The sequence below is a fragment of the Fundulus heteroclitus genome, chromosome 11 (assembly GCF_011125445.2).
Source record: "Fundulus heteroclitus isolate FHET01 chromosome 11, MU-UCD_Fhet_4.1, whole genome shotgun sequence".
Lineage (NCBI taxonomy): Eukaryota > Metazoa > Chordata > Actinopteri > Cyprinodontiformes > Fundulidae > Fundulus > Fundulus heteroclitus.
The window spans coordinates 10,013,622-10,079,662 of NC_046371.1; the positions used below are offsets into that span (position 1 = coordinate 10,013,622).

At 39.5% G+C, this 66,041-nt stretch overlaps 4 protein-coding genes and 1 long non-coding RNA gene across 6 annotated transcripts in view; 3 read left to right on the top strand and 2 right to left on the bottom strand.

The window, feature by feature from the left end:
• The window catches only part of LOC110366515, a 4,043-nt gene extending 303 nt beyond the window's left edge, over positions 1-3,740 (bottom strand). Inside the window, exons 1-2 of the long non-coding RNA XR_002426746.2 lie at positions 3,574-3,740; positions 1-149 (exon numbers count right to left, since the gene is read on the bottom strand). The exon at positions 1-149 is cut by the window's left edge and continues 303 nt beyond it. This is a non-coding gene — a long non-coding RNA (uncharacterized LOC110366515). The remainder of the gene's footprint in view (positions 150-3,573) is intronic.
• Positions 3,741-9,528: 5,788 nt separating this feature from the next.
• psmg1 (proteasome (prosome, macropain) assembly chaperone 1) lies at positions 9,529-25,312 on the top strand. Its single transcript, XM_012881474.3, has 7 exons — positions 9,529-9,731; positions 11,827-11,930; positions 12,887-13,032; positions 16,162-16,224; positions 16,915-17,113; positions 23,973-24,103; positions 25,158-25,312. Exons 1-7 carry the CDS (start codon positions 9,610-9,612, stop codon positions 25,233-25,235), a joined length of 843 nt encoding a protein of 280 aa, XP_012736928.2. The 5' UTR covers positions 9,529-9,609; the 3' UTR covers positions 25,236-25,312.
• A 2,522-nt stretch (positions 25,313-27,834) lies between these two features.
• ccdc15 (coiled-coil domain containing 15) lies at positions 27,835-39,232 on the top strand. 2 transcript variants are annotated; one of them, XM_012881463.3, is made up of 10 exons: positions 27,835-28,114; positions 30,071-30,220; positions 32,393-32,503; positions 33,120-33,236; positions 33,364-33,462; positions 36,310-36,429; positions 36,509-36,612; positions 36,708-36,902; positions 37,983-38,131; positions 38,222-39,232. In XM_012881463.3, exons 1-10 carry the CDS (start codon positions 27,938-27,940, stop codon positions 38,269-38,271), a joined length of 1,272 nt encoding a protein of 423 aa, XP_012736917.2. In that variant the 5' UTR covers positions 27,835-27,937; the 3' UTR covers positions 38,272-39,232. The 2 variants fall into 2 exon arrangements, with proteins under 2 accessions (XP_012736917.2, XP_021163718.2); XM_021308043.2 differs by having other exon boundaries at positions 33,367-33,462.
• Positions 39,233-42,291: 3,059 nt separating this feature from the next.
• On the top strand, positions 42,292-60,070 carry slc37a2 (solute carrier family 37 member 2). Its single transcript, XM_036142831.1, has 18 exons — positions 42,292-42,861; positions 45,802-45,883; positions 47,424-47,514; positions 48,624-48,702; positions 48,789-48,924; positions 50,827-50,903; positions 52,495-52,661; positions 52,756-52,793; positions 52,889-53,053; positions 54,372-54,462; positions 55,517-55,579; positions 55,753-55,838; positions 56,443-56,491; positions 57,126-57,199; positions 57,294-57,372; positions 58,165-58,262; positions 58,428-58,492; positions 59,660-60,070. Exons 1-18 carry the CDS (start codon positions 42,803-42,805, stop codon positions 59,673-59,675), a joined length of 1,515 nt encoding a protein of 504 aa, XP_035998724.1. The 5' UTR covers positions 42,292-42,802; the 3' UTR covers positions 59,676-60,070.
• A 2,234-nt stretch (positions 60,071-62,304) lies between these two features.
• pou2f3 (POU class 2 homeobox 3) overlaps positions 62,305-66,041 on the bottom strand; it is a 28,297-nt gene continuing 24,560 nt past the window's right edge. The window contains exons 10-13 of the mRNA XM_012881456.3: positions 65,021-65,185; positions 64,272-64,314; positions 64,012-64,126; positions 62,305-63,673 (exon numbers count right to left, since the gene is read on the bottom strand). Of these exons, the coding sequence (XP_012736910.2) occupies positions 63,631-63,673; positions 64,012-64,126; positions 64,272-64,314; positions 65,021-65,185 (366 nt within the window). The 3' untranslated portion in view covers positions 62,305-63,630. The remainder of the gene's footprint in view (positions 63,674-64,011; positions 64,127-64,271; positions 64,315-65,020; positions 65,186-66,041) is intronic.

Here is a 66,041-nt window from a genome sequence, read left to right on the forward strand (position 1 = left end):
AAGAGAAGTGAGAAAACAGGTAAAGACTTGGTTACCAGGAGGAGTGGCAGAGAGAAGGAGAGAAATCCAGGATGGGGATCTCCACACAGACACGAGGAATCAGGAAGGAGATCACAGGAGTCCAGAACACAGATGGAGGAATCCGGTTTCTGTCAGAGAAGGCAAGGGAGTTTGGAGTTAGGACTTTGGGAAGCAAGTAAGACAGGGATTGACTATCACTTATGGGAGCAAAACGATCTGTCATCTGTCTCGAGGAGCCTACTTCTCTTCAAACTTCTCCTGATGAGCCTTAATGTGCCGCACCTGGAAAACGGACTAATCATCTGCTTTCCTGTGCAGCTGCACAAGTATTGAAAGCATTTCTTTACAGTTTGTGAAGAACCTTTGAAGTACTAAAGATCTTCAAATGCACCAAGAAAGATCATGTATGGTTTTAAGATTGTTATAACTCAAGAAAAAGCTCCATTTCACTGATTTGTCAGGGAAGCACTGCTGAAAATTAGGTTTTCCATGAGAGGTTGAGGTAGAAGTTACAAAATTCATGCCCCCATCAATAATTTGCCATGCATTTTGCAAAATAGATTTCTGACGCAGTTCTCAAAGTTAAACATGTACATAATTTACACCTGAACCTTCTGCGACAAAGGTATAAATCTGTCTCTGTTTGTTTTTTCCTTTTAACTATATCAAATCTTTAAAGAACACCTCAGAGTAAATCACTTCTCCCTGTCTGACTGCCCCAACTCCTTGCATCGCTCAGGGATCCTAATTTCAGGTTTTCATTTATTATCATATCTTTTTAAAGCTACTTTGAGACCTGGGTTAATTATCTTATCTGCAGGTATCTTTCAACCCACTTGGTTTCACAAGCTAAAAATGAAACCCTTCAGCGATTTATATATTAAAGAAAAATATATATAAGGGAACATGCAAATATAAAGCATCAAAATCACTAAAAGAAACAGAGCTTCAGAATATAATGAATCAGTCATTGTAATATCAGTGTTTCCAGCATCCCAAAGGTATTCTTCCATGCATTATTTGGAAGGGGATCATATTTCTAGTGCCATTTAATGAAAATGTCATAAAACTTCTCATTCGTTATTCTGGCATTTTGCAAAAATAAGAGGGTAATCCTTACTGACGTTTTGTCTGATTCAACCCATTAAATACGTAGATGTATCTATTTATTTATTTATTTAAGTAATGACAGATATTTTTTCCAGGGTTTATCGTTTGCACTCACTGAAAAAAAAAAACAGATGTTAAACGTCCACAAGGAACAATCCAGTTTGGATGTTGTTCAGCAGACATGCAGACTAGTGGTGGATCCAGAAATAATTTCATTTGGAAGAAAGCTAGAACTGCACCGGAGGGGATAAGAGGTGAGACCATCGGTGAAGTGATGGTGTTGTCAGTAACTTAGCTGCACAAGGCAACCACCCAGCATCATTTAACCCAAAAAACTTGACTCTGATGCTTCGAGGAATTCCCGGTCTGGTGTTCTTTAGTACATATGCTTCTACCTGTAGCTAACCACCTGACTCATGATGTACACACTTTTCAACTGACCAAGTTGATCTAAGTTTTCCTAAAAAAAACTAGCAAATTTAAGGATATTCCAGCAAGTTTCACAAGGGCCAAGAATAAGGCTGAACTTGTTTAGCCTTATTGGTAAAACATTAATTACAGAGCACGCATGAATTAATTTCTGCGTATTCCTGAGTGGTCATTGATAAACCATTACAAACTTATACTTTCCCCATTATTTACTTCTCTCCAACAGCTTTTCATTAAAATGTCTATAGGCCTTACATGATTAATTATGATGACAGATGGCGTTGTTTTGTGAAGATTTATAGTCACATTAGCTGGTTTTTCCTGCCTTGCCCTTGTGCGACATGTTGAAAAAGTTCCACTTATCTGGAAAAATCCTTGAACTTGTTCTTCCCCTCTAGATACTCTTATACTGGCTGGTACAATCCAATAATTTAACATCATTTGAAATAGGTACACCCCTGGAAATCCTTTTACACCCAGACACACTTCTCTGGTAATGATCAGGCGAAGGGCTCAGGGGTGGCAGGAGCGAGGCAGAAAAGGACGACCAGAAGAATTGCTGCACAATAAAGAACGAACAGAGCTGGTCTGAACATAAACTGGGCCAGTGGGGAACAATATTTAAGGTGAGTATACCCGTTAGGTTGAGCGGGGAGAGTAGAAGACCAAGGAAGAGAACCCAGGACACTAAATCAGAAGTCACAGAATATGACAACAAAACAAAGTTAAAGCCTTAAGCAGTAAATATAAGCCATGTGGCAGTCTTTCCTACTTTCCTCCTGACGTCAGCTGTAGCTATAAGACCTACAGAACTGCTTGTAAAAGTATTCAGGGCCATTTGATTTGTTCACATTTTGGCTTGGTGCACTCACAGATATCAATGTTTCCCTGGGAGGTTATGAGCTAGACCAACACTAGTTAGTGATTAATTAGTTAGTGTAAAAAGAATGATGCTCTCATGCATTGTGTTGTTGAAAGACCGAAATTGTAACAATTCCTGTCTGCTCCTGCCTGATAAGCTGCCGTGTTTAGTAGTGTTGCACCGATACCGATACTAGTATGGGACGGGGCTCTGATCCACCACTAAAATGGTGGTATCGGTATCGGCGAGTACCAACAAATAGGCACCGATACCATTTTGATGTTTCTATGTCACTTGAACGCAGCCTTCTCTCTCCCGACTAGTATTATACATGTTATATAAGTTCATGAAAGTTGCACTATTTTGGCATTTGAGAGCCAAAACTCAGGTTTTAAAAGAGATTATTCAATTATTAATGTAATTTTACCGTCTTACTGTTGCACAACTATTATACATGTTATAATTTCATGAATGTTGCACTATTTTGGCTTTTGAGAGTCAAAAGTTTATTCAACTATTATCACCCATTCCAGGTAGGCAATAAAAAGTTCTACTACTCTAAGTAGTATGCAGTTCTTCATATACACACACACATCAATTTCAAACAGATGGTATCGGTATGGTATCGGTATCGGCCAATACTGCACAGCCAACTATCGGGTATCGGTATCGGGGCCAAAAAATGGCATTGGCGCAACACTAGTGTTTAGTCCCATTACGTCACTCTCTGCTCCCTGTGTTGCACCGCCAATCAGGATCTGAGCGGCTACACCTGCGGCAGCTCTAATTACTGGGAGTAGCTGCACCTGGGAGGAGCACCACATATTCCTGGCTCTCCCAGTGGGTAACCGCCAGATTCTTGAAAGCCATTGTGTGAGTAGACTAACCAGCGTTCCTTGTATGTATTGACCTCCTGATCTCGCCCTGTCTCGTGCCTGTTTTTTCCTGCCTGCCAAGGCCCTGTCTGGATTCTCCTGCCTATCGTTAACAACCCAAGCCTGGACCTTGGATCTCTCTCCTGTATCTGCCTCACTTAGAAACATCTGCCCGGTGTGTGCCTCTCATTACGATTCTCTTGTCTAGCCCTTCTGGAAACCTCTGCCCTGTGGACTGTCTCCCTGTGCATGACCTCCGAACTGTCTACGACTTACCTGCTAGCCTTTGTCCTGTCTAGCAACGTCGTGATTCGGATCAGTCAGTGATCTGAATCATTCAGACGGAGTCGCTGGCATCAGTCATCAGAGCCAATGCAACCACCTGGCATCTGAGAAGGTTGGTGGCTTTTATTCAGAGCATAGCCCCCATCACTGAGTTGTTCTCAGCCACTAACCCTGGTCTTCTTCCCACAGTGTTTCCATTAGGAGCTCCGGTCAGCTCCTGCTCCAGCAACACCAGTTCATTATCAATAAACTCCTTTAAACGTTCATTTCCTGTGTCGGCTGAATTATGGGGTCACCAGATTCTGTTCAGGCATTCCGGAAAAGCAGGCAGGACAATAGGAAAATTCTCGTAGAAAATATTTTTAGCTACAAAGTCAAAACACGTAGATAATATTGTGAAAACAGGAGGCCCGGCAGCGAAGTAGAGACAGGAAGAACCTGGTGAAGAAGTACTGAAACTGATGAGGGACATGAGAACAGAATGTCCACAGTGGAGTAACAGAATGACAATCTGAACCCATACACAAACAGCAGAATACAAGGGAGGAAAAAAAGAACAAGAATCTCATTACAAAGGCAGGAACTGGTAAATAACACCATGAAGGGCAATAATCAAGAACCAAAAATGATTTAAATACGAAACCAAAAACATGGATCATGACAGATGCTGTTTTTTTAAACATTTGTTTTACTATAAAACCTGAAACTATGGTATGTGATTGTGTTTAACCTCACAAGACAAGTCAATGCTTTGTAACACCAATTTTCTGTGCAATCCCTGCTGTAAGTATTTTGGGTTGTTTTTCCTGCTGGAAGGTAAATCTCACTTCGAGTCTTTATCGGTCTCCCACAGGTTTATTTTCCAAGGATTTCTCTGTATGTATCTCCATTCATATACAACTCAGAACAACTTTCCTGTCCCTGGTGAGGAAAAGCATCCCCACAGCATAATGCTGCCACCGCTATGTTTCACTGAGGGGTAAAACACAGCGGTGATAGTTCTCCTCCACACACAGCTGTTTGCATTTAGGCCAAAACGTTCATTTTAATCAGCCTCATCTGACCAGAGCAACCCGCTTGGCCTACAGATAACTACAAACTACAAACAGGACTTCCTGTGGTTGTTTTTTTCCCCTACAACGTCCTTCTTCCTGCTCCTCTTCCATAAAGGCCAGATATTTGGCATGCAGAACCCGTCCTGTTTAAGTTTAAGTGGACAGCCATGTCTTGGTGGATACATACTCTTTCCTCTTTCAGATAATTAATTTAACAGTCCTCTATTAGACATTTAAAGTTTGGAATTTTGTTTTATAACCAACCTCTGCTCTGCACCTCTCCACAACCTTCTCACTGACCTGTTCCTTGGTTTGAATGATGCTGATTGTTCACCAGTGCTCTCTAACAAACCCCTGAGGTCCTCACAGAACATCTGGATATATACTGAGATAAGGCTGGACGATAACTCAATAACAATATATATATCGATCGATAGACGTATATCGATGATAGAAAAAAAAGGGTAAATAAAAAGTTGGATAGAAGAACGGTTTTCCTTCCTTTTGCATCCTAGCCATGTAGGTTAATATTACAGTCATTAAATCCTCCCAGCCAATCACAAACAGACCCAGGAACCAAGCTCCGCCCACTTCAAAGAGCTCAGAGTGTGCATGTTTTTTCTTTTTTAAAAACTTGCAGTTTTGGTAAAAACTTTGGTTGAATAAAGGGTTGAGTTTGAATTCAGTGTTTGTGTTTTCAGGGTTGCACTTATCAATATCGATCAATATGATTTCTATTTTATCAATATGCCCCTTTTAAATATCGTCCAGCCCTATGCTGAGATGTAATTACGGGTGAACTCCATTTACTGATTAGGTCATATGTGGATTTACTTGAAATACCAGAGTACAAGAGACTGAAAGCACTTGTTTAAAAAAACCTAGTGTTGTTTTCTTTTCTCTTTGCACTTACTGCTTTTTTTGGTTTATCTCATTAAATCCCAATAAAAAAACACTTAATCTGCTGTCATAACATGGCAAAATATAGTATTCAAACTCCCCAGGCTCCTTTTATTCAAGGCCAATATCGTTTTACCGTTAATTTTGTAATTCCTCCACCATCTCCAGCACCGATGGCTTGTTTTTCTTTTTGTTTCTATGACCCGTCTGCTTTCTATCCTCGTGTCTGGGTTTGTCTCCCTCATAGCCGGGGATCGTGACAGAAATAGGAACAAGGGAGCATCGGCTTTCTCAGCCCCGGTTGCTGCTGGGACAAGGTGAGGACGAACAAGGCCGTTTGTGTCCTGTTTTAATGGCCAGTAAAGCGGTGGCAACCATGTTTGCCCCGTTTCGACATCCCTCCCTTCTTTTTCTCGAGCCCCCCGGAGGCTTCTGTGTCTGTTAAGCTGCAGAGCATCCCTCCCTCTCGTCCCATCTCCAACCATCAATTATATTAACAGCAGCCAGAAGCTTCCCTCTAGCATGTTGCTCCATTTTGTGACAGGAACACCTTCCTGCTGCTACTTTATGGCCTCCTGATGCATTATTCCAGTAATAGGCCTAACTTGCCATTCTCCTCCGAGCTCTGCCCTGCTCCCCATATCCGTCTTTCCAAGACTGGGCATTTTCTGGTAACAATGAAGAATTTTTACGACTGTGCTGATATCATCACATTTCTGTTTTTCTCCTCATCTCCCAGGGCACCGCTTACAGGAAAATGAATTATACAACACAATAGAAGAGATGGATTTTCTGCACTCAACTGCTGGCCAATTTACCCCAGCATGACTTGGCTGATGTCTCCAGCCAGCCGTGCTGAAGACGATCTGCCAGCATCCTTTTTGCTTTTCTTCCCCCCCCCCCCCCCTTCCTTCCTTCTGATGTTGAATATACATCGCCGGAAAGAACCAGGCGCAGTCATGTTGCCTGTCAGTTTTACACCCGGTTGGTATAAAAAGGGGCTGAAAATAGCACAGCGGTCAGTCTGCTCCAGCTGCTCGTCGTGTTCAGGTCGGTGCGGTTTGTATAACGACACATGTGGAGGAGCTACAGCTTTAAATCATTTAGGGATTTTAAATGAACAGCTCAGGCATAAATCCGGTGGATCGCTTCGCCGATTGTCAGGAGTGACGGTGCCGCACTCCTCTGCATGCAAGAAACGTTAAGCTACCGTGCTTTGAGGGAGCATTTCTGGCCCTTGAACTGTTTCTGCTTTTGTACGACACAAAACCAAAAAAATAAATAAATCGCTTTGTTTTGGGGGACTTAAATGAACAAACTAACGAGATAATGTATGATTGAGAAGCAGAATTATGAGGATTCATAACTTTCACGTTTTTTTCCCCCCACATAAAAAACCTGTGATATGTGAAGTTAATTCAGATTCTCTCAGATGTTCTGTGAAGTTCTCAGTGGCTGGATTAGAGAACATTAGAATTTAAACTGTTTTAAAAAAAACAAGGAACACAGCAGACAGGTCAGGGAGGAAGCTGTGGATAAAAATTACAAGCTTTGAACATACCACAGAGCTCTGGTCAGTCCATCACCTGAACGTACCGTGACCCTACAGCTGAAGAGGCAGGATGGGTGAGGAAAGCGTTGATCGGAGAAGCAACCAATAGGGTTGCAGTAACTTTGACCTCAAAATCCAACAAGCTGCCATCTTGGGCAGGTCACTCTTGAAAAAGAGGTTTTAATCTCAATGAGTTTTTTTTAACCTGGTTAAATAAAGGAATCCAACAAGGCTGATATTCAGTGCTGTGAAAAACTATGTTTTTTTTTTTTTTTACACTTATAAGTTTAAGATCATTAAACAACCTTTAACATCCAACAAAGATTAAATGAGTATGTTAAATAATACTTATTAAATAATACTTATTAAATAATGATTTCACTGATCCAGGGAATAAAACTTCCCAAACCAACCTGACCCTATGTGGGAATTTACCTTTCCTTCCTTTTTAAATTGTGAAGTGACTGTGATTAAAAATTTTTGGGAGTTTAATTTCACAATTTCTATCAAGATGGGATTACCGCCTCACCAGTAGAATTGAGACAGCATCTCTTTAGAACCTGCATAACAACATGAAGTGGGCTAAATTATCTCAGAAAGCAAATAGTGTCCTAAACTGAAGAACTTGAAGAACAGACGAGAAACCAAGTCATTGACATGTGTCACCTTGGAAAGGGTTGAAAAGCCATTTTTAAGGCTTTGGGAGTCCAGCGAACCACAGTGAGATACATTATCCACAGATGGAGACAACATGGAACAGGACTGAATCTTTCCTGGAGAGGCCAGTAAAAAAAATCAGTCAAAGAACAAAACAGTGACTAATCCAGGAGGTCACAGAAGAACCCAGAGCAACATCTAACTCCTCAAGATCGCTCTTCAAGATTCAACAAGAAAGAGACCGGCCAAAAACAGTGTCCATGGAAGACTTTCTAGGTGAAAACTGCTGCTTTCACCTAGAAAACAGCAGTTTTTTCCCCCAGCAGTTTTTATTGGTCCAAGTGACCAATCAGTTATGGTTTCTTTGCCATTGCAAATAATTATGAGAAGTTTATTTAACATCATGCTTTTAGTACAGGGGCCATAACAGGGGCCAGGGCCATTTCTACAGGGGCATGGGCCCCTGTTGGCCCCTGTCTAGAACCGCCCCTGTAGCCATCCTTCTTCTCTTAGATCATCATCTTGATGATCTCTAAGACTTCTGGAAAAATGTTCTGTCGAGTGGGCGAGACAAAAGTGCCGTTCTGGAAACTGTGTCCCCAGTTGAATCTGATGTAAAAACAACAGATTCTTTCAGAAGGAGGACATTAAACTTGCTGCCAAACACGGCCCTGTTAGTGGAATGGTCGGTGGCTACTTCTGGAGCCGGACCACTTCCTGTAATTTCTAGAATCACGCGTTTTACTTTCTAACAGAAAATCCAGAGGAAGAATTTTCGGACACCAGTTTGTGACGTTAAACTCAGGTGCGCTTGGATTGTGCAGCAAGAGAATGATCTAAAAAACTCCAACTCTGAAAAGCTCGAAAAACAAAAATAAAAAAGAAATTCAATGGAGATGACACAGCACTATTTTAATCAGGCCATCCAAGCTCTAAAATCCACCAAGGCAGCTAAAGTGAAACAATTCTGCAAAGAGCGGTCCAGAATTTCTACAAAGCAATGAAAAAGGCTCATTGGTATTATCTAAAATACTTGATTTCACATAGAGTCAGGTTGGTTTGGTAAGGTATTTTTTATCTCAATAAATTACCTCAACTATATTTTGTCAGCTTAATTTTTAATTATAACAATAATAAAAAAAAATAATTTCAAGTGAGTATGCAGGCAAGTGAGATGCTCTGTCCGTTCAATGTGTTTGTTCTGTTTTACTGTTGTTTAAGATCTTGGTTTTATATCTTATATCTCTTTTAATAACCTTACCTTTGATGCCTCACTTTGGGAAAACTTGGAAAAAAAAGAATATAAATAAATTGGACTTGGAATATGTGCTGTTTGTGTTTTTGTACACTTGTCCAGCTTTATATGATGGGTAAAATTTGCTTTTCTTGCTAGAGTCAAATCTTATACTGATAAATAAAAAATATATAGATGTTTTGTTTCTGAATGTAACTATAGGTTTTTTTATTTTTAATTTTTAACTTTTCACGTCTCATCAGAAATTTGCCCAAAACGTTACTGCAAAATCGGAAAGAACTGTAGTTAAGGCAACTTTTGTCAAGTAAATTAAGGGAAAACTAATTACATTATGCTTTAACTATATTTGCAGGCTTACATGCATCATTTCAAAGATCGCTTCAGCAAATTAATTCAGCAAATATAGCCTGCTGTAAAACCTCTGTTACTAAAAAGTGTAGCTGCTGTGTTTTCTTACCAGGAGACAGAAGAACACGCGCTTTAATTTTGCAGTCTCCCTCGAGGCTTTTATTTTGAAGGGAGCGTTGCTTGCTTCTTCCGGCGGAAGTTTCCAACTCTTCCTTCTCCACCGGTCCTAAACTTTCGCTTTGCTCTCAGACACCTGGATCATGGCCACGTTTTTCGGAGAGGTTCTGTCGGTGTATTCTCGGGCTGTGGAGGAGGAGGACGAGGAGGAGCTCGATGACAACGAAGAAGACGAACAAATTCGCAGAGAACTGGAGGAGAAGAGGTGAGTTTGGCTAACAGTGTAGCATGAGAAAGGCAGAAATTAGCTCAAACAACAGAAACAACAACAACATTGCGACATTAGGTTTAGTGCAAAGACAAAGTGCGGAGCTTATTAAAGGTAAAAATGGACGTGGACTCCTGTCTGGACCTTTTGTTGTTGTTGTTGTTGTTGACGCTTTAGCCGTTTGTGAGCATCTGTTAGCTAACATGACACATTAGATTCCAGCAGCTCTTCACTTTGCCCCCTATTGGTCACACAATGTACTGCATCGCCAAAAGTATTCGCTCCCCTGCCTTGACTCACACGAACTTGACTAAAAATAACATTTCCATATTTTTCAGGCTGAATGCCGATATACGATATTCATCGCGATATAAGTAAATATAAAAGGCTGTCTCTGAATCAAAGCTCTATCCCAAATGTCACTGAATGGGCACCTTTTTCAACATGTAGATAAACATGAGAAACAGCTGAAAAATAACCCTTTAGACTACTTAAAAGTATGATTATAATACAACATAGGCCATCTCAATATAAACGAAATTGGCTCATATCTCTTTTGAAAAAAATAAACTCAATATTTTTAAAATCGCGATGTATTGCCCAGCCCTAGTGGCATCCCATTCTTAATCCACGGGGTTAAGTCTGACGTTGGTCCACCCTTGCTATGATGTTAGAGGTAAACTGGTAAAAATAAACTTTTTTTCCCCTTAAGTTCATTACACAAATTATATCAATAATGAGTTTTCTAGATGAGACAAAGTTTGGTCTATATATATATATATATATATATATATATATATATTGTGTATGTGTGTCTGTGTGTGTGTGTGTGGGGGGACTTTTTCCTTCCACTTAACTTTCCTTCCATCCTTGGATGCATCATTTCATGAACTGCCAGCAATGGCCTCTGTTGTCTTCGGCTCTTTGTGAACAGATATACAGTCGACAGCCTTCCTATTGGGCTTTAACATGGCCATAGCATGCAGTATTTTAAAAAAAACCTTGTGTAATATTTTAACTCCCTAAGACGCTGCATCTCAATTTTCAGCTTTAAGCTATAATTATCAAAAGGAAATTAAAAGAAAGTACTTGAGATGCAGTGTAGCATTCTCTCAGAATATGAGTTTTACTTTCTTCCAATTAAAATGGTGACATAAATTGACTTTCCAATCCTATTGTAATTTATATAGGAGCACTCATTTATGCTGAATGTATTTCTTAGGACCAAATATAAAGAAGAGCGACATCAGTAGACTAGTTACTGAACTCAGCTGATGTCTAATTTCTTTTCTTCACCATGTTCATCACTCCTAAAAGCCCTCACATTTTTTCAGTGTTTACCTTCACTCATGTTCTTTTTTCTAAGTGTAGTTAAAAGTCAGATAAAAGGTGCTCCTTCATTTTTATGCTAGATCAAGGAAACTGCAGCTCATTTTTTTTACTCTTTTTCTAATACTTGTTATATTTAAACATTTGAACTAAAGTTAACACAAATATTTCACTGCAAAACTATATTGCCACTAAAGTCGTTGGACTGTTTCTGAAGCAGAAGTGTTTTTTTTTTTAGGGGTTTTTATGCCACAACAGTACCAGAAACTGTTATTATGAAGTTGTTTTGTACAATTGGGATGATTTCTATCCTGCATAAACACACTCAGAACCACAGTCCGTGATAAAAACAAAGCGGCTGAAAATGAAAAGAGTCCCTGCATGGTTGTATTTGTTTGGCGTTTTCTGAGAGGCGTCATTTGAGGGGGTCATTTTGCTGCCGGGGTGTCTTTAGTGGGTGACGCGTTTCTATTATGTTTCCCATCATTGCGGCGTGGCGTGAGTGGGCTGAGCAGAGGCCCTTTGAACGACTCAGATTAATTCAACAGCTCCCCAAAACAATAACAGGCTGGTCAGACTAGCCGTGCCAGGAAACGGGGCATTACATTTTCAGCTTTTTACGGGCGTAAATGGCAGCGCCCCCTTTTTCAATCTGGCCGTGTTCTGCCCGCTTTAAGCTCTGTCGTGTCTTTACGTTTTAACCCCGCGTTGAGCGGCAGAGCTCATCTCAAAGTCTGCCTTTCATCCCTCTCCTCTTCCCCAGAGCCGTTCATCTCCACTGGAGCCCCGACGTCACCGAGTCGTTGAGATCCGGCAACAAGCTGCAGTGCTCCAGCTTCATCCTGGCCGTGGGTCACAACGCCGCCAGTAAGTGAGAGCCAGCTGTCAAAAAGCACCCCGAGACACGTCCGTCAGACTTTTAACGCACCGTGATGTCTTTATCAATCAGTGTCCGCAGCGATTCCTTTCACTCCATCTCAAAAAACAAGCCAAAAGCATATTTCACCAGGCTAGGGTCCTGCAGTGTGAAGGTTGTGGGTTCAACGCCAGTGTAAAGTAGGGCTGAACGATTTTGGAAAATAATCGAATTGCGTTTTTTTTTTTTTTCTTCTTAATATTGAGATTTAATGCAAATTTTTTTTCCAGTTTAATTTATCATGCATTTTTAAAAATATATACAAAACAACAAATCAATTTGTTTCCTCGCCATGTAGATTAGGTGCTAAAAGACCCACAGCATCTAAACTCGGAGCAGAAATTATTGCGTTCTGCCTACAATATATTTCAATCAAAACTGCAATTTTGACTTTTCTCCGCACTAACCACAAGCAACAAAAATGGCCTCTAAATAAAGATGTTTGTAAACAAGGACTATTTTAAATATGAACTTTTAATGTTTCTATTGATCAGAATATTATTCAAGAGAACAGCTTTTCATTTAATTGGACATCAATCCTTGTTGAACATAAAGTGCAAAATCCAACCAACAAGCAAGTCAATGTATTAAACTGATTGACCTGTACTTAATGCTTTGTATGATTATATAAACTCTAAAACAAGTAATAAAATTAGATTATCTCACTGCTGCAACTGTCTTCCCTTCCATGTGGAGGCAAACCCACTTTAAACATTTTACCAACACCTAATGGACGTGTATAATTCCTTAATTGTTACATAGCCAAAAATTGCAGACTCTGCGATTTGGAAATTGCGTTTTCTTAAATCACGATTATATTGAAAATGCGATTAATTGTTCAACAGCAGTGTAAAGTGCTGCGTTGGGCTGGCTACTGATCGCTGAGAGGGTCTGTGTGTGTTCGCAGGCTTCCTGTCGGCGTACGTGCTCGCCTCTGCGAACTGGGATGCGGCCGGACGCGCGCTGGCGTGGAACGAGAGGAGCCGGTCTGGGACGGGGCGGAGCGGCGAGGAGTCGGCATGTGTTTTCTACAGACACAAGGACGAGCCGTCAGTGAGTGACACGGCGAGAAAAGCGGCGCCTCCGAGTGCGTCTGCTGTCGATTAACACCTCAGAAACGCACGCCACCGTGGTGACAAGCTGCTTATTGTTTCCCTCAGTTTTTTTTTTTTTTTCCTAGATTAAAGCGGTCTATTAAAAAAATGCTCATTAACTGAACCACTTGTAGGATTTCAACACTAACGAGAGTTTGATTACTTCTCAGCTCTGGATAATTATGGAACAATATGTCTATCCAGTCAATTCTCCATTCCTTCACGTGTTTATCCGTCCGTCCGTTAGTCTGTCCAGCCCTCCATCCATCAAGCCTCTTCTACATCCCCTCCATAATCTGTCCATCCATCCATCAATTAACCTGTCCATTAATTTATCTGTCCCCCCATTCATCTGTTTCTGTCTGTCCGTCTATCCAAACATCCATCCATCCATCCATCCATCCATCTGCCCATTCATTTGTTTCTGTCTGTCCAACCATCTATCCATCAAGCCACCTGTATGCCCATCCATCCTGTCCGTCTATTCATCCATCTGTCTGTCCTTCCTCCCTTCCGTCCATCTGTCTGTCCATTTCTTTAGCCCAGGCATGTCCAAAGTGTGGCCCGGGGGCCATTTGTGGCCCCTGGACTGATTTTGTGTGGCCCCTCCAACTGCATTTGGTCTACTGGAAAAATTTGGCTGATGGAGATGGAAACATTTTATTTCTATTAGGCTACAATTAATGCAGACAGGTTAAGATCTTACAACTGAAAACATTTGGTACAACACAATATATTCATGTTTTAATAACCACACTTTTTACATTCTATTTAATTTCATAGTAAATACGACCACATCTGTCTGAGGACTTTAACTCGGATGAAAAATGTTTGTGCATTTAAAGCTTTTTTTTCATCAAATCATTTATTACAATTAGCTAAATACAAGTGTTTTAAAATAAATACCAGCCCAAATCCTGTTCTCATATTGCAAGATCAAAAATAATTCAGTCTTCTTTTATTTTCAGTCGAGTCTAACATAATTAGCAATCTGGGTGACCATCTTTTAATAAAGCAAATGTGCAAAACCCGTTTTTAACTTTGAATCTACAGTGATTTAACATCCTTTTTCTTCAGAAACTCTGAATAATTTCTTTAATTGAAATCATATTTTGTAAAGCAGGTGAAAGAATCACAACATAATTTTTGGGTTATTTTTTATCGTTTTTTGGCCCTCGAGTACTTTTGACTTCAGAATTTCGGCCCACGTGGCAAAAAGTTTGGACACCCCTGCTTTAGCCAAATAGCCATCTGTCAGTCCATCTACAAGCTTTTGTTTGTATATTTTACTCTTTTTTTTTTTCTGCTGATTTCATATTTAAAATCATATCTCTCTAGAAAAATTTGATATGCTTGTCTTAATAGGTTAGAAACGGGAATAAATAAAGGACAAAAAAATCTATATTTTTATCAGATCTGAGCCTGGAAAGCTGAAGTTAAGGAAATATTTTCCCCAGCTGTGATACTGTCCATCAGTTTTTTTCTGTCTGCCATCTGAAGTCTGTTGCTTTAACTGTGATTTTTAAACAAAGCAGTCGGGCTTAGAGGTGCGCGTGGTTTACGTTCTGTTGGTACGTCTTTACTAACCTGTGATTCAATCAAGATAAAGGCGGTGAAAGGCAGAATGTGAAATCACTGCGCCGCAGAGGAACGTTCGGATTTATCTCAGCCGTCCTGCTGCTTCAGTTGGCAGCAGATACTGGAGAAAAGGAAAAAAAAGATACTGGAGAACCACGTGAAAAGCCGTTTGCTAGACACTAATAAACTGTATAGATGTCTGATTTATTTGTCATCCCGTTGTGACCAGCGTGAAAAGGGTTTGTAAAAACGGTTTGTGTAGAATTATTGTTCTTGTGAGGCAGAGCTGCAATGAAAAGACAATCAAGTTGATTATTTTGATTATTATCTTAATATAGCAAAAAAAAAAAAAGCTTAAAATGAATTTCTTCAGCAAATTGTTAATTAAATCCCACGGATCTGATTGCTGGTTGTTTAAGTTAAGTCGGCAAATGGTGATGCAGCGATCAGTAACCATCATCTTTTCCTTCATTGGGTCAAGCCACCAATGAACATGTCAGATTTTTTTTAAATTTAATGCATTGAAATTAAAATCTGCGGACATACATTTTTTTGAGTTTAGAAATAATCAGGTTTTAATGTATTTTAATTATTTGTCTTGGAGTAGATGAGAAGTTACCTGTTAAAAAATTAATTTTACTTTTTTTTTTTTTTTAACTAAAACATTTTTAATTTCTTTAGCATTCTGTATCAGGAATTAGCATAACTATCATTACAGAAACAGCGGTCTCCATGTGCGCCTTACTTTACCTGTGAGGTTTTTAAAGGTTTCATGACTGACAATAAAAAAGCTTAAAGGGATACAGCAAAGCAGCCGCTCAGCCTTCCTGTTATCTGATCAAATCCTCGCTCTCTTTCAGCTTAAACGAACAACAAGCTGTCAAATCAAATATGATTTTTTTTTTTTTTTTATTAGCTTCAGAAGTCTTCTTCACTCAGTAGCAGCTTCCACACTCCAGACAGTTGTTTTGTAAGCGTGACCCAGTTGCTCTTATGTCATGAAGAGAAGGAAGAGATCAGACGGTTTTGTTTTTCATTCAGGGCCGATCAACCTGAAAATAATTAGATTTTGATCACCGGCAGACATCGCTTTGTGTCTTAAATTCAGTGATCACCTTTAGTTTCTTCCCATTGTTGAATTACGACAAAGTTTTCCACATATTAGTTTGTTTATGTTATGACCCTTATAATCCCAGACCTGGCCGACTGAAGCTCTGGCTCCAGCCAGAAAACGCCAGATCGCTGCATCTCTGCTGTCAGTGGAACGAATCTTTAGGCGTTTCATTAGCTTTTGCTTCTTCAGATGTTTAGCTTTAGCGTCAGATTGGCCGACTCGTTGAACCGTTAAACCTGAAAAATCCGGTTTTAAGTTCATCACACACAATTTCCACTACGAGTGCCACCATCTCCTCCCACCCTAGAAGCGCCGTCCTCCTTTAAAAATCTTATCTTGTTCTATTTTCTCCCCGTGTGATTGAAAAGTGACGAGAAAAATGCTTTTTCTCTTTAGGTTTTGATATGCAACGTGACGTGCCACATCGCAGAGGACCAGCTGTTTGAGTGGACGGAAAAGGTACCTCTCTCTGCAGTTTAATCCCCCCCGACAAGACTGTGACAGTTTGCCCTTACAGCCTCCGCGAAGGAGCAGTTTTACTTTCTTTCCCTCAGAAGCCATAATCACTTGGCAACATGAGGACTTAAATAGACTCTGTTTCCGCCGAGCTCGTTGTTAAGGAAGAATCTCAAAGCTTGACTGTAGAAATCTGACGGTTCACCAACGTTTTGGAGGCATTTTCTCCTTCTAACATTTAGAGATGGCCTGGCGGGGGGGGTTTACGGGTTTAGCGTTTTTTGTCGTTCAAACCAGACTGTAGAGCAGAGAGCCACTCGGTAATTGCAACTGGATTGTTATTGGGAGGCTGTTTTTTTTAGAAGCAGAAAACACAGCCTGCCTTTTCCAGCGTTCTGCCTGCAGCAGCAGCACCAGCGGCAGAGAATCATGACAGATTTCACTCCTGTCAGCAGATTGGAGGAAGATGAGGCTATAATAGGCACAGTGTTTTCGAAACTTGACAGCTGCAAATTGGAAAAGTATTGGCTGGTCTCAGAAATGTCAGCGCCAGCTGCCAGACACAGGTGTGTGGCTAGAAACAGAAATAAACCCTAAAACCCGGCCCCTGTCTTTATTTCTTTGCACACGTTAGATGAATTACTGTGAGATCCGAACCCCTAACGGCGTGTTGTTGGTCTTTGTTCGTCGCAGGTGTTCGACTGCCTGCAGTCCAGAGAGCTCGCCGTGACGGTGCTGTCAGATCGCTCTGTGGCTGATTACAAGACGCCCGACTATCTGTGCAGCAGCTCTGCTCCCTTCCTGCGCTCTCTTCACTCCAGTGCGTTCGCCGATCGGCCTGTCTGCCCGTCACTGGAGCAGCCCAACATCATTACAGGCCTTCCAGCTGCAGGTGCGTTTGGACCTTTTTTTTCCTGGTCAGATGAGTCCGACTCATTGCTTTGTCTCACAAAACCCACTCAGGACTCTAAACGGGACCCATTCAGTTAACCTTTGCCTCACCTCTCACGTTGCTGTGGATATTTAGCAGAGGAATCCATCTGAGTCGCGCCTTTTATTCGGCGCATAAAACAGTGTGGTTCTCACATAACCTGAGCCCACTTTGTCCCCCATAAGAAGACATTTTCTTTAGGCTCATAAAGAGACATTTTGCTTAAAGCTTTGTCTCTGTTTCCTTAAACAATTAGAGATATGGATACAAAAGGATTTTTTTGGTCTTAAAACGTGACATGTGAAGCAGAGCAGGGCGTATAGGTTGAGCAGACGCTGCACATGTTCTTTGTTATCAACGCAGCCATCCAGAAAAGACTTTGTGAACATAGATTTTTGAGTCTTACCACAGATTTAGGTCTGGACTTTGACTTGGCCATATTTCCAATAAAATAAAAAGTTTGTGCGATTTTTATGGACAAATTTAAAGTGATATCAATGTTGGAAAAGTCATTTGCCAATGCAGTATCCTGATCCGTCACTATATCTAAGTTGATGAAGTCATTGGCTCTCGGGTGCGATTAACAGGTATAAACAGACGTGGCGCCATCTAGCGGCAGTATCACAGAACTGTCATAACGCCGGTTTGCTTAATTTATAAATCGATTGTAAACAATGCCGGACTGAGCCTGACCCTCTGCAAGGCCTCACAATAAAGCGTCAGCTCGGTGTGATCAAAGACCAACCGTTATTAATTAAATACACCAATCTACAAAAATTTTAAGAGCCTCGTATCAGAACATTTACTCAATTCTGTGGCCACATCTGAGCCTCGTCAGGTTTAGCGTCTGCTCCAGTGAACAGCAACGTTCATACTGTATTCCCAGAGACATTTCAGTCTTTTCCCTCTTGAATCATATTTTTTTGGGTGTTTTTTTTTTCTATTGTCTCATAGGGAGATGCTAATAGCATTTAGCTTCTTCCTTGTTTTAAACCCGGCTGCACATATGCAGTACGTACCTCCGTTAATATCGTGAATAAAGAAAAAAGGCTTTATTTACTAACAAATTGAGCAATAACAAGGCATAAAAGACCAAAACAACAACTAATACACCAGCATTACGTGATAATCTTTCATAAAAAATGTTGTATGCAACCAGAGTGAGTTACTATAAATTTAAAATAGTCAAACAACGTGGCTATGCAAGTGCTGTAAACCTAAAGACTACAGTTCATCCATATCAAGTGGCCAAAATCATCATTGTAATCCTGTCTCACTTAACTAACCTGTTTTATTTAGGATGCTGCACTGTCCCTTTTCTCCTAATATGGACATATATTTTGTCCTAAATGGAATATCTGCATGTCAGCCTCAATGTGCTGCTCCAACACAGATAATTAGATTAAGAAAGCTACAACATATCGCCAAATATGTCATGGTTCATAAAGATGTCCAACTTGACAAATAAAGCTGCTCCTCAATAGAGCTGAACGATTTTGGAAAATAATCGAATTGCAAATTTTTTTTATCTTAATATTACGATTTAATGCGATTTTTTTTTTTTAGTTTAATTTATCATGTCTTTTTAAAAATATTCAAACAACAGATCAATCTGATTCATCACTGTGCAGATTAGGTGCTAAAAGAGCCGCTGCGTCTCAACTCGGTGCAGAAATGATTGCGTTCTGCCTACGATATATTTCAATTAAAATTGCGATTTGATCTTGACTTTTCTCCTCATTAACCACAAGCAACAAAAATGGCCTCTAGATAAAGATACTTGTAAACAAGGACTATTTAAAACAAGAACTTTTAATGTTTTTATTAATCAGAATATTATTCAAGAGAACAGCTTTTAATTGATTTGGACATCAATCCTTGTTGAACATAAAGTGCAAAGTGCAACCAACATGCACGTCTATGTATAAAACTGGTTGACTAATGCTATGGTGAGATTCCTGAAAGTTTCTGGTAAAACAGTATGATTATATAAACTCTAAAACAAGTAATAAATTAAATTATCTCACTGCTGCAGCACTCTTCCCTTCCATGTGGAGGCAAACCTACTTTAAACATATTAGACACCTAAAGGACGCGTCTGATTCACAAATTGTTACATAGCCAAAAATTGTAGACCCCCTGCGATTTGGAAATTACGTTTTTTTAAAATTGCGATTAATTGTGCAGCTCTACTCCTACATAATTTCATGTCTTGCTCCTGCTGATGAGTTTTACACCTGGAGCGGTTTGCTAAAGTTTTAGGTAAATGTCGGGCGTGTCAAAGCTCTGTGTTTTGATATGACTTGTTGATAATTTGACTCAAATATTTTACTGCTATTCCAGCTAATTGTGTGCAGATACAATCCTGCTTTATAAACTCGGCACATAAGGTCTCACATCCGACTTAACAAGAATAAGTCGAATAAACAATACTTTGGTGTGAAAGATGCCTTTATTACAGTGATTTTTTTTTTTTTAAATGTCTCTAGAGTAAACCTTATACATGGCTGTAATTCATTATTTAATTGATCCCAAATATCAATAAATGTTCCTATGAGACCGTTTCAACATTCTCAGTCTTCTTGAAAACATGCCCATGGTCCTGAGTATTAACTCTAATAATTACACATATTCAATGCCTTAATCTGTAATTGCTGTGAAAACATCCTCGTCATTAATTCAAATAACGACCAGCAAATAAATCTTTAAACCTCATTTCATCACCAGTGAAAATGAAGCTCACAGTTCGTCACTCCAGGTGCTTTGCAGGTATCCTCCTCCCTCTGGTTGTTACTTATTGAGTCCGAACATGAAGAGGCAGAGAACAGGAGTTTAAATCTGTCTGATACACGGACTGAGCTGCTGCCCGGTATCTGTGCATCAACCAGGGATTAACAGTCATCTGTGTGCCCATCTGTTCACCGCTTCAGTCGATTCCCGGTCTTAATTTTGTTGTAAATCTGCTCTTTTTCTCTGGATTTCCTAACCCTGACAGATGCTTATGTTCTGCGTGTCTTACATCCTGTGCAGCCGTTAAAGCGGGATGTGAGGGCCTCCTGGCCTCAATCTCATCTCACCTTGTGCTGCTTTCTGCCGTTTACTGTGTGTTTGCGTCAAGGACAAGGATGTCCTGATTCTTTTTAGGATTTATGTGGAACGGAAAAAGGCTGGCCTTTTTTTTTTTCTGTATTTTTTTTTTTCTGGGGCGCACTTCAAATAAGTGTTTTTCTTGAAAGAAAGCTGATTCCTTTACTGTAGAAAACTGCAATAGAGGCTTAGGGACATGTGGTTATCTGCGGGAGAATTTGTCTGCAGTTCTTATCGCAAAACCGATCCACAGGATTGAAGACGTTGTTATCTTGCTTCTTCTCCTTTTAGCTGCAGAGAGTAAGCGTACATCTTTTCTGCTGCCTCCACTCACGGAAGTACTTATGATGCGTTAGTGGCCGGCCGTTCAGTCCTCAGAGATAGGGTTTTACCGCCAAGCAGCCAGATTTATTAAAACTGGCCGTTATATGAATGTTGGAGCTGTGGACTTCTTAAAGGTCATCTCCTCTTTTGTTTTGTTCACATTCAAGATAAGATGATAGTTTCCACGCCTGCGCCGCGGTCCGACACACCCAAAAACCGCAAAGTCATCCGACTATTTCTGCAGATGGCAGGACTCTGTTCCTGGAGTCTGAGGTGTGCACCTGTGTCTGCTGGAGTTTCTTACAACAAAAGGCTGAAATGTTGTTAAATGCAGTGTTAAAAGAACATTTTCCTCGCAACATAAAGAAGCTTGTGGATCTCAAGTCCTCCACATTACTTACCAATGAACATTTTTATTTAAAGTAATGTTCATTTGACCAACATTTTGGGGCGATTCAAACAGACAATCTGTGACGAGAGCTAAAAATTAGGGCGATGGCAGGGAGGTCTTCCAACCTGAAACCAAGCTTAGATCCTCAAATTACCAGTGGGAGCATGCAAAAGGGTGATCATCAACTATAAGAAGGGTATGGAAGTTTAACTTTAGATTTTTTTTGTGTTAAAATTAGAGCTGTGCAATAGATCTAATGGCTGTTGTCATGGTATTATAAGTTGGTCTGTGGTCCAGGCATCCACCTGTGTCTTCTGGAGTTTCTTACAAAGCAAAAAAAGGCTGAAATGTGTTAAATGCAGTGTTAAAAGAACATTTTAACCCAAGTTGCTTTTCACTTTTCCAATATTCATGATTTGTTTTACACCGAGCCTGCTTTTGGTGTTTTTATTGCTTTTGCTCTCATCTGACCAGAGCACACAGTTCTAATTAAAGTCCCAGTGATGCTCAACAAACATCACAGTTTTGCATTAGTGAATGCGGGGTAGGAACGGCTTTCCTGTAGGCAGGCCTCCTGAACAACCAGCTGGTATGTAGATGAGGTCTAATGGTTGTTATGGAGACTTCGTGACCCCAGTGACTCCTGTTTGCTTCAGTGAGCACAGCACCAGCGGTTTTAACGTTTTAATTATTGTTCAGCCCACATAATGGTCGGGCTTTGACAGCTTTTATCTTGTTACCATGTCCTTACTTTTGAAAATCCACACATATCTGGTTTTCCTAAACGGCATGTTCTTCTGTTTTTCCCATTTTGAAGAATTGACTTCTGTATTCTGTCATATTCATACCCTAGGACAGCGGAAAGTCAACGGTCACCAAAGGTTCCTTGGTAATCTGATCAATAAAAATCAATAAAAATAAAAAAGTATTCAATTTATTTGATAGGAATTTTTATTTAGTAAAAACAATTTTTTTATTATTTTTTTTTTACTAGATTCATTTTGTCAAACGGAAACGTGCCCAGATTAGAGCGTGGTTTTATTTTTCTACATTTTAAAGGCTTTTTAAACATAGACATATGAATTCTAACTTATTATTTATTGCATTTAATTTCTTTAATTTGTCTTAATTTCAGAAATCGAGAAAGAAGTTTGTCCATATTTAATATGTTTAACCAACAGAAAAAGTAACAACCCTGAAGGAAAGCCATAACTGTTAGGTGTAGTTTACACCAGAAGGAGTAGTTACACTGCCAAGCTGTAGTAGCAGGTGGCAGTATCACCCCCCAGTAGTTTTTATTTAAAGTAATATTCATTTGACCAACATTTTGGAGCGATTCAAACAATCTGTGACGAGAGCTAAAGATTAGGGCGATGGCAGGGAGGTCTTCCAACTTGTAACCAAATTTAAATCCTCAATTTACCAGTGGGAGCATGCAAAAGGCGGATCATCAACTATAAGACTATAAGCAACTATAAGCACTTTGCAGTGTCATTGTACTGAATTGTGCTATACAAATAAATTTGCCTTGCCTAAGAAGGGTATGGTCATTGTAGGGCTAATGAAGGCTTTTCCTTCGATTATTGAGAAGTTTAACTTAGATAAAAAATTTTGACATCTTTTTTTTGTGTGTGTTAAAATTAGAGCTGCACAATACATCTAATGGCTATTGTCAAGGTATTGTGAGTTAGGGCTGGGCGCTATGGCTTAAAGGAGCAATAAGGATTTTTTTTTTTTACCGCTCGGTGGAGCTTGAGCATAACCTGACGCCGCCAGATAGATTTGCTTCGCATATCCATCTGGAAACCTTCCGTTGAAGTAATTTTGGGAAGTGGCGAAAATACTGGTTAGCTGATTGGCCTATGTTGGTGATAGACGGGCCAAATAAACCAATCAGATCAACGAAGCATATGACGTACTCGTCAACATGCTTCGTCGTCGCTCTGTTACGAGCGACGACGAAAACACAACCACAAGCCAAGCTACTCTTGCTGCTGCAGGTAAAGGCTCGTTAGCTCAGCAAAGAAATATTCTGTAATTCCGATAAAACTTGCTCGATAGCCACGCTAACGCTAGTTTCATCGGCTGAAGCCGCCATGTTCTTTAGACTGAACTGACGCGCTTCCCGTTGCGTCACACCTCAACCCGCCTCAAAGCCAACGCTGATTGGACGTTCGTTTGATGAACGGCTCCAAATTTTCTTTAACGGAGAGTAGCCAGACTGATCTGCGAGTGAAACCTTGAAAGCTCGCGAGATCAGGATGGTCTCACGAGGCTAGCTTGAGCACTGTCTGTAGACCAAAACAAGATGTGCGGAAAAGAAACAAAAAAACCAAGATGTGCATCAAACCTCTCTCTAGCTCCACTCCAGCACTCAAAGAATAAAAACACAGCAGAGCAGCATCACCTTTCAGAGGAGCATGTCTAGTGAAGAGGTAACTAAGGTATCTAATTATCTCCATTTTGTGCCTGTACCCCTAGTACTTAGGGCCTGTCTCATTTTTAATCAGAAACGACAGATAGATATATGAATAATTGTACCTGCTCATGTTGTTCTTTCCCAGTACGCGGGTTCTGAACACACGCAGCATTTACAGGCAATATCAAGCGTATCTGATTCCACAGTACAGGCATCGCATGAGAACGGCGCTGTCGACAGGTCGGATTCTCCTTTCTGCCTGCTGAGGTGTCCTTGAGCAAGACAATGAGCCCCACAAAGCTCGTGGTGTGCGTATGTGGAGGGAAAAAAAAACAGTCACTCTGGACAAATGGTTCTGCCAACCGAATAAAATGTGGTGCCATTAGGCTTCTCTCCACTCACTGAGCGTGCCCAGCCCTGCATCCTGATGTGGGCATTATGTCGCCAGTACACTTAAAGACATTTAATCCAAACAAAGAGACGTTTCATCAGGGTAAGGAACCAGGCGCTCGTCGCTGATGGCTTTACTCTTCATCCGTGTCATCTTTTAGCCATCAGTTCACCTTGTTTTGTTCTTCTCTGTGGTTTTTTTTCATCAGTCCTGAACCACTGCCAGGTCCACCGCATCGCCGCAGTCGTGTACCAGTGCTACAGCGACGTGGCCGGTCCCGACTCCGTCACAGTGGAGAGCTACAAGCCGGTGCTAAACAAGCTTGGCAGGTCCATACAGGTGAGCCGCTGTTCCTTTTATATCGAAGGCCTTTTTTTTTTTTTTTTTTTTATGAAAAGGGTCACCGATGGAGGATGTACACAAATGTCCAACATCCCAGCGATCTGGCCGAGCTCCAGGCGAGGCTGTAGCTGCAAACTTCTGACAGCTGATGGGATTAGTATTTATAATTAGAGGAGCCTCTCATGCCAAAAGCATTTTCCTTTTTTCTTCTGCTTTCTTTACCAAATCCAGCGTCTCCATTTTCTAAGTTTAAATCCTTTCAGTTTTTTTTTTTTTCAATGAGTAATTGTGTTTTACGGTTTCCCTGGAAGGGAAGGCCGAGTCAGAGCATTAAATTTGACTAACAGAGCTGCTGCCAAATGTCCTTCCATTATCTACAGCCGCTTGTCCTCAAAGGGGTTGCTGGTGCACATGTCCAGCGGTCATTGGCCAAAAATAAACACACACGCCTAAGCATTTAGCCTGGCCTGTGGGAAGATGCCGGAGTACCCAGAGAGAGAGCGTGCATGGAACGGGGAGAACTTTTAGACCAGGGTTTAACCCCAGAACTAAAGCTGCACAGTATATTATGAATATGTCATCATCACAATGTCAGTGGGTGCAGTATTTTTGCACGTTAATGTAATATTTAGCTGAATGTCAGCAGACGGTCCTGAACACGGATGACGTTTCCCAAAATTCTCAAGGTCACAGAGTGATGGAGGCGCAGATGAGTCGACGAGGAAAGAAGGAAACCGGCAATTTCCATCAGTATAATCACCTTTTCTAAGATTTTTTAACATGGTGCAGTCCTAACCAGAACCTTCATGCTGCAAGGAAACACGATCTGCACCACCGTGCGGACAAATCCACCAAAAAAAAAATTAAAAGATAATTTTTTCTTTCCTTTCAAACTATCCCAGGAGAATTTCCACTTTAGTGATTTTGTGTTTTTAATGTTTCCCAACAAAGTGCACACCTTCCTCGTTCAGACTTTTATCAGATATTTCTATTTAACGGGTAGTATGGCCTGCCTCATGTCACAGTTTAACATTGTTTTCTTTCTCCTCAGGTGAACTCACCCCCGAGCACAGATGTCCTCCGCAAGTTTCTCCGAAGTGCAGAAATTCAGAGTAATCTTTATATCTGAAACAATCCACTGTTTGAATCAGTTTAACCATTTGTGATGAAATACACACTTTTATAAATAAAGATATTGCCTCAACAGCATCTTCTTTTTAATTAATACGTTATGTAATCATCTTTCCACTGATCTTTGGTTCAGTTTTTACTATTGGTTGCTTTTTTTGATGGTTTGATTTATTAATGGGGGGGAAAAAATTAAACTTTGTAAACATTAAGGGTTCCTCAGCAAAGATCCTCACAAAGATTAAGGGTTTCTTAGATTAGGATACTAGAAAAAGGAAGAAAAATGTTCTGAACAGATTCTCCAACAATAAAGATGCTTAAGTTATAGAAGCAAAATAATAAAAAAAGATGTCTTTCAAGAAAAAAAAACAAATCTAACCAGATGCTACATTTTTAAGTCAGTTTGCTTAATGTGTAGCGCCACCTGCTGGATGACAGTTTTAAAATTTGTAAAATCTCATCAGGCGTGATTTTTCTCTGATTACTCTGGTCTCTTTTTAAAGGTTTAAATGTATTACATTCTTTCGTAATCTCTTCAATCAGTCAAACATTATCGACTGATTGTTGCACCTTTTATATATACAGCAACATGTTTAGCAGATTAAACACAACCCCGCCTCCCAATTAAAAACAGAATCCCTTGAAAAATACTATAAAAGTAAATAAAAATTCAAAACGTATTCAACTGAAAATATACCCATGGACAATAATTATAAATATGGTACGGAAACCCAGTGAAAGCAAAGTGGAAAATATAGAAAATATAATTTCCATAAATTTAAATAACGGTAGGGAAGAAGAGTCTATATCAAATGAAGATTGACAGAAAATAAATTGTTCATCTACAAATACAGATCAGAATTAAAAACCTTAATGAAAATAAAGTAAATATATAATTCTGGAGTTTAGTAATACCCACATTGGCAATATATCAAAGAAAAGTAATACAAAAGATCAAATGACAGGCGCAGCCCAAGAAATGGTGACCGTTGTAGCATCAGTTTAAAAAAGCTGATCCTTCTTATACATTTTATTTAAAATTACAAAAGAAAACTATTCAGTAAACTCATTTTAACACCCATTTTAGATAATAAGCACCCTGCTGTAAGCCAAATGGCTACAGATGTGACATGGAAGCTCATATTCGCTTTTATCCTTTTTAAAAACCTACCTTTAAAACATCTTAATGTCTTAAGTTTTCTTCATTTTATTGTTAAACATATTGTGTAGAGACTCCTATAGAGAGAGAATTTAGCAGCTTATATTAGAAAATTTAACAGTTCTAATCATTAAGTTCGAGAAGATCAGAATCAGTTAATTAATTCTTGTACATAAACAAAGAATTGGATTCCAGTTCCTCTTTGCTCTTGAGGAAGACATGTTTATTATAGTGTGTATGCAGTGTTTTACTGTTAAGTTTTCATCATAGTGACATCCTGGTGGAAGAAACTGTCTCTGTTGTGGCTGATTTTTGGCTCTGTGGTGCTGACCTGAAGGTAAAAGTCTAAGCATTTTTTTTTTCTCATCCTTGACAAGTCCTGGATGGAGAGAAAGTCAGCCTTCATGATCCTCTCTGCAGCCATAGCTGTTTGTTGTAGTTTGGACCTGTCCTGTTTGAAGATGAGCCAAACCACACAGGCGTGGATGTGCACAAAACAGATTGAATAATGGCACACATAGGAGGCACAACGTTGTTGAGGGGAGGCAGCGTGTCCAGAGGTTGCCTATCAACTCTGCAGTCTTGAGCGGGTTGAGCACCAGTGGACCAGTCAATCTGCCTCGTCGCTGTTCTGGATCAGACCAATGGCGGAGGTGTCGTCTGCAAACTCCAGGAGTTTCACATAATCATATCCCTGGGTGGTCGAAGTGGTGACAGGATGGAGTTGGTCTAAGGCTGACGGCATTATCTACTAACCTTTTTGCCCGCTAAGCAATCTGCAGGCGGTCCAGTGCTTCAACACCTCAAACATTTTTAATGACCAAAGACGTCATGGCTAGAGGCCTGCAGTCGTTTAACCCTGTGATGGAACCTCACGCAGCTTTCCTGGTCTTCTGCTGCTGACACAGTGTAATTATGTCTTCCTCAGTGAAAGAAGCTCTGAGGTTAGAATGGGGTCAATACAAAAAAAAGCTTGTGTTAGTGAGATGTGTATGAGTTGGTGGGGTGTGTGAACTTCAGTAGATGTTTCAGACACAAATGTTTTAATTTGCTCTGATTTTCAGAAGAACATCAGTAGGCATATATTTCGAAGACAAGACGACATTTTATTCATCAACTTTATTTCAGACACAAATTGGTTCATATTAAAAACAGAACAACAAAAAGAAAACACACAAAAAGAGACTGTTCATCCATTCTCATATTATGTGAATTAATTTTCACTCATGTTAAATACTTGTATGGAAGTGTTTTTCTATGATTCTCCCAGGTGGATGTTTTACCAATCTTCTTACTGGAGATGTTCAGTGTCGCCTCCAGGCCAGATGGGGGCGGTAGTGAGCAAACTAATCCGGACTAAAACAAGACGAGCGAAACTCAAAACAAACCTGTTGCTGCTTACTCTTCTGTCACCACACTAGTTGTTCTAGTGTTTATGTTCCTTGTGTTGATTTTTTTTTTTATTGAAAGCCATTTAATTGTGTGGACTTGAGGCGAATTCATCAAATTCCGCTTCCAGTCAACGTTGGCGGCGGTGTTTACTGATGAGTGCTGCTAACCGCGTTAGAGCTCAGACAAACCGCAGGAACGACCCTCCGGGGAACAGGACCAGCCAGCATGGACACCCGAGAGCCAGTAAAGTTTTGGCGGAAAGAAACCAGGCGGTGGCGGCGGTGGGAGCCTGGGTGGAGAGCGGACAGGATTTCCCGGAGCACCCGGCTGTAAGTTTAGCTTTAAAAAGCAGCCGGCTAGCTAGCTCGGTTTATCCGTTACCAAGCGACCGTTTGTTGGGCTTTGACCTCTCGCTATCCCCACAGTTTGTAACCAGGAAGTTAATGCGTTATTAATTTAACCTAAACTTACAGTTTGGGTTATGGAAATATATAATCATTTTTTATATTAATAATGTATTTTATTAAACAGTAGTTTTGGTTACTATGGGCTGGCAGGGCACATAGTATGGAGTCTTTAAGGTCACTAACAGGCAATAAATTCACCCAACCTTCTTGTGGGATACGAGAGTAAGAAAGAGTCACATGATGTTTTATGGTTGGTAAGCTTCACGAAGATTTAGGGTTTATAAGCTTTACAATGTTCTGGAAGGTTTATCTAGGTAGACTCCTAGAAACATCTGGCAAATGTATCAAGAAGCCAACTCCTTATTTGACCCTGGAATGCAGATCTGTTTTGTTTGTGGCGAGACAAACACAGATAGGATGAGTGTGTAATCAGAGGCGCTTCGTCATTTGACATATTTCAAAAACCATTATAAACCTAGAAACACTTAGCTTAATTTCTGTATCAGCTATTATGAAACAACTATGAGCTAATTCACTTCTACAATTTACTTATAGGTTTTTAAGTACTTGATATTTAATCTAATTAAACCAATACCAACTTTCTGCTATGCAATTAGAAGTAAAAGAAGTAGTTTGTTGGTCTTATGTGTGTGTTACTACAACAGGAGGAAAGACGGAAACCGACGTCAGATAGTATCTGCTGTTTTCTGTCCCGCTTTAAAGCGCTTTAATATTATCTCCAAACAATTTGACCGTTCTTCACAAGAGGACAACATTTGACGGGCCCCGATCTTCCAAGAGGCAGAACAACCCCCAGCTGGGAGAAATAGCCAGAGACGTAAAAGCTCCATCTCAGCCTAAGACTCTACATTTTCCACAGGAACAAAAAGATTATTTCTCTCATCCAGGGTTGCAAAAACAAAACAATGCCATTCTTTTGTTGTAACCCAGGTTTGGGAGTTCTTGGTAGTTTTGTCTTAACACATCTTTTAGCCGGAATATTTTCCAGGAGGGCCAAATTCTTCTAAAGTATGAAATGTCCTTGCCAAAAAGAACTTTGTCCTTGTTATTACCCCAACTGGTTGATTGAGAAATGTGTAAGTATGTGTTGGCCTTTACTTTATCACAGTTCAACACAGATACCATTAGAAAAATACTGAAGAAGTAAGGCTTGTATGGAGTGACTGCCTGGAGACGGCAGTTTGTTCTAAAGCAAAACTGGAAGCATGAAGTTTGCAAAGTCGCATCTTGAAAATATCAAGACTGGTTGAACGTTGTTGTTTTGACAGGCGAGGCCAAAGTAGAGACTATGTTCATCATCTGTGTTCAAGACTATGTTCGGAGAATTCCTAAGAAAGCGTCGCAGTACAAACAGCTACTCAAAACTGTCCAGCATGGTGGTGGAAATGTGATGATCTGGGCTTGTTTGGACACCTTGTAGTTCTTGAGACTACCAAGAGCTCCTCTGTGTACCAAAGGATTCCTGAGTTAAATCTCAGACCATCTGTGTTTGACGGCTGAAGCTTTGGCCAATGATGAGACGGCGATGATGAAAATATGCAGAAAACAGCTGTTAGTTTAGATTTCTGCTCAAGGTAGTTCTACAATATATTAACCCCTTATCAATGGTTTTACTTAGTTTCTACCATGAATATCTTTAAAGTGATATTGTTTTTCTTTGTTTGTATATTGGAGAGAAAAGTGCAATATGGGGTATAAAGTTCAACTTATGTAATTCAGTTTTTGTTCCACCACTACCTTAGGGGTAAAGATCTAAGTTTAGAAATTTGTATTTGGCTATTTTATTGTTAATTGTTATATTTTGTGTGACTGGAGATTTTAGAACTTGATAGCTGAAAGCTCTGTGTTTTGTTTTAGGCCCTCGCTTTGCTGACTGAGGAGCTGCAGGCACAAAAGAGAAGGGAGAATGAAGACAACCTCAGGCGCTTTCAAGATAAAGTACGTCAGCGAGTCGCATATCGAGCTCACATCGGCGAGAGACGACAGCCGCCTCGCACGCATCTCTCGGTAAAGTATTTCCACTGAAAGGGGGGTCTTACAAAAACAAAACGGGAAATAACAGAGATTAATGGCTGATTTGGGTGAAACAAAGCTGAATAACAAGCGTCTAACATCTGTTGCCTTCAGTTGTGGCTTCTTACAAAAATTACCAACAAAGAAATCTTCCAGTCATTTAGAATATAAAATGGCATATTTGTTTTTGCTGTCACTATAAAACATAAAACCAAATTTATTGCAGTCGTCGGTACAAATGTCGCCTTAAGTTTTTATAGATATCAGTGACTGCTTTTGATCCAAAGATTTATTTTTCTGTCAAACAGCCGATCTTTTATATAATCCTTTAAAGTAGTAATATTTCTACAGACTTCTGAAAAGATTTTCTTTATGTTAAAAGAAATTATATTAAAAGTCCCATAAACCTAATAGTTAAAACACTTTGGACTCCATAGAAAGCCATTAGAGAGGCTTTATGTGAATTTTTTAAATGTATTCAATGTTCTTTGTTTTATTCTAGTTATTTAGTCCTCTTTTTAAGTATTTTTTCTTTCATTAAATTTATCTATCTGTATAATTTATTTTCTTTATCTTAGTTTTAACACTTCTTTTTTCTTTCTATTTTTATATCAGCCTTTAGCATCTTCAGTTCAAGGCTCCACGATATGTCGCAAATCTATGGTTAATGCGATGTTTGTATCGCAGAGGACAGTTTGGAGAGCAATAATTGTTGGCTGACATATTCCAAGTTTTACAGACTTACATTTTACTAATATTTAGTGTGTTGGACAGAATCTCACGGCAACAGATGCTCACATCGGACACGATATCTTAACTGATCCCCATCACAGTATTTACCATTATTATCACCAGATTTTCTGCCATCCTGCTGCCCTCCTTCACATCATAAAGGAGTTCACACTCGACTACACATTCCTGTTTTTATTTTATTTTTTTTACTTTTGCATGCTTTGCCTTGTTGAGTTCTTTATTATTTGTTTTTCACTGCGTCCTGTTTTTAGCTTATGTAAAGCCCTTTGTGGAGCTTCGGTTGTGTGTAAAAAGTGCTCTAAAAAAAGACGTAGTCGATTATAGAAAAATTGGCTGCAGAAAATTATCCCATTTCCTGGAAACAAGTATCCCAAATAAAATAAGATGAAAACATTTTCATTGCTTTTAGGCTTTTTATTCTCCACTTTATCAGAATGCCAGCACACACCTATCCTGTATTGGGTTTCATGGGTGGTTTTTCATACCTGGAGCTAAAAAAAAAAAAGAAAAAGGAACTGGAACAAATGAGGTTTTTGTGACTGGCTTGAAGCTAAAAATTGTGAAATGTTTTTGTTCATAAACTGACTCACTAGTTGGTCAGTATAACGTTATTATTTTCCCCGTAGGGAAATTTCCCTCTCAGCCTTGTGAAAAATATATAAAAACACAATCACTCTACAACATTGGCAAAAGAAACGGTAAAGAAAACATCAGCGAAAAGGCAAATATCAATTAAAAACTATCAGACTAAAATGACAACTGATCACATTTTGAAGTCATCAGCTTTTCCATCTGCTGGTCCTTGCTGTCGGCCGTCTGAATCTCCTTCCAGGTGGCAGGAACTGAAATTCACCATGAAGTGGATGATAAGTAGAGCTGAAAATGTATTTTTCCTTTCCTGTGACTCTTAAAAATGTTTAAAATGTAATAAATATTTCCCTTATATAGGACACTTTTGACCAATCTGTATAATCTGATTGAATTTGACTTTGTAAAGTGCCTTGAGATGACATGTTTCATGAATTGGTGCTATATAAATAAAATTGAATTGAATTCTGTCTGGTTGGGTAATCTGGTACTAATCATCTGACTTTCCACCTTTGCTTTTTATTTCATTCGGGGTTTTTTTTGTTTGTTTTTGTCTCCTACTGATAGGCTGCCGTAGCCAGTGAATAAAAACAGATGTAAGGACAGATTCTATCAGAAAATGGCCGTCAACATTCTGTTTTTCATGATGGTGCTTCATTGATATTCTGTGTGGTTCTGAAGCTGCATCCCGGCACACCGGACAGGACTTCAGAGGCTCATCAGCACCTCTGCTAAACATTCAAACTCCTGAAAAAAAGGGCAGACTTGGTTCGGCTGCTGGGCTGATCATTTCACAGTGGACCCGTGTTTTGTTTGTTTGTCCAGGTAACGCCTCGCAGAAGAACCCCCCATTACCAGGTCACAACCCACCAAGTGTCCCCCAACGAGGAGAACATCCCCTCAGGAACGGCCGCGCAGCACAGCAGCTCTCCAGAGGTGAGAGGCGGACGCCGGAGCAGAGAATCTGTGCCGAAACAGATTCTCTGCTAACTTTGAAGACGCTGTTTAGTCTCTGTTGGTGCAGTCTTTATTGCTTGCTCCACACATTTATAAACTCAGCTAAAATCACTGTTGCATGAAACGATGATTATAAAAATGTATACATGTTTTTTTTTAGGTATTATCTGCTTATTTTAAACTATCATCATTCAGCGGAAGGAGAAGTTTGTTCTTAAGTCAAGGGCAATAATTCAGTCGCCAAACCGTGACTGATGAAGACTTTTGCTCCCCTGTTTGGTTTTTGGTCCAGTAGGAATTTCCTGACCTGAATAACAGAAAATCTTAGAAGAAAAGTCGATGATATTGAACAGTATCTGCACACTGCTGTACTAACATCATAATGAATTCATATGTGGAAAATGTAATGTGATCATTTACCCACCAGGGGGCACTAAGGAGTTTCTTGCAGCTGCTCTCGTTCTGGTTCCCCTTTGATGGCGTTAATGTCCTGTTGCTGACGCTCCGAAGGATCAACTTGTGTTCTTCTGTGTGACTTTAACATAATGTGACTATGATTAATGTGGAGTGTTATTTATTTCTGTCACTTTTCCAGCCGAGTGAGTCCATGAGGCAGGTGAGACTCAGACTGGCTGCCTGTCGGCTGATCCAGCAGGAGGAAACGGCGTCAGATCTTCCAGGAGGCAGATGGAACGTCTCTCCGACCAGACATGTGAGCGTCTGTGCCCCACACTTTGTTCTGCTTTTTTAACACACTTCCCATGATCCCATTTTTTGTTGTTGTTGTGTTTTTTTTTTCTTTTCTGAAAGCTAATGATACGATTTGTCCCTCCACCCAGCAGAGAGCCGGTGCTCATGTGCAGAGAACAGAGGAGGATGTTCCTGCAGAGGTTCCTGTCTTTGGCAGTCAACACGAATGCCCCCTTGTTCAGCAGAAGGTGACTTTAATTCCCAGCATGCAACAGTGAAATCAATAACGTCAAGTCAATTTTTTTTAGGATTTCAATTCGAAACGTTTCTACACTGGACAACAAACACACTCAGTATCGACTGAACTTTTAAACTGTTTAGACCTAGTAGATAGTTTCTTATTTAATTACCTTAAATCCACAGTTTCAGTGTTTTATAATGGGATTTATGAAACAGGTCAACCTCAAAGCAATGTTTAATTGTGAATGCCACACAGCTCAGTTTTTTCTCACCTGAGCGGATCACCTTCTTCCACCTGGCTGCTGTACCGCCTAAACAGGATTTCTTGTGGCTTCCCTTAACCAATGACTGTCTTCTTTCCATGCATGCATTAAAGCCAGAATTATAGACGGCACAGTTATCCTGTTAATAGATTTCTTCACCCCCGTGGAGCTCCACCAGAAGCACCACAGACTTCTTCCTCCTTCTGATTAATGCTTTCCTTGCCCAGCCTGTCAGTTTAGGTGCATAACGGACATTTTTACTTAGGAACATCTCAGTAAAGGTGGCAGAAAACAGACACATCACACTTTTCATAGTTTTAAATAAAGTTGTACCTTTCTATCCTTTCACTTCCTCTTTACTTTATACAAAAAAAAGTTATCAGTGAAGCTTCTGGTTGTAATATAATGTGACAAAGTTTGGAAATCGCCAACAGACATGAATAATTTAGCAAGTTACCTAAAAGACTTGAGAGTAAGTTGTTTACTTCTCATTGAAAAAAGGCCAAAAAAATATTTTTCTGCGGACAAAACTCAATTGGAAAAAAAGATGTTGAAAAGGCATTTTTCTGCAACAGGATCATGATGTGCAAATACAGGAATCAGCTGATTTCCTCAAACGTGAATAAATGCTGCTTTAAAAACAGGGATGTGGATATTTCTGTTTCATACTGTCAGATAACGTGTGACGTGCCGGACAGAGCTTCACTTTATGCAATGTCATTGTCTACGGAAACATTTTATCACAGAAAATGTGCTCTTTACCAACAAAGCCTAGAAATCCAGGCTTCAAAATGTTGCAAACAGCTTTGAGGATGTGAAGACTGCATGTCTCCATGTTGCTTTTATCAGTTCAGAGCTTTGGACTGTGCAGCGTTGCTTTCAAAGCTTACCTTTGACAGAAGACCGTTGCAACTGTAAAACGGCGTTGAGTTCCTTTTTAAATATGAATTTACAAAACAGATTCCTGTTTCACTTCATCAAGGGTTAATCAGAATAAGAAAGATACACAGGAAGTTAAAATCGAGTTCTCCCTCGACCTGCTGTGACGGTTTACAGCTCATGGTTGCTTAACTCCAGCTGCGGTTCATTCATGGTCTAAAAAACTCCGGAGCAAAGTTTTATTTTTATTATTTTTTTTATTTTCTTCTAGTCAGTTGTCTACGTGGAATTTCTTCTGATTTTAATGGACATTTTATATAAAAATGCAAAAACACAATGATGTCCTCTTATTAATCCTCAACAGCAGGCCTGGAGTTGATCATTATTCACACCATTATGCTTTTTTTTTTGTTTACTGACTCCCAGCCATCCAGTCAGAGTGAGAGGCAGTCATCCATTTGTCCACCCATCTTAATATTTTTATTTTTTGTGCTCTATTATCTGTCCGTCGATTCATCTGTGTTCTTTATTCATCCATGCGTCGGTCAATTTGTCAGTCTCTGCCTCAAGCGGAGGAGTTTAAGCATCATGGTGTCTAGTTCGCGAGTGACGCTAAGCTAGGATGGAGCGGTAGACGTTCAGACGGATTGGGGCTTCTTCTGCAGTTATGCAGGTGCTGCTCCGGTCCAAAAAGCCAAAAGGTCTGCATTCCGACCCGCAGCTCTGCTCAGGAGTTCTGGATCATGTCTGAAAGAACGAGATTTTGGATACAGGCAGTAATCTCTGTAGCCTCGTGAGACCATCCTGATCTCGCGAGCTTTCAAGGTTTCACTCGCAGATCAGTCTGGCTACTCTCCGTTAAAGAAAATTTGGAGCCGTTCACCAAACGAACGTCCAATCAGCGTTGGCTTTGAGGCGGGTTGAGGTGTGACGCAACGAGAAGCGCGTCAGTTCAGTCTAAACAACATGGCGGCTTCAGCCGATGAAACTAGCGTTAGCGTGGCTATCGAGCAAGTTTTATCGGAATTACAGAGTATTTCTCTGCTGAGCTAACGAGCCTTTACCTGCAGCAGCAAGAGTAGCTTAGCTTGTGGTTGTGTTTTCGTCGTCGCTCGTAACAGAGCGACGACGAATCTGATTGGTTCATTTGGCCCGTCTATCACCAACATAGGCCAATCAGCTACCAGTATTTTCGCCCCTTCCCAAAATTACTTCAACGGAAGGTTTCCAGATGGATATGCGGAGCAAATCTATCTGGCGGAGTCAGGTAATAATCTCTGTACATTGAGTGAAAACTGGAACCAAAGTCAAATTCCTTGTTGCGTGCACAAATTTGGCCAATAAAGCTAATTCTGATTATATTTATGCTTCAAACGGGACAAAAAAATGTAAATAGAAATCTCAAAGTATCATTTTGTAAAAGTGTTGAAGCTGGGAAAAAAAATAGTAACCAGTCTAGAGACCAATAAGGATTTAATTTAGCTGTGTTAGTATAAAGGGCACCGAATAGAAATTCATGCCACACTGTTCAGATTTTAGTGTGTATAAAATCTTTATAAACTTTTTTTTCCCCTTTTGCTTCCCAATTGTGCTACTTTGTGTCAGTCTGTCTTATAAAATCTGAATGAAAAGCATTCTAGTTTGTTTGTAAAATGACGTTGAATACTTTTGCAGGTCGCTGTATTCCTAATTTTCCCCGTCTCCCTGTTTCAGGTGGGCGGACATGTCCAGTCAGATCTTAACAATTCACGCTCAGATCACGGTTCTAATCAGAGCCCAAGAGTCCCGAGGGTTCTCTGGCCGATGGCCGATCAAGAAAATGTGAAAAAGCAGGTAGACGAAGACCTGATCCAGCTAGTTTTCCTCCTTCTGGGCTAATTATCTCAGACAGACGCTGCGTCTTTCTCTGCAGCATCAGTGTCACTTCTTGATGCACCGCCGTCTGGCCATGACCGCCGAACGGGAGCAGGTGAAGGAGAACAAACAACTCAGGAAGCATCTGAAGAGGACTGCGAGGTGACCGGACCGCAGCGGTTCCTCCTGGATCGTTTTCATGTTGAAAAACCTTCACAACAAGGAAAGAAAAGTATCTTTAAACTTTGTCATTTCAGGATCAAAGCAGAAAAAGAAAAGCTTCGTCAGGAGGAGGAGATGAGGTTGGAGAGAGGCCGGATGCTTGCAGAGGCCAAACGGAGACTGGAGGGGCGAGAGCTGCTGGTTCTGGAGCGACTGAAGCAGGAGGAGGAGGAGAGAGCCATGCAGCTGCAGAGGAGGAGCAGAGGGGAGAAGGTCAAAGACCCTGCGAGGTAATCTGCTGCTCATTAGAACTGATATCTCCCCTGCTGACTCATTCTGACTCATGCCGCTGTTTAAATATCGGTTTTATCTGTGCAACGGATGCTGTGTTGCTACATAACTGTGAACATATCCACAAAATGTTCTGACACAAACATGATAAGAGGACAAAAATCAGAAGATCAGTCTGAAATGTTTAAGACTATTTTTCCATCCATTATCCATTATTTTACTCGCTGCCGCCTATCTGCCGGTCAGTGGGTGAGAGGTAACCTGACTCTAGCCAGACGTAAGTCTCGCTCCGCCTAGCTCCACTCACATCCATCTGGGACCTCTCCATAGGAATTTCCTTTATTGAAGGCTGGGCTTTATCAAAAATCCTTGCATATGATTGGATAAGCCACTTGTCTGTCATCTCTATCGACGTGCTATTTCAACCACTCACACCGAAGCCAACCCGTGACGCTGTGAGAGCGACGCAGGAAAAAAAGATAGAGAATTTTTTTAATGTGTTTGTGGCTCTAGTGGCACGCGTTTTATTGACAGTGAGCTGACAGGAAGACAGGCGGCAAAGCGCCATGGAAAACAAAACTTGCCAAATCCGGTCGGGAGAAGGGCGAAAACATGGTTTCCACCAACAAAAGCCTTCAGAGCCGTTCTCTGATGTTCTTTTAATGAAACAATATTAGGTAGATTGGACAACACAGAAGAAATGGCAGCATCAACGTTAACGCTTGCTTCCTCAACGAGCCGCCATTGCTATCAAATCAGTCTCACGTCATGGTCGCGTCTCCACTACGTCACATCTATGAAACTCCAGCCCTGCGTCCTGATTGGCTGGACAATAAAATTGGTTGGAGAAATCACTCTCTACGGAAGATGTCCCAGATGTATGTGAGTGAAGCTAGGCGGAGCAACATACAGCTGGCTTCTGTCAGGTTAGGTGAGAGGTGGGATACAAAAAAACGAAATAATAATAGATGCATTTAAATAGTATTAAACACATATATATGGACTGATGGATGTAGAAGTGTGTAGCAGCTCTGAGCTGCAGCACCTGTCCTGAATAACCTGTGGGGGACTCTCGGCAGGTTTGTCGAGGCTCTGAGAGCTCAGATGAAGGAGCGCCTGTCTCAGATGAGAGTGGAGCTCCCCCCTCTCTGCTGCTGTGCCTCGTCTTTTTGGGACTCCCACCCCGACACCTGCGCCAACAACTGCGTCTTCTACAACAACCCCAGAGGTAGTGGCGGCACACTCTCCCACTCTTTTTATAAATAAACTTCGCCTTGCCGCTGAACCTCTTTGTGAAACGTGTCTCTCCTCTCCGCAGCGTATGCTAAAGCTCTGCAGTCAACACTGGTGAGTTTGGACTTACAGTAAAGGAAGCGGACTTTTCTGATGGAGCTGCCACCTTGCGCTCTGTTCAGTCAAATATTGAATTACTCTAAGTTCTCAAAGCCAGTATTGGGTTATTTGTTGGACATTTCTGCGGTTGCGTCGTTAGGAGATGCGCTTGTGCTGTTTTTCACGCTTACATTTTCTCTTAGCGCTGAATCTGGATTCTTATATTTTATATTGAAAAATTATTAACTTTCCCAGTGATTTTAAGCATTGGAACCCTGATTAGAATAAGTATACTCCCTTCATTCTTGTTAAACTTTACATTTTCTCATTGCAGCTGTAAAACATGAGCTTGTTGATATGGAAATATTCTAATCCAGCATAAACTCGACGTTTCTCATGATTTAAGCGGGACTTTTCTGGAACTGGACTTAAAAATACATTCTTTGGTTGCATTTCCTTAACTATTTCATTGCTCTATTTATTGCATATTATGAAATGTGAATGTGTACATAATTTTAGAAAGTCAGTAAATAATCAGGAATTACGTGCATGTCTAAACTTGAATTTTACTCTCTTTTTTTTGCGGGGGGGTTAGAAGATCTGACATTTTTGCACTGCTGTGTTTTTTTTTTAAGGAACTATTAAATAATATGTCATGTTTCTGTGTGCAACTGCTGAGTTTCTATGAATTTCAGAGTCCATACCACTCTGAGAGACAGGAATGTCCTGATTTCAGTCAGTTTTTAATGTTTTATTTTATGTTTTTTTTTACAGTGCCTTGCAGATGTGTGTTTTTGCAGGGCAGTTGTCTAATAGCTTAATATAAACTAACAAATATTCTTAATTTGTGTGCTGTGCAACGTTCTGTAGCGCATATTTAAAATATGACCCAATACAGACCTGAGAGCACTCCCAACTATCACTAAACTCTTTCATTGTGAAATATCTGCACAGTTTCATTAAAAAAAATACATAAACAGCTACATTGACCATCCAAGAGTGTGTTTTGTTCTTGTTGTTGTATATTCCACCCATCTAGTCAGTGGCCACAACCACTTATCTTTCATTAATAAAAAAATCAAACTAAATCTCCAGTCACTTCTATCACGACCGCTTTTTTTTCCTCTTGATTGAAGCGAACTGAAAACTCATTGAACTGTGACTTTAAAACCAAAGTATGGACCATATCGTGTTTTTGCGCACCATTGCACCTACTATGTTTACCAACTGACCCACTTCTTGCCATGAGTAGGTTTACTTCCCTTTTTTTTTATTTCTCCTGAAGTCTCTGTTGGACTGCCCTGTTATTATCATCATCATCATCATCATCATAGAATAAAATAGTCCTTTATGTCCCACAGTATTCCACTTTAAATGGAATACTGAGATTAAATGTGCAGCTGAGTAGGATGGCCCAAAAGTGTGCAAAATGCTGATTTATAATGGTGTATAAAAAAACACCAAAAGACCATCTATGAAAAAAGCAAAAAATATCTATAAATAACAGCACAGATGTAAATGACTTTTCAAGGTTTGTTAGGAGCAGTGATGGTTATAAAGACTGAACTGCTGGAAGGAAGAATCTACGATAACGCTCGTCTGGGTACCTAGGATGCACTAAGAATCATTATTATTATTGTTGGGGCCACTAATAATGAAACATTGCAACCATTTGCATATGATTATCAAGTTGTTTTTCTTTATTGTTATTTTAGATGTTTTTAAATGTCTTTAGTGTTCAGCCGCGTCTTTAATATCATGTGCATGGATATGTTCGTCGCTCAGCAGTAAATAAATAATGGACATTTTAGGAGAATTGCCAAACCTTAAACATGTGTAAATATTACTATTTCTCATCACCATGGACTGCAAGTGGGCCACTTTATTCAATAAAAAGACTGCTCCTGCTTTAATCAGGAAAAATAATACATTTTTCAAAAGAATTGTTTTTCTTAATCTTTCATTACATTTTTATTTATATCTACAGAGTAAGTAGAGGATATAAGTTAGGAATAATACTCATTTTCCTTTGTAAATACAACAGTAATAAAAGTGCACCCAAGATACTTATTGAAGCTACAGACTGCTTCAGTGTCTTGCTAACATATTTTAATAAGCAGAATGAAGCGTGTGAATCATTTTAAATGTCATCCACAGCTGTAGTCTTTTAAAGCTCCAACATAACCAGCGAGTCGAGGCTGGAACCAGGTCAGTACATTTCTGAGGAGGGATTTGTTCACACCAAAGTAATCCCAAAGAGCCTCTTTGGACTGTTTAAATTAAAGAATTAGTACCGTTTTTAGGGAAAGGTGGTTTTTACTTCAACAATAAAACCAGTAGTAGTGGCTTGTATCCCCCAACCATATATGGAAAGCCACTTCTCATATAATGGTCAGTCAAGAACTTTCATATTCACAGTTCAGTTATGTCAAAAATAATTAAAGCTCTCCATAAAAGGCTTCCTTACTATCTTGTCAAGTTATTTAGATACCTCGAATATTCTTGCTTCTGGACACAAAACCTCTCTTTTCCGATTCTTGGGTTTTTGGCTTTTAGCTCCAGAAGTCAATAAGAAGGCTGGAAGGGGCTTTAGGAGTCGGAAATAGACTCTGGGTCCCTTTGCCTTGTTTGTACCTGCATGTTGCAACTAAGTGATGCTATTGTATCCATAAAGACCATGATGTGTAAAAATGTTTCTCACACATGTTGAATCTGTGCCGAGAGGAATTGAGACAAAACGGCGGACCACGTATCACCGGCGTCCAGCTGCTGCTGCTATTTTTTACGGCTTCCTCTTTCCCATGAGTGCTGTTATGTTTACTGTTGCAGACACCTTCATCAACAGTATTTTCGATCCATTCGGTGTCACCTGAGGCTGAAGGCTGAATGTTTGTTTTAAGGGTGTCCAGTGTGTGGCCTAGGGGCTATTTGTGGTCCTCTGGACTGACTTTGTGTTCTTATTTAAATAGATTAACAGTTTTAGTGAAAAATAAAATCTGAAAATGGAAAATGTTTAGAGCACAAAGTAATATTCTTTCAAGATCATGCTTTTTTGCTTCCGCTTCAGTTTCATAATAAATAGGACCATATCCTGTGACTTCTTCTCAAAAGCAGACCTGGAGGCATTCAAATCTGCATTTAATTGGTTTGTCAAACTTGGCAAAATATAGCAAAATGACCCAAATGACTTGCATAGAATAGATAAAAAAAAAAAAAAATCAGGAAACAATGTGTTTCCTTAATAAGGCAAACCTAAAAAAACTTTTTCTTAATATTTTGGGTGTACAATGAGTTACAGATCACCTTCTACTTGACTACTTATATTTTTTCACTAAAATATTGCAAGTGAAGCTTATTGTTAAACCGGTGTTCTGTCAGAACAGCTCACTTGTCAGACTGGCATACATTGCTCTAATGTGCTTGTGCAATGGAGAATTATTCCAGCATTTGAACTTAAGCATTCAGACCAGCATACCGACAGCATACTTGATGTTTATTATACATTTTTTAAGGAGGAAAAACAGTTTTGACTGTACTGTAGGACCTGAAAGACACAAGCAAAGTTTCAGGTGATGTTGAGAGAAGAAGCGTCGATAAATGAAACCAAATGATGCAATATTAATTTGAAATTCATGTTGCTTTTAAGAATAAAATCATTTTAAAAATAATTATCCGTGTGTGTATGTATATTACTCTGAAATAATTTGGGTTAGAGAAAAAATAGGTGTGTTCTAATCTGACAGGTTAATAAAAAAATCAGGATGCCATAGGCTGATAACACAAAACTTATGCTTGTCTAACAGAGATAGGTGTCAGTGTGCTACGCGCATGCAGATCTGTTAACGCATTCTGTTCTGACAGCACTGGTAAAAAAATAAAAATAAAAAAATATATATATAAATTGTGGTATTTTATTAAAATGAAATATTTTTCTGTCCTCTGAGCACGGTCAACCTATTTATTTTGGGCCATGTGGAGGGGAAAAAAGTTTGCGTCTTAATTATTTGTAAAACGCCTTGCCATACTACGTTCTGTTTACAGGCGACGTTACGTAACGCCGGCCCGCTGCTGGCGTCGGGGAGGCTCCTCCTGGAAAACCGCAAGGAGAAGTGCATCTCCTCCGCGTAATTATTAGTCACTCTTCACTCTTTTTCCGTCGCCTTTCCGCGCTGTAACGTTTAATTCGGGGTCGGTGGGAGGTAGGCTGGCTCTTCTCTCCGGGGTATAAAAACTTAGAGACACACCATGGAGCTCTGCTGGATGTTAACGGACTCTATCTCCGTGCTGGAAGCCGGGCAGCAGCCGTTGTTCACGCACAGCAGCTAACGTCTGCTTTTATCCTCCTCCTCCTTCATTCAACCACCCTTTCCCGTTTTATTCCTCCCTTCTTCTTTTTTTAATTTTTTTTTTTAACCCAGACGGCTCTCCTTCAGGAAGCTTTTTTTTTTCTCTGTAGTGTAGCTCTAAACTCCGTAGCCTTATCTGAGCGGTATCTCTGCTTCGAGGACACCATGTTTAGGGTCAAGTAACCGTTGCTGCGTGAAGTTTTAACCGGTCTTTTTTAATCATGAAGTCTCCTCTGGCTCCTGGGGTCCGACTGATCACCTCCTTTTCTCGGGACAGCTGGTAAGTTGAACTAATCTTTTTTTGTTCCCCCTATCTCTCTGCAGATCTAACTTGGTTTCAGGGCAGATTTATCTGTGGCTACTTTTATCTTCCCTGCCTCGTAGATTATTTACACGGCCCCTCGTTCGATAAACATGGATTCTGTTAAAAAAAAAAAAAAAAAACAGTCGACCGTAAACGCACCACGGCGTTTATTACACGGTTTCACCTAAAATCTAGTCGCGTCGTTACAAACATTTAATTACTTTTCTGTTAAATCTGGTTTTAGAACTTTTTTTATTTACTTATTAGCGTCATTTAAAAAGTAAACTGTTCCATCTAATTATCGACTGAGATTTGCAGTTTAACGAGTCGATACCGACGTGCAGCATTCAAGGAATCTGTGAAGACAAGTTGCTGAGCAGCCAAGCCTCCAGCTCCTGATCACACAGCTGGTGCATGAGAGGGAGGGATGTTTGCAAACCGCTTTAGGATCACTCTTTTTGTTCCTAAATTAAAGAAAAATAAGAATAAAAAAGTTTGTTAGTCAAAACAAATTAATACTAAATAAAATCATTCTAGTTTCTACCTGTTATCTAACAAAAAATAAATAAATAGTGAGGATAGTTAGAAATTGGGTTTTAGTATAATTTTGTAGCACACTTAATTAAGAATCATAAAAACCAAAACAGTTTCTACCGATTATCTAGAAAATAACTCACCAGGAGCAGCTAAACCTGGTTTTTCCTCCATGTTTTGCAACAGAATATAAATTTCCGGTATTAAAAGATAACCTGTTTTTATAGGTCGCCTGCAAACGAAAGCTTGAAGAGATAGAAATCAGTCGTTAGTGCTTTTGTAAAAATGAAAGAAATATCAATGATACAAATTTCATTTACTGGCTAAAAGAAATAAGTTGTTTAAATAATAATAATACATTAATAATGGAAAAGAACTAATCTAACCCAATGTCGACTAATCTGTTAAACTTGTATATAAAAAAATGTGAGAATATTTTCTTATGATTGTATAAAAAAGAAAAAACAAAGGCTCTAAAATCTGCAAAAACTGCTTTTTTCATCCCACTCTAAATTAAAAAGTGTTTCCTTTTTTCCTCTTCATGGCTAAACCCAGATGCTTCTTTTATTTTTTGCTCGATGAGAGTAATAAAAAATGTTAATCATTTAGAACAGATTCGTTTGTCAGTTCCGTTTTCGTTCTTCCTTAACAAGTTTAAAAATAACATCTGGTGCAGGACTGATAAGTGCTTACACAGCACGTCTTTGCTTATTAAGTCCCATCTGTTTACATAGTAGAAAAGTGAGTTGGGATTCAGACATAATCCCATCTACACCTCCCTGATCATTTACTGACAGCCTTGCTTTGGTGCAGGGGGGTGTGGTGCAACTTTTACCATCCACAGAGCCATTTATGTCCTTAGTTCAGCTAAATAAAACTTGTTTAGAGCCACAAATGTCACATTACCTTTTGAAAGAAATGGCAATTTACATTAATGTTTAAATTAATGATCTACTTTAGAAAATTTGCTGTCATTTTTAAAGAACGTTTTATTTCTAGTTTCAGGTTTTAGAATAAGGTTAAAATGGATGGATTTTCTTCTATGGTGTGTTGATAAAATAGAAACGTAGGAATCCGGAAATGGATTAAGTCACTTTTTCCGTCATTCTGCTGAGAAAATCCAGAGCAGTCGTTCCACGGACGATCCGGAATGACGGCTAAGAACCAGCCGGCGTGTTTAAACACATTAACTGGTTCTTAACTGGAGTTTATCGGAGTTGGCTTTTCCTAGTTTATTATAAACACCTTGGTCTTGCTTATCGGCGTGTTCCCCCGTCTTTCCCATTTTGTAGACTGGCTCAGAATTGGGTCTCTGAGTGGCGTTGAACTCATAGCGCTGGGAAGCGTGAATGTAGACAAGAGTCTAGAAATCAGGACCTTCTGCCGCGGATAGAAGGTTTCATTCATTTTGTGAAACTTTTCCCGGTGTAGATGTTGCTGCTGCGTGACTTCAGTGAATGCGTGTTGTTGCGTAATAAGGCAGGAGCCCTGATGTGGAAACCGTTCATCCACAGCCGGCTGAAGGTCATTAATGTTGTTCAAACATACATTAGTGCATCAGTGGAAACTCCTACTCAGGTTCTTCCTTAATCCTTATTTATGTGATCAGAGAAAGGCAATATGGACTAGGGCTGAACAATTAATCGCATTTTCAATATAATCGCAATTTAAAAAAACGCAATTTCCAAATCGCAGAGTCTGCAATTTTTGGCTATGTAACAATTAGTGAATTAGACACGTCCATTAGGTGTTGGTAAAATGTTTAAAGTGGGTTTGGCTCCACATGGAAGGGAAGACAGTTGCAGCAGTGAGATAATCTAATTTTATTACTTGTTTTAGACTTTATATAATCATACATAGCATTAAGTACAGGTCAATCAGTTTAATACATAGACTTGCTTGTTGGTTGCACTTTATGTTCAACAAGGTTTGATGTCCAATTAAATTAAAAGCTGTTCTCTTGAATAATATTCTGATTAATAGAAACATTAAAAGTTCTTGTTTTGAATAGTTCTTGTTTACAAACATCTTTATTTAGAAGCTATTTTTGTTGCTTGTGGTTAACGCAGAGAAAAGTCAAAATTGCAATTTTGGTTGAAATATATTGTAGGCAGAACGCAATAATTTCTGCTCTGAGTTTAGATGCTGTGGGTCTTTTAGCAACTAATCTGCACAGCGAGGAAACAAAATGATTTGTTGTTTGTTTATGTTTAAAAACACATGATAAATTAAACTGGAAAAAAATAAATCGCATTAAATCGCAATATTAAGAAAAAAAATCACAATTAGATTATTTTCCAAAATCGTTCAGCCCTAATATGGACGGTTATTTGTTCAAATAATCAGTTTTTACATGATCTTGTGTCTTTGTTTCTGTTGCAGGTATCGCGGGTTTATCCTCTTCCTCACATTCCTCTTCTACACAGCCTACCACCTGTCCAGGAAGCCCATCAGCATCGTTAAGGTGAGCGGAGAGACGCTTCTGTTCATCCAGCAGCTCGTTATGTTTGTGCCGCTGCAGCAGGTTGTTTTTTTTTTTTTTATCTAGGAACTCTTTTTTTTTCCCATCGGCGTGGCGTAACGCGGTTAGGGCGGGGCTCAGGATTGTGAAACCTGTTTTTATAGACGATATTTTCCTGCCGGTGTCACAGTAGTTGAGGTGGGTCTCCATAAATGGAAGGCGTCAACAGCTGTCGAGGCTGTTTTCTGTTTTCTGGTGCAGTTTATGGGACAGAATAACAATTGTGCGTCTGAAGTGAAAAAAACGAAACAAAGAAAATTTCTTTTCCTGAAGTTTAAAGGCAGGAATATCTCAATAATCCAGATTAAAGGCTGAATTTCTCACGCAGACTGTTACCTCGGCCCCGATCAGAACAAGTTATAGCCTCGATATTCACTGTATAAGAAGAAGGAATACTTTGTTCCTCTCTCATACCGTCTGCCATTATATTAAATGTTTCCTTATTTTGGGTAATGGGATCACCAAAAACATTAAAATTTGTCAGTTGTCAAAAATGTATAGAGATTTCTTTTCTTCAAACTCGTTCAGACAAATATTACTGAGGCTTTAAACAGCTGGGAAAGCCCAAATTATGATGATCTGGCTTTTGGTAGCTCCTTATTTTGTTGAGTCAGAATGTTTGAGTTAAACCGTCACCACTAAGCCGACTCCTCAGGCACGCTGCTTCCTAGTGTGACATCACGGCCCAGATATGAGCGGGACAGTAGTGGACCTCCTCTAGTCTGGTTCACGGTTGGAGAGCTACGCCGATCTGTTCACACACTGGTACATAAATGTGAGCAGCATGAGAACCCCTCAGGAAGACGGCAGCTTCTGTGTCCGCTAGATGAACAGCTTTCAGAGGGAAACGCGTGAATCAGGCCCAGAAGAGGAGAACTGAAGCCGGATCGCCATCCACAGCGAAGCCGACACGAGCTGAAAGCTACCCACCAGAGGAAGAAGTCTTTACTCTAAAAGCAGCACTAAAAACTGGTTACTGTTTACAAATGCACCCTGTAGCTTTCCTCAATTACCAAGACAGAGATCGGTGTTTCTGTCAATGACCCAGAAAAGTGAGAATCTGCACCGAAAAGTCCGGATCGTTGTCTTCTCATGAGGAGGAGAACAACATTGACCCGGTCTGGTCTGATCTAACCTTCTCCGTTCTGTTCTAACTAGACAAAACTATTCAGTCCCAAATGTACCAGTTCCCACCCCCCCGCCACCCCCCCGCCCCCCCCCCCCCCCACCACAGTGCCGGAGAGGGAAAGTGATAACAGTAGATATAACCAACTCTGCAGCTGCACAGGGAGTCAGTGTTTTCTGTCAGCTCCTACAAAGTGATAAAAATAAAGCTTCTCTCCAAATTTTAACAACCCAAAAGCAAAAGATTCCAATTTTCTTTAGACTCAGCTTGTGGTGTGATTAAATCCAAAGGTAAATATTTGGCCTTAATGGGGATTAAGGTTGTTTTTTTTCTCTTTTGTTTTTGTCTGAAACTCAGAGCCAGCTGCACAGGAACTGCTCTTTAGTCATTCGCCCGGCTGACCTCAACATAACCAACAATGAGACCTGGTGTGACTGGTCGCCGTTTGGTAAGTCCTTTACCGACTCGCCTTCGCTTTTTATGCTTTGTTGACCATATGTGAGGCGGGCGGAGCGTCTTAAGATATGCAGAAAGAATACTGACTTTCAAAAAGATCATTTTAAACGGTTTCCCCTGGGTATGCGTCGTCACAGGAGTATCTTTAACTATGAGTGTTGAATTGTTGAAGGAACTCTTTTAAAGTCAGTCTGCTCCCATCAGGCAGTGACTTCCTTATCAAAGGCGATCTGATTGGCCGTGGGGCAGAAAGTAGGTCAGCGGTTTCTCCTGGGACCGTTTATTGATCATTGATAGGAAACGAGCTACAATAAGGGCAAAATGATCAGCATGAAAGACCGTAGAAATGTTTCTAATACTGCGGGAGAAATGGCTAAAATCAGAGACGTGTCCCTCGTGTCTTTGTGTGGAAAGTAGGGCTGAACGATTTTGGAAAATAATCTAATTGCGATTTTTTTTCTTAATATTGCGATTTAGTGCGATTTCCCCCCCCCCCCTAGTTTAATTTATCATGTCTTTTTAAACATATACAAACAACAAATCATTTTGTTTCCTCGCTGTGCAGATTAGTTGCTAAAAGACCCACAGCATCTAAACTCAGAGCAGAAATGATTGCGTTCTGCCTACAATATATTTCAACCAAAATTGCAATTTGGACTTTTCTCTGCACAACAAAAATGGCGTCTAAATAATGATGTTTGTAAACAAGGACTATTTAAAACAAGAACTTTTAATGTTTCTATTAATCAGAATATTGTTCAAGAGAACAGCTTTTAGTTGATTTGGACATCAATCCTTGTTGAACATAAAGTGCAACCAACAAACAAGTCTATGTATTAAACTGATTGACCTGTACTTAATGCTATGTATGATTATATAAACTCTAAAACAAGTAATAAAATTAGATTATCTCACTGCTGCAACTCTCTTCCCTTCCATGTGGAGGCAAACCCACTTTAAACATTTTACCAACACATAATGGACGTTTCTAATTCCCTAATTGTTACATAGCCAAAAAAATATTTCAGTGTTGTGACCTCCTGCGTACGCCGTTTAGTGTCAGTAACGTTAATCTTAGCCTCCTCTGTGCTCTCTCTGCAGACCAGGACAACTACCAGACCCTCTTTGGAGTCCTGGACAACTCCTTCCTCATCGCCTACGCCATCGGCATGTTTTTCAGGTGGGTAGCTGCTCCTGTTAGCTCTCCAGGCTACGGGTGGCTCGTTCTCCTCCTGCTCACTCCGGGTTCTCTGCTGTGTTCCCCAGTGGGATCTTTGGAGAGCGCCTTCCTCTGCGCTACTACCTCAGTTTTGGGATGCTGATGAGCGGATTGTTCACATGCCTGTTCGGCCTCGGCTTCTACTGGAACATCCACTCCTTAGGGTACTACGCCTTCGTCCAGGTACGCAGGCACGCCTACGCCGAGCTGACTGTTGAAATCAGAGCGTAAAAATCATCTGAGCTGGAAATTTGTTATAGGGAAGGAGATATAATCATAGTTTGGCTTCAATTATTAAATTATCACCCCAGTTATAAGGTTAATGATTAGCTGAGTGATAATTTGCTGCCTTTGCCTTTTTTTGTTTTATATCTGGGGATAATTTGGCTGGTAAACACATTCATTATATTATGATATTATATTATAATATCATAATATCAATATCATTATCATATATTATTATATTCAGATTTTTATTTGCTTAAAATATATTTGCTGTTTATCCAGTCAGTTTGACAAACCCTTTTTCTCTGCATTTTGAAACCAATCGAGCCTGTTGACCTGCTAAGGAATCAGATTTAACTACAAAGAGAGCTTTCTGCATCGTGCTCGAGGAGAAACAGCGTTTTAGTCGGTGGGAAAAAAAAGGGGAAGCGCTTTGATCAGATGAGCTGCTGGTTTTTGCTGACCGGGGTGATACCAGAGCCGAGCCGCCGGGTTTCCTTTGTCGCTCCGCTGGGTAGGAACGTTGCTCTGCGGACGCACATTCAGAGCGCGGCTGCAAACAGCGGCGTCGTCAGGAGCGTCCTGTTTCACTTCGCTATTTAAGCTGACTGACCATCAGTAACCTGACCCTGCCCAGAGCTTCATCCGCTCACAAGCGTGTTGGGAAAATGTAGACACAGGCTTGCTTTCATTACACATTTAGCATCTTTAAAAGCTGTATTCAGAAACAACAAATAGTCCTGTGATAAAAACAAAAACAAACTGAAAAGCTGTGTAACTTTGTTAATAGATACCAAATCACTTGATTTTACTGGTTTCCTAACCTCTTTCTTTCATTATTCATCTTTTTTTTTTAAGCATAAACTAGTAAATTCAGATGTTTAGCTTCTTACGCTTAATGTTTTCATCAGAAACGTTTAGATGTCAAGCAGCTGGATTAAATCCAAATCCCACTTCTCACATGATGATCTCCGTTTATTGACATTAGATTAAATTCAACTTTATTGTCATTACACAGGTACAGGTACAAGGCAACGAAATGCAGTTTAGGTCTAACCAGAAGTGCAATAGCAGGTGGATATTACTGTGAATAGAGTTTTAAATCATCTAAATCAACCTGTCTCTATCTGAGAGTGTGACGCCTAAGTTAGCCAGAAGGTTTCTATTTATTTCAGGCAGTAATCAGACGTGAACGTGTCAAAGGAAATTTTACAAAAAAAGTGTTTAATGCCAGGTAAATTATTACTTAACAAAAGGATCGATTTTATTATAAGTTTCTCTGATCTGAAACAAAGCACGACAGAAAAACAGAAGGGATCTCTAAACAGAAGTTAATTCTTTCCCCAGCGGTGGATTTATCCTGTGTTTGTCGTACGGAGGACTCGCCTCAGAAATCTGCCCGCAGCACAATCACGCAGCGGAGCAGAGAGAGAAAGCTATGCCTTGTTTCTCGTTTGTATCGAAGTGACATTTTGTAGCTTTGATGTGTCGACTCCCAACACATGACCTCCCAGAAGGAGAAACTGGAGCTGGAATAAAAAAAAACAAAATAACATCTGTTTATGGACACATTAAAACACTGATAAAAAGTGTTTAAAAAAATACATTATTTAAATTTATGTCGACACGAAGAATGAATCCATTCAATAACAATGGAAGTGTCTTTACTGCTGGTTGGTGTTTTATTTAGAGTAGAATAAAACGCAGAGATCTCAGTCACACCCATCACACGACTCACAGCCGCATCATGTGACGGCACGTCTGCGCTGATATCCTGCAGCTCTGGAGTGGGCATCATAAGAGCCCCCCCCTCCTCTGCGCTCATTCTCCTAACGCGCCTCTTTGTGCCTCCCTCTGCAGGTCATGAACGGACTCATGCAGACCACCGGCTGGCCAGCCGTGGTGGCTTGTGTCGGAAACTGGTTCGGAAAGGGGAAGTGAGTATGGGAAGGCAGTCCTGCTGACTGCGCAGAGTTCTGGAGGCACGTTTGTCACGCTTTAACAGCGCTGGGGGAGACGAGATTTAAATGTCTGGAGAAACGGGTCACACCGGTCGATGCTGCCAGAGTGGGAACCCTTGATGTCGCGTTTAAAGCATCTCAGAACGACAGAATCTGTCGATTTGCAGCCGAATCTGTAGGTTATGTCGTTCTGAGAAATCAGCTGACCCACGAAATCACGACAGCTTCACATGGACTGGAGCCGGCCGCAGCTCGTTTTCAGCTGGAAGATAAATTCAAACACTCTGGACTGAGTGAAAGTTCAAACACGAGACTTTGGAGAACAAATCTAAAGATATAAGGAACAGGTTCAGTTAAGAAATACTCCTCTGGATTTCTTTTACTTTTTAACCAGATTTCCAGACATATTGTTCCAGCGGCTTTTGGCGGCTCTGCTGAGTCAATCGGGGGGGATCCTCAAATGTGGATTTTTATCCACGTGTGTTGAGACGCAGCAGAAAACCAGCTTACTTTAAAAGCTTGGAGTGGAGCTCTTCATGCCGGATCAAAAGCTGTAATTTAAAGCCATTTGCAGCCCACGCATCAAAGTGATCTATTCACATTAAAGCCCTTTTCCCTTATACTCTTTATGTAGAGCTTTATTACTCGCTTACTGCCAACAGATCATTTTAATTTGATTTTAACCTCATTTTATTTTAAGTTATTTACAAAAATGATAAATAAACACCTGAAAGAAGTGAAAAAAAACAGGTTAGATATCCATAAAATGAATTCTGGACAGACTCGTATATAAGCTTTTAACGCGATATAGTTTCACATAGTGTAAACACTGATGAGCTGGATTTCACACAGTGATCAGGTGCTGAAGAAGGGCGGATAATCCACCTCATATAAAACAGAGCAAAGATATACGGCAGCAGGCACGCCACCATGCTGGAAGACACCGTGAAATGTCCTCTGATCTTATATTTATAACTCTGATTCTGAGTAAAACGGTCAAACTTTTCAAACCCAAAACACAACAAGTCTGAAAAGCAGCAGCAGTTATCACACTCAATAAAATGTCCCGTTAGACCGGAGGAGAGCTAAAGGACGCTAAACGGCAACTTTCAGGCTTATTTGGATGGATTCTGGCAGCACGTGTTGCAAAAACGCCGGCCCTTTAAACAATTTAGTAAGTCAGAGCAGCGGCAGCAAATCCACCTGTGAGTGTTTAAAAAAAAAAATAAAAAATGAAGCGGCCTAGTCAAAGTATGGGCTTAGAATCGATGTAGATAATGTGGGATGATTTTAAATGGGAGATTCATGCTTGGAAAACCTTTCTGTGCGGATAAATTAAAACGGAGAGTGGCTCAAAATTACACAAATTTGGAAAGAGGGAAGATTATTCTCTGCTGATGACAATTAATGAGATTTGGGGGGAAAAATGTAAATGTCAAACATTAGTTAGTCCAAAAATGAAAGTTGATTTAAAAAACACAGAAAGTTCAAAGTTCTTACTGATTCAAAGCCTTTGACAGAAGCAGGGTTGTGAGGTTAACGGCTCGGTGCTTGTTGTCTTTGTCAGACGCGGGTTCATCATGGGTGTCTGGAACTCCCACACCTCTGTGGGAAACATCCTGGGCTCCCTCATCGCTGGAGTCTTCGTCTCCTCCGAGTGGGGAATGTCCTTCATCGTCCCAGGACTCATCATCGCCTGCACCGGCATCCTGTGCTTCTTCTTCCTGGTTGAAAGTGAGTTAATACAAAAAGTCACTTTGCTGCTCCTGTTTTTTTTTTTTACCGTCTGTAAGAGCGAAAGCCTCACCTTGTTCCCTTTCCGCTTCAGAGCCTGAAGATGTGAACTGCTCTCCTCCTCAGCATCACGTGAGCTTTAACAGAACCCCCCCCCCCCTCCTCCTCCTCCTCATTTCCCCGGTGACGTTGCTCCCTGAGCTCACAGCCGTGCGTCTGTGTGCCAGGTTGTGCAGGAGAACGGTGAGACCGAGGTGCAGGAGAACGGTGAGACCGAGCCGCTGCTGCGGAACGGGAACAGAAGCATCAACGGCGCCGTATCCACGGAGACTCCGCAGATCGTAGAGGAGCACTCCGAGGCTATAAGTTTCGTCGGGGCTCTCTGTATACCTGTAAGCAAAGCAGATGTTCGCTTTGGGTCCAAAAACGACTTTATTCTGGTGTTTTCTTTGGCTCCACCTTGTGGTGAGAAAGACAAATTGCAGATTTTATATCATGTTTTGTTTTGTTTTATCCACCCCCTCCGTTGCCGTATTACTACAGACACAGATTACGTCTCCTAAATTGAAAACTCGCTTCGTTAACAGACAGTTCGTCCATTTAGGCGATGAGACAGAGTGACGGAAGTTCAGAAGATCTTGATGTAGTAGGAATATAATCTGCCGTTGCACCACATTAGTGTTTCACATTTCACAGTTCTTCTACTTTTGCATTTTTCTGGTAGAACCAATCACCTTTAAGCATAGTTTTAGCCAAACTGAGGCTAAAACGACCGATAATAGTGAGTCTATGTATTATGTCCCTGTTTATTTGGCTGCTTTATAATAACTATTAACCATGCACCACATGCACTTCTGCTCAAGATTATTCATGCCCGCCTCTGGCAGATTTAGATTTAAAACTATTTACATCCAACCAAAAAGTGTTTCTAATAGGAAATGAGAGCCTCTCAAAAAAAAAAAGGAACAAATATAAAGTGATAATAAAAAAAACAACGTATCAGTTGTAATTACAGTTCAGATAAATTTGATATATAATGATTTATGTTTGGTGGTGAACTCCAAGAGTTTCTAATCTCTGTGTCTCTGACTGCTTGAATCATCAAAATATTAATGTTCCAGTCCAAAAATTTAAAAAAATATGTTTATTAAAATAAAAGGTTAGTTTAAACGTCGCTCTGCCAGGGATGTGAATGATTCTAAGTTTGATTGTTTTCAAGAAACCAAATAGCTTCTAGATGCTTAATCCCACAATGACCAGGAAAGCAGTACAATTACAATGAGAAGTAATATAAATAATACGATGCGTTGAGTTAGTGCGGCTGGTACCTTTTAGAAATGTGAAGAAGAAGAAAAATAAATAACGCTTTTTCTCTAGAGGAAATGTTTGTAGGGAAGAAATGGCAGTCGAATAACATCTACAGTAACTAAGGTGAGGATTAAATTAAAACAATACAGAAATAGTCTGACAAATACAAAATTGAACAATATAAAAACCGACAACTTAAAGGAACTCACCATGCACGCATGCACTAAATGTTTATTAGAAAAGTTGCTCAGTTTTTTTTTTCCTATTCCTGTTTTTGTTACACGTGTTGAAGCTCGCAGCCCGTCTACTGTAATCTGAACCCCTGGCATGTTTTTCTTTTATTACGGCACAGTAGTCATTGTCGTTCCTGCGGTGTTTAACGCGGCGTTCTGTTTCCCACAGGGAGTGGTGGAGTTCTCTCTCTGTCTCATGTTTGCCAAACTGGTCAGCTACACCTTCCTGTACTGGCTGCCTCTCTACATCTCAAATGTTGGTCAGTATCATTCACACATTTTACAACCTGACACAAACATCGCTTACATAGGAAGCCTTTATTCGTAGCATTTAAAATTAAAATAAGACTTTTAAATAACTTTTTTTTTACCTACAGTGTGGAAATTATTTCAGACCTTTCCTGTGTTTAAGCCAATTAGGATGTCAATAAATATTGCTATTTGTTAGATACCAGAATAAAAAGAGACAATTATTTTTATGTTCTATTTATTTCTTCAAATTCAAAGGTTTGCAAGCTTTAAGATGTCTAGCTGTTAAAGGAGCAATAAGTAAGATATTTACTGTAAAATCAACCTAAATCATTCTCATTTGTCACTCAGGATGGAAGTAACATTCCCTTTAAACAATCAGTCCTCTCCATCAACAATTACTTAGTTGAGTTTTTCTCCTGTCAAACCTAGAGGTACGGTCGAGAACTAATTTGGTCCAGAGTGTAGCCCGTGTTTACTTCCTGGTTGCTGAACCAATCATATCAGAGTTCCAAGGGTTCCCAACACAGAGCACAGCATTTGTATTTTATCTTGGTAAAAGAGCAGCAGCCTGTAAACATAGAAGGCAGTTAGAGAAGCAGACCAGAAATAGAACAAAATACAACATTATATACCTGCTCTGTGTTTGTAAAAATTCACAACAGCAACACACCGTTTAAAAATGGCAAATTATATTGTTGTGACTGGCAAGATGTTGTACTGATTTAAGCCACAAGGTGTCAGTATTACTTATAGCTCCTTCAAACAACTTTGGAAAGCCCAAATGATGATGTCATGGCTTTGTAACCTTTGCAATGGTTAATTCCAAATAATAAAGATGTTTATGTAGAAATACGACCTAGAGGAAAGATTTTTTTTTTTTTATTGTAAAACAATTTTGTGCTCAAGATTTAGCAAATAATGATTGAAATCATCCTAACTGACCCGAAGGGGGAATGTTTAGGCTGAATGTCAGACTGAGGCAAAGCTTGTGTTTTTTTTAATACCGTATATAATCTGGTTCCTGCTTCACGTCTGATGTGTGAACGCTCTGTTCTTTCTCAGCACATTTTGAAGCAAAGCAAGCGGGAGACATGTCGACGTTATTCGATGCGGGAGGAATCCTGGGTAGGTATTTGATTTAATCTGGAAAAAACTCATTGAGTAGAAACGCCATTCAAAATGTGCAGCTGAAAAAACCTGATTCGGCATTATAAGTTTTTATTATTTGCATCACTAATAAGCAAACCGAGCTCATATTGAAGGTTAGCCATGAAGATCTCACCCCTCTGTGTCCACAGGGGGCATCCTGGCCGGCCTGGTGTCTGACTTCACAGGAGGAAGAGCCTCAACCTGCTGTGTCATGCTGATTGCTGCTGCGCCAATGGTGACAAATATCTTTGTTCACATTCTTTGACTGCTATAAGATTTCAAAAAATTTTTTACCATACAAGTTTTTACCATACGAGTTTTGCTAGACTTGCTTTTTCAGTGTTTAATACCTACCACATGGACTTATTTCTCATCATCTAAACCAAGCAAATGTCTATGTGTGACAACAGTAAATAGTGGCGACCAAAAGGAGATCATTGAACACTATTTTGTGTTGATCATCGATCATAATCCTTAATATTTCATGAGAAATACTGACTGACACAAACAGGGATCAGAGCCACAATTGATAGAACTATGAATGAGAAAGATTTGAGCACTTCTACCTTTATTTATCGCGATTATTGATCTTAAAACAAAACTACTTAGAGAACTAAGCTGCTGCTGGATGGTTACCTTCAAATTGGCTGGTTTACAGGTATGAACAGGCAGAGTGGGGAATTTACCCTAAGCCACTACAAACATATCACTGTATTGTTGATGTTGTGTTTAGTGGGATTTTAATTTTAAAAGCTCAAATGTAATGTTGTTAAACTTATGCAGGAGTGGGAGGCTGGATATTTACTTCTCCTTACATCTTCTGTTTGTTGTGCTTCCAGCTCTTCGTCTATAATTACGTCGGACAACGGAGCCTCGGGATCACAGTGGGTAAGACGCTTTTAATTCAGTTTTTATAGCAACACTCCTGCCTAAATGTTTAAACAGATCGCAGCCGGATTTTTGTTTTTTACCTGCCTCACATGAATAATGCCAAACCGTAAACCTTTTAATATGAAAACAGCTTTCCACACACCTATTAAAGGCAATAATCAGGTTTTTACTTAATCCACGGCTTGAAATAACCAGCGATCTTAAAACCAAGTGTTGGCATTCCAGGAAACGGCAGCAGAGCGAGAATCAGCGAATTATGCAACATCACGCTGGATAAGCTCCTGTGTGCTTTAGCATCTATAAAATCGACCGTCAGATAAGCTGTTCCTCTGTGATTTTACTCATTGATTGAGCACGTGCTTTTGTCATGGTGCTAATTTAATCCATAGTTCTAACCGATCAAAACGGAAGAAAAAAAAACTTTTTGTGCTTTTTGAAAAGAGGACAACGTAACCCCTCAGATAAACATCCAGAGAGAAAAGCTGAGCTTGAACTAGAAGGAGATAAATTCTTGGAGCACAGAGCAGACTGTGCAACGTTAACATTTAGACACCTGGAAGAACTTTGATTTTTTTAAATGCTTTGGGTTAAATGTATGAAGTTTTTGATGCAGTTTATTTTGTACATGCAGGTATGCTGCTGCTGTGTGGCGGTCTGGTGAACGGACCTTACGCCCTGATCACCACAGCTGTGTCTGCCGACCTGGTAAGGCCTGAAAAACGTCGTCGTAGGAGATCCTGTGATCGCGTCTGCGCATTAGACCCTAAATGTCTGAAACGATATTTCTGTTTTGTTGCAGGGAACACACGAGAGTCTGAGAGGGAACTCCAGAGCTTTATCGACAGTTACTGCAATCATTGACGGCACCGGATCAATAGGTACGCCTTCGTATACTGTATTATTCCCCTCGTTGCTTGATGCAGATCAAGATTTGCTCCACAATAAATTAGTTTTTAACACATTTTTTACGATATCCTTTCACGTCTTCGTCAGCATCGTAGCCCGAAGTAAATATTTACATATTTTGGACCCGTCAACATTTAGAAAACAATTATTTATACATTATATATTTATTTTTCAATGACATTAATACTTTTATTTTGCTCCACTCTAGATGTTCCATGGATGTATTTTGAAAAATGAATCGTTTTGATGAACAGGTTGTAGCTATGACCTTTTTAAATAAAACTGAATGGAGTTACATTTCAGTGGATTTGGGTCCGTTTTAGTACATTTTGTCTTTTTATTTAATTTTTTTCACTATCGATTAAAGAAGTTTGTGTTGCCAAATTGGGCGTTAAATATTGCACCGCAAGTTTTTCTCAGCAGGGATTGGTTGTACCCCTTGTGTGTATAATCTGACCCAATCTGTATAATCTGATTAAATTTGACTTTGTAAAGTGCCTTGAGATGACATGCTTCATGAATTGGCGCTATATAAATAAAGTTGAATTGAATTGAATATATATGTTCAGATACACACCTGTATATACATAAAAAATAAAGACATGCTGCGCCTTTTCCCTGAAAAGGTTGTCGTGGTTGTAGATTTTAGTTTGCTGATCATTTTGTTTGCACCGTTTCACACGGTGCGAGCGTTAGAATACAAAGTCAAATTCCTTGTTTTTCTCCTAAACCTGGTGAATAAACTCTGATTGTGATTTCTGCAGGTGCAGCGTTGGGTCCTTTGTTCGCCGGTTTGATCTCGCCCACCGGCTGGAACAACGTCTTCTACATGCTCATCTCCGCTGACATCTTAGCCTGCCTGGTCAGAAACAACGCTTTAATGATTTAACCTTAACAGCAGTGCTTCAGATTCTCTCTGCTGGCTTCTAGCTGTTGTTATTTCTGACTGCATTCACTGATAATTCACTGTGATTGTTTTACCACTCCAAGACGGATTATTGGACCATTTGATGTTGTTTTTCCACAGTTTTTGACCCGACTCGTCTTTAAGGAAATTAAAGGCTGGTGTGGACGGATCCCCCGAGCCAGAGGGTGAGACTCTGACAGAATAATAACTGGTGTTAAAAAAATGCAGGACAACTTGATCTTTGCGCCTGTTTTAGCCATAAAAAACAAAACGAATACATTGGAGGGTTAAAGAAACCCAGAAATTGGGATCAGTATCTAAAAATCCAATCGGCGCGTCGCTGATTAAAAAATACCATAAGCCTTCTAGTTGACTAGTTTACAATGTAACTAGGGCGGGGTATTGTTAACAACCTCACAATTCAATTTGATTTCCATTTGATATTGATTTATTTAGTTAAAAACAAGAGTACACAATGTTTTAGAGGACCTGTCATTACGTTTTAGAGATTTATTTATATTTTGTCCATATGAACAGTCATAGAAAACCAGTGTATGTGTATTAATATTTCTGAGCAATTGAATATGGAGTACAAAATTGAAAACATGACAGTACTGTATTAACATTAAAGTAAAGTTCATACAAACCTAAATTATTCTACTTTCCTCTTAGAAACTGGAATACGTCTCATAATTTTTTAATTGTTAACACATCTGAAAATAAAACACTAGCAAAGTGATACTTGAGATAAATAAGGAGCGCTAAAGTTCAGACAGTGCTCTGCTGTGGAGAAAAAGTAGCCTGGGAGTTACAGACAGGCCCACTTTCACCTGCTGGGCTGTAATTTTAATGAAAAATATAGGTATATATATCAGTTACATCTGATGTGATGATGATTCGTACAAAACAAATCAGTCGCTCATGAGGCCAGAGGCCAGGGGAACTCAACGATACAGAGGCTTTTCTGCATCAATGTTGAATTAGGGAAAAAATGAATTGCAATGTATTGATGAATGGATATTTTTACCCCTAAATGTAACGCAGGCTGGTTCTGATGTTAAGTCATCCTGGGCATTACTGACACAGAAGGACCAAAAAAGTTTCATTTCTCTGGCATCTTTTATACTTAATTTTGAACATATTTCAGTAAGTATAGATTTCTAGCTTTGAGTTTTCCTTTATTCGAGCCGCAACAATCAAAAGAGAAAATCTGATTTCTGCGGGTAGCTGACGTGTCGGTCAAGCCGTTCAAACTGAAAATCCACTGCAGACATGTCTTCACATCTAGCAAAAGTAGTAAAAATTTTTATTCTTTTAATGTCGCTGTAATTTCTTTTCTTGTTTTTTTTCAGGTTTAAAGAAATCTGATCCAGTCACACAATCAGAACAAGCTGAAGCGCAAACATTCAGAGCGGGGAACCGTCACCGAACCCGACCTCACCTCACTGTACAGCCAAAGAAAACCAAGCCGGAAGATTCAACTCATTAAGCTGATGATTGAAGCTTTCTTTTTGTATAACTACGAAAAATGTCTCTATGCTGAGACATGTTTTAATCACCTCATTCTGAGTTGTTTTAATACTCTTTTATCATGAACCTGTATATATGTTTAATTGTCTTAATCTTGTTTTGGTTTCTCTGTCTCCTTGTGAGGAATCTCTTGGGAAATCCAATGAACTCTATCAGAGGACTCAGATATGCTGTAAAAAGGCTTTTTGCTGCTCATTTCATCTTGAAGTATAAAATTATTTCAAAGAATCAAACTTCCTGTCCTTGTTATTTAAGTCTAAATCTAGCTAAGCAAGCTAACAAGATAGCTAGTTATCTATAAAATCATTAAACACGTGAACTGAGGAGAGGCTAACTCTGTAATTGTTGGCTTTAGTAGCTAAACCAGCTTTTTTAGGGACAAGATTAAAACTGCCAATGGCTTTGCTTGGACAGTCATGGTTAAAAAAAAAAGTGCACCGTCTTTCAGTCAGAATGTTTTCTAGATCATGAAGCTGATCTAATTCTAAAATCTTTAAAGTCTACCTCAGGTGTACGGAAACATATTTCAAACGTATTTATTAATTGAATCGTTAAATACTTAAATTATGTATGTGAAGAAACTTAAAGTACACCCTCCAGTTTATCACCTTGCAGATCCCAGAAGGATTTCCTTTTCTGATAGTAGGTGCAGTAACATTTTAGTGAAAACAAAGCTTTATTTGTAACCATGTCAGAAAGAACCCGCTGTAATGATACAGAACATCAATGCGTTGGTTTCATCCAATGCGCAGTCAAGACCTTCCCTCCATACCACAGCAACATTTCCATACAATTAAATAAAACATACAGTGAAAAAAGAAAGTACAAATAAGTCGAACCAATTAAACAGTAAAAAAAAAAAATCAGTCCTGACAGGTTTAATGCGAAATACACAGAAAAATAATATACAGCAAAAACAAAATCATAGCAAAATTAAAACCGAGTTTTCGGCCAGCAGAGGGCAGCACTTGCTCAACAGTTCTCAAATCCAGTTAAAATATAGGAGGCTTTTTCTTCTTCTGCAAGCCAACAGAGGTTTTAAAAACATCACAGCAACTGTTTCTACGGATGTTTCCCCCTCTAGTTCAGGCTTTGCATCACAGAGATCCATTGTTATCCAGAAAAAATTACTAACCACTACCAAAAGAGACCAATCTACATTAGATTGGTCCCATTTGAGATTACAAAAATAAATTAAAAAAAATTATAGGAGCTTTGCTGGCTTTCGTTGCACCTGCATGGCGTCTGAAAACAGTTTAAATTCAACTGTTATAAGCAGTGAGTGAAACACACAGGAGACATTATATTACATTTTCTGAAAAAGGAGGAGGGGGGGGCATCAGCATGCAGTACAATAGGACAGTTGAACTGAAAGATTTTTGAAGGCCTTCGAGTTGTTTTTACACCAAAAATATGGGTTTATTGAACGGAGGGAGGAAGCTTTAACTGTGTTAACTCTGGGAAGCCCTTACTTGTAAAACCATGATTCAGATTTCTTATTTCAGGGCTTAGTTACGGTTATAATGTGCTTCTTATTTTTACAGTTCAGGCGAGTTTTCATGCACTCATCTTGGGCATGAATGTCATAGTTTTGAGCTTTTATGGATGATTTTGAAGGTCTTTTTTTTTTTGGTCAGCGAACAATCACAAGAACTGGGTGCCCACGGAGCAAAATGTGAGTTTTCTTTAACCCATACAGGGTCATATACGTCAATCCCAACTAATAACTGGTCAACCTTCTCCTAACATGTTGCAGCTCATCGAGCTGCTGGTATAATCGGGCTGGATTTAAACGAGCCTTACCAGAATTGATGGCTCATTTAAAGCCTTTATCCAGTCTAAAACCTGTTCTGATGTTCAGTTTATAGTTAGAGTGGCTCATGTTAGCCTGAGCTACCTCTATAGTTATGCTGCTATAGGTTTAGGCTACTGGAGGACATCAGGGTCTATTTCTCTCACTCTTCTGTTCTTCAATTATGCATTGCTTGTCGTCATTTCAGCTTTTAACTTTTTGTTCTGTCTTTTATCTTCATAGTAGGTACACCCGGTCTGGCGTTCTGTTAGCTGTGACATCATCCAGGGAAGACGGCTCATCCTCTATTACCATCTAATGTAGAACAGATTCCTGGATCAATGTGTGCTTCTGTGCTTTTTTGTCTCTCTTGTTGTGTCTCTGTTCTGTCTTCTCTAACCCCCAGTTGGTCGAGACAGATGACCGTTCATACTGAGCCCGGTTCTGCAGGAGGTTTTCCTCCCTGTTTATGGGGAGGTTTTCTTTCCACTGTCGCTTCATGCTTGCTCAGTATGAGGGATTGCTGCAAAGCCATCAACAATGCAGACGACTCTCCCTGTGGCTCTACGTTTCTCCAGGAGTGAATGCTGCTTGTCAAGACTTTGATGCAATGAACTGGTTTCCCTTATATAGGAAATGTTTGACCAATCTGTATAATATGATTGAATTTGACTTTGGTAAAGTGCCTTGAGATGACATGTTTCATGAATTGGCACTATATAAATAAAATTTAATTGAATTGAAATGTGTTTGCCGTCATTGTTCCCATTTTCTGGCATCTTGCTGTTGACTTGAGGTGGAGTTGAAAGATTTACAGGTAGTGCTCTGTCTTCATTATCCCACCAACTTTGTTCAAAGCACCACTGGCAGTGACGAACCCACAGCATGATGCTGCCACCACCGTGTTCACAGCTGATGCAGTGCTCTTTGGTTTGAAAGCCTCACCGTGACTCCTTCAAACATTTTTTTCACCGTTGTCTTCAAATAGCTCAGTCTTTGTCTCGTTGGACCAAATTTGAGGTGTCCATTGTGGAACAGGTTTACTAGGGTGTTAAACTAGCTTCGTTCAGGATCGCGATAGCTATGCAGGTGTTTGGTTGTTCTGCAACATTTTAACTAATTTCCTTTTTTAAGGGAACAATTTGTGTCAGATGGCTTAAAATTGGACATCAGGACTGGTTTTTGGACTGGACAATGCAGGCTAACATTAAGCTACTGGAATGACAATTACTTTAACCTTTAAAAATTAATGGATATGGTGAAAAATCAGGTCTTTGCCAGAAAGCCAAGCAATTTAATTTAGGTTTTTTTTTTATATTTCTAATAAGAGGGGATCATAAAGTTGTTCTTGCTGAAGAACAACTGAAATTTGTCTGTCATAAGTGGGGTTGTATGTATAGTAAATTTCTAATATTTTTTTCTAATAATAGTGTGCAGTGAAGAAACCATGGTTCCTGTATTTGGACTGTGATCTCATCTATAATATGAAGCTAGTTGGTCACTTTGTGCTGTGGATTGGGGCTATACACAAGGTTTAAATTAAATATGAGCACACCCAGGTAAGCATTGTTAACAGCAGATAACTGTTGTTGTTGTTTTTTACAAAGGTGAAGTAAAGAAGTAGTTTGACGCAATTTCAGTGAATCTGCACATGAATCCTTCAACATTTAAAATACAGTATTAGTGTCTTGAGCATGAGGACTCAAACATGAGACTTCCCACTGGTGATTCTAATGATCATTTTTCTTCATCCTTCATTTTTCAGTCGAACAAAGATTTCCACGAGCACTGACTGAACGGCTCCAGCTGCTTGAATCTTCCATGGACGATGAACTGGCAGGAAATCTGTGTGTTGAAGTCCTGGTTTGTGTTGGGTTGTTTTGTTGGGTATAGCGTGTATTGGTAGTTGTAGCCCTGCTCAAAACAGGCAGAGCGTGTTAATCGATCTTCATCCTTCTTAAACAATCTTCAAAAAGCTTCATATGATACAGTTTGTGGCTCTCAGTGATGATAAGTTGCGGGATTCCAAGCGCGGTACCAGGAACTGAAAAATTAAAGGAGGATTAATCAACAATCTAAAACGGACAAGACAGTCAAAACACAGTTTTACTAGGCAGTCTATCAATATTGTCTAAATCAGGAATTCCCAGTTTGGAAAAGTCTTGTTATCCTCTCTTAAAATATTTCTGGCACAAATTTGCATTAAACGTTTGCATTTTTGTTATTTTAATTGTATTTTAATCTGATTTGTGAGATCCAGAGCCCGACTATGGGAACCATTGGTCTCTAAACGAACTTCTATGAATAAATGAGATATTTTACAGCAGACAAGCTTTAAGGTTAACAAGACAAAAACGAGGCATTTGAGAAGCAGACATTTACCCCGGTGTGCTGTAGGAAGCTGGGTTGACCTGAGAGTTCAGAGCAACTGAGGCTGCAGTGAGACTGTTGGGAGACGGTTCCCTGCTGTTGCTGTTTGGGGACGAATTCGATGAAACTGAAAGACAAAGATCCAAACATAGTAAAAACGAATAGCTGCCGTCAGATGCTATTTATCAATTTAAAAAGTTTTATTATTTGACTATTTAGAGAAACTATCCAGTCTTGTTCTTTTTTTCTTTATCTAGTAAATAAGTACTAACCTGCACCTGAGGCCAAAGGGCTGTAGGATCTGGAAGTGGAGGCCTGAAACCGATTCAAAACATACTTTATTTAGAATGACAAGAAATACGAGAAGACCAAATAGCTAAAAATACAACAATATAAAAGTGCATAACTTGAAATGTCAGATCTTATTTATTTTTTTTGGAATATTATGTTTTACAATACTGGTAAAACAGCTTCATAGTGCATTCACACCTTTGTGCCGCTCGTTTTCAAGCTTCCAGAAGTGACAATCATAAAATAGCTAATTTTAGGGTGCTGTAGTTTAAGAAGTCAGACATTTAAGAATGGAAAAAAACATGGAAGTTGAACTGCATTATGGTTGCAAATAACTTCTTTTTAGAAGTCAATACAACTTGATAAGTATATAAGGTTTTGGTGTTGACATAAGAACTACGTATTCTCGGTTGATTAAAGTACTTTAATCACCTGAGAATAAAATTAAAGTACTTTAATCAATGGATCCAAAAATAGATTGTATTTATAATCTAAAGGACAAAAATGCAAATAAAAACTGATCAAAGTAACAAAATGGACCATCTTGGGATGAATTTGCACCATTATCCTCCAGAATTATATTTATAAAAATAATAATGGTCTTAATTAATAGTGAGGAGTAAGCGGGTATAAGTTGATATCAGTTAATTCTAAAAAAAAAAAAGAAAAATAAATAATAATAATTTTGTTACAAAATTCAAGCAAAAGAAAAATTATCTTGTCAGCTAACCATTCTGGAGTTGTAGCTGTGTGATTTTACTGCTAAATTAGCTACTGGGCAGTAGATCCTCTTCTCCTTCTGACGACGATTACAGAACCAAACCCGAACCACCTCCTTCTCCATGGAAAGCTGCTCAGAGATCAAGGTTATCTCCTCTGAGTTAGGCTTGGGATTCTAAAAATAAAAAGGAAGACAAAATCGGACTTCAGAAAAGGCATGTTCGCTTTATTGTGACATTCCAAAATAATCCCTTAATCTTTGCCAGATTGAAGGATGAATAAAGAGAAATAGATTATGTTTTTTGTGCATAATAAATAAGTAATATTAAGAATTATTATTAGGTATTAGCTGCCATATAATCATTTTGTAAACAAGACCATGACAGAAAAACTGCTTGAGGTGAATGCTAATGCTAGTATGCTAACACATTGTTCTGGTATGTCAGCATGCTAAACATTGCTAGTTGGAAAATAATAGATTATAGAACTAGTGAAAATGTATACATACGCAGTTAAATGCTCAAAAAGAAGGGGTTTTGTTCTTTGGCTATATCAAAATTGTACATAATTTTGATATAAACAGCGAGTGAAGGCACAAATAATATGACAAAGGTTTTAAGCCTCATAGGTAAGCGCATGCTAATATTAGCATGTTAATTGTAACATAATAGATGACTTAAATTCTTACTAAATAACATCATAATCCTGTGTTTGTATGTAGAGGGTATGGGTTTCTAGACATCACTATTCAACCTTACAGCATCTTATGCTGACAATAATCAGGTGGACATTTATACAAACTGACTTTAGTGCAAATTTGTTTTTGTCTCTGAGAGAAAAAGGTTAATCAGTTTAAGCGCCCCAGTGCAATGGGCTATATTTATTCAGTTCAGTTTGGCAATAATTTGCATCTTAACCTTAAAGGAAGGCAAAATTCACAACTTAAGTGTTAGCATGCTAACATTATATATTATATATATATATATATATATATATATATATATATATATATATATATATATATATATATA

Coding starts and splice junctions, on each gene's coding strand:
- slc37a2 (XM_036142831.1), top strand. CDS start 42,803: ATGAAGTCTCCTCTGGCTCCTGGGGTCCGACTGATCACCTCCTTTTCT. Junction 52,794..52,888: donor GCTCTCCTCCTCAGCATCAC/GTGAGCTTTAAC, acceptor TCTGTGTGCCAG/GTTGTGCAGGAGAACGGTGA. Junction 55,580..55,752: donor CGATGCGGGAGGAATCCTGG/GTAGGTATTTGA, acceptor CTGTGTCCACAG/GGGGCATCCTGGCCGGCCTG.
- ccdc15 (XM_012881463.3), top strand. CDS start 27,938: ATGAGTGCTGCTAACCGCGTTAGAGCTCAGACAAACCGCAGGAACGAC. Junction 30,221..32,392: donor CGCCTCGCACGCATCTCTCG/GTAAAGTATTTC, acceptor TTGTTTGTCCAG/GTAACGCCTCGCAGAAGAAC. Junction 36,613..36,707: donor CATCTGAAGAGGACTGCGAG/GTGACCGGACCG, acceptor TTGTCATTTCAG/GATCAAAGCAGAAAAAGAAA.
- psmg1 (XM_012881474.3), top strand. CDS start 9,610: ATGGCCACGTTTTTCGGAGAGGTTCTGTCGGTGTATTCTCGGGCTGTG. Junction 13,033..16,161: donor GACACAAGGACGAGCCGTCA/GTGAGTGACACG, acceptor TTTTCTCTTTAG/GTTTTGATATGCAACGTGAC. Junction 16,225..16,914: donor TGTTTGAGTGGACGGAAAAG/GTACCTCTCTCT, acceptor TGTTCGTCGCAG/GTGTTCGACTGCCTGCAGTC.